This window comes from Sciurus vulgaris, assembly GCF_902686455.1.
Source record: "Sciurus vulgaris genome assembly, chromosome: 6".
NCBI lineage: Eukaryota > Metazoa > Chordata > Mammalia > Rodentia > Sciuridae > Sciurus > Sciurus vulgaris.
In genome coordinates, this window is record NC_136466.1 from 167721637 (window position 1) to 167793046 (window position 71410).

The 71410-nt window shown below is 49.2% G+C and overlaps 1 protein-coding gene and 1 long non-coding RNA gene across 2 annotated transcripts in view; both read right to left on the reverse strand.

Annotated features, from left to right (window-relative positions):
* Nucleotides 1-3277: 3277 nt before the first annotated feature.
* On the reverse strand, nt 3278-44794 carry TENT4A (terminal nucleotidyltransferase 4A). Its single transcript, XM_079144910.1, has 13 exons — nt 43952-44794; nt 21450-21573; nt 20471-20517; nt 19094-19214; nt 17478-17585; nt 16677-16805; nt 14272-14485; nt 11989-12115; nt 10928-11028; nt 9890-10062; nt 9218-9376; nt 6856-7020; nt 3278-5457 (listed from the first exon to the last, which is right to left on the reverse strand). The coding sequence occupies exons 1-13, from the start codon at nt 44656-44658 to the stop codon at nt 5263-5265; spliced, it is 2370 nt and encodes a 789-aa protein (XP_079001036.1). The 5' UTR covers nt 44659-44794; the 3' UTR covers nt 3278-5262.
* A 23435-nt stretch (nt 44795-68229) lies between these two features.
* LOC306664057 overlaps nt 68230-71410 on the reverse strand; it is a 5079-nt gene continuing 1898 nt past the window's right edge. Inside the window, exons 1-3 of the long non-coding RNA XR_013764622.1 lie at nt 71144-71410; nt 70797-70890; nt 68230-69252 (exon numbers count right to left, since the gene is read on the reverse strand). The exon at nt 71144-71410 is cut by the window's right edge and continues 1898 nt beyond it. This is a non-coding gene — a long non-coding RNA (uncharacterized lncRNA). The remainder of the gene's footprint in view (nt 69253-70796; nt 70891-71143) is intronic.

Below are 71410 nucleotides of genomic sequence, written 5' to 3' on the forward strand. Positions count from 1 at the left end.
AGAGAACGGTGCAGAGGAGGCTGAAGGATCGCTGAGAGGTCTCAGCATGCAGAGCCATCCTGGCCCCTGGAGAAAGGCTGGGCAAGGCGGGGCTGGGGACCCACAGCAGGGAGGCGCAGGGGACAGGCAGGTGGGCAACGGGCTGAAGGGGCGAGGGGAGAGGGAAGGAGGCCTCCAGAGGGGTCAAGAAGCCTTTCAGGACAGGAGAGGCCTGGGTGGGGCTAAGGGCTGATGGGACAGAGGACAAGGATGACCTGGTCCCCTCAAAGGGCTCTGTCCCTAGAAAGCAGGCGCCCATCTGTGATCATGTGATTGCTGGTGAGGGAGGCAGGCAGGAAGGAGGTCATTCTGGAGGGTTCTCTCTCTGACCAGGAGACAAGGCCCTCTCGGGGAGAGAGCAGGGAGATGGACAAGAGTCACAACTGAGTGGAGGTTCCGGTTGCTGGGAAGGGAAGGAGAGAAGGGCTGCCCAGGGCAGAAGGGCCTCTGCTCCCCAGACCCGTGTCACATGAGCCTGGCTGAGGTCCCTACTGCCTCTGCTCAGGCCAGTCACCTGTGCCACCTGGGCTGGACTCCACAGCAATCCCTGTGCTGGGCACCAGGAGTTGGTAAATCCATAGGAGGCTTTTGCCAGGAGGACAGGACAGAAAGACAGGTGAGGAATCTTACCACGTGGGCCACGTGTCCCTGAAGCAGGGTGCACAACAAGACAAGCAAGGAGACAAGAGGAGGCAGCACACACTGGCCCAGTGAGAGAACAGCACTGGCGAGTTACGGCAACCCAGGGGGAGACAGCGCGACTAACAGTCAACACAAACGTCTCCAGAATCCAGCTTTTCAGAGGGCAGGAACTTATAAGAATAAAAAGCACCATTATGACTAAGCTCGGCAAGAAATCTCCAGCATTTTGTGAGCCCGAGTAGTTTTATTACAAACACTTCAAAACTTCCACCAAGCTGATGAGAATTCTGTGTCGCCAGGCAGCACCACGGACAGCGGAGCACGGACACAGGTCCCCTGTGGAACCTGGTGCAGCTCAATGGGAACACGGCCGGCTTCAGCTGTTCTCTAGCTGCCATTCTCCCAGTGGAGGGATGCCACGCCGTGTGACGAGCAGGCCCGTGTGGCCCAGCTCTGCAAGGTGACTGCGTGTGGCCTGGCTTCCACTTCTTGTCTAGGTCCGGAACGCGAGGCGGCTCTGGGTTACTGGGTGGGGTTGAGACTTGGACTTGGCCCCCACCATCTGAACCCACGACCACAGGACTCATTCGGAACTTGAGACACAGGCCGCAATCCTAGAAATCTGCATCGAGTAACACACTTCTTACCAAAAATGCTAATAACCTGCACCCACACCTGGTTACGGTCCTGAGCATCATCATAGCCTCGACGTTCATCTCAGAGGTCTGAACCGAGGAGGCAGAGTCCACGCTCGCTGCAAGGGCACAGCCTTGGAGGGACCCTGCGAGTGGTGGTGCTTCGTGCAAAGGGCCCCCGAAAACCCAGGCTTGGGGTGGCCCAGGCACAGCCCTTTCCCTTTACGGCTAGGTTTCTCGACATCACTTGAGATGCGTCCTCGGGCGATTCATGTCATGGACCCTCTAAGACCAAGTCATGTGCTAGAGTTGCGGGTGAATGATGTCAGCATGTGGTCACCCGGCCTCCTCGTGCCCAGGCTGGTGCGACCCAGCACCTCCCCACAGGCCAGGAAACACTCTGCAGGTCTCAGGCAGAGAACCAGCCCTCAGGCGGGGCACCTGGGACATGTCATTCAGCGGCAGCTGGACCCCCTCTATGCCAGCATGCTTTCGTCATCGGAAGCCCGTTGGCCAGGCAGGCACCTCACAGGTGGACAGCACGAGGCAAACCACGTGGCCCCAGACATCTCGGTTAGGCCAGCAGGGGTGGGCCATTAAAGCCACACTGCCTGGTGGGGACAGCTGCATGTGGATCACGGATGTCCCACATGCCAGGCACCTCCACTCATAGGTACCACTGGGCATCAGGCACAGAGGCGCAGCTTGCCACTCTCCATCCTATGACATCAGGCACAGGGACGCAGGTTGTCACTCTATCTTGTGGCAGCTCAAGAGGAATCCTGGAATGTGGATTGAGACCGACAGGGTCCTGCATTGAGGTGACCTTGCCAGTGACCAGAGGAGGCGAGGCCACACAGCAAGCCATCAGCTGGCGGTGCGGCCTCCCTGTGCCCACACCCACCAGGCACAGCAAGGAGTGCACAGGCCCTGCTTGGGTAGGACTCTCCATCCCTCGGAAGCTCCTTGCACAACACGTGCCCCCAGCACCAGAAGAGAGCAGAATCGGCCTCCCTGGGAGGCTGCAGTCCCTACTCTCTGGCTCCTCTGGCTACCTCAGAGGTCCTGCGGGCAGGCCCCTCAGTGAGACCCAGGGGTGGCACAAGGCAACTGCCTCTTCCCACCCAATCCGTCTCCACACAGCACACAGGGAGCCAGGGCTCGCCTGCTGCAGCGTCACCCTGCAGATCCCAGTCCCAGAGGCCTCTGGGACCCAGCGTGTCTGCTGCTCTGGGCTGCCTGAGCACGCAGCCAACACGCACGGTCGCTGCTGGGCCGGCAGCCTCGCTGCCCAGAGCTTCTCAGACCCACGTCAGTCCTCCCGCTGCCACAGTGACAGTGCCCGGCACCTCTGCTGCTTCCACACACGCACAAGAACCACGTGTATGGGGGAGGGGGCTGCATCCTCCTGGCAGCAACGCTGGTGACCCTTGTGAACCGCTTGCGGGTGGAGGGTGAGGTTTCACCACAATGTCCACCTGTGCCAAGCCAAGGCGCTGTGGCGGGGGCTTCTAGAGCACACCTGCAGGGCCAGGTGGCCTGGGTGGCGTTCCACCACTGCCTGCTGGTGAGCACCTAGGAGGCCTAAGACCTGCGAGCTGAAGTCACACTAGCCACATGTGACTGCCAGGCGCTGGGACCACGGGCACTGCTGACCGAAGCCAGCACTGCACTGGCAGGGCTAAGCGTGGACACTATCAGTTTGTTGGAACTGCAGAGAGGGTCCCTTGCGAATCCCACTGGTGTGCTGGCACAGAGCAGGCTTCCGCGACTTTTCTCTAACACAGGACTAGCACAGAAGCCTGGAACCCAACTCCCGGCACCATGATAGAATAACCCCCTCAGCCTCTCACTGTCCCAGGGCTCACACTGCCCTTCCGCGAGTCCTGCTTAGACCAGGTCATTGGCTAGCGTAGTCACCACCTTACCCATGAAGGAAAGCATCTACTAACACACAAAACTGGTTTCCAAAGTTTATTAAAAATCAAAGAATAGAAAAACTTTACATAAAAATATGTCAATTTTAGCTTCCACATTGTTGTCCACAAAAGAAAATCGAAACATGATATCTTTTTGTTAACCTGCAGCACGCGACCACAGTGGTAGCCAGACCAATTCATTTGGTTCACCACGACGGAACGGACATGGTACCTGTGTCTCCGGATGGAGCTTTAAAACACGCACCTACGGGGCACTCGCTGTCCCCACAATGGTTTCCTTAATGTAGGTTTACAGTCAGTATTGCTAATGCGTAGAGATTAGTACAGGTCTATGGATCAGTGTTTATAAATATTCTCTATCAATAGGTTCACAATTTAAATATTTTTAAATATTCTGGGTGATTCCAATCGTCGAAGGCTGCAGACCGAGGGCTGCCGTTCTGGAATGCCTCCTGGACACTGCAGCAGCAGCCGCGGCAGCAAGGACGACAGGGCTGGTCCTGCTTCAGAGGCAGACCCAGACACGTGGAGCTGGTCCTTGCTGGGTGTCCGCTGCGGTCAGACGTCAACTAGAACTACCCCCACCGCGCATGGGTCAGATGTCATGGCCATTAGCTTCTTGCCTCGACATTCTCCACTAGTGGGCTTCAAAGACCAACCTACCTGTAGTGTTTGGCAGGGCCAGAACCCCCACGTTAAAAACAGGAAGTCAGAGGGCCTACAGGATGCAAGCCAACTCCCAGGACAACTGTGGTGCCCCAAAAACTCAGGGTCAGGCAGAATGGATATGATCTTGTTCAAAAAAAGGTAACAAAGACAGTGGTGGCTGTGGCAGAACACACTTGCATAGTACACCTGTATGCTTCTGACGGCGGCCCCCGCCGCTCCGGCCACGCTGGGCTGTGCTCTCCTGCGATACGTTAGATACTCCCCACGGCGCGCTGGCAGCGCAGGTGCTTCTCAGGTATTTGCTCTTAACAGAACGAATGCATACTGCTATGCAGATTCCTCCACGGAATCAACGGAATTCCTTTCTCCACATTCCTAAAACTGGGTGCCATTGTCTGTAATGATATCCACCAGACCCACCATTACAGGCCATGCCACTAGAACTGACTGAAGCATTTCCACTTCACATTTAAGATTTTATAATGTGACAACCTTTTCTCTCCTTAGAAAGTTATACTTCTGGCACTTTAAATGCTGGGTTTGTTGTCTATTTTAAAAGAACCAAAAGCAAAATGTTAGAACTCATGGTCAGAGCAGGCAGCACCTGAGGCCCCAGGGAAGGGCCACGGGGGTGCTCCTCAGAGGTCCCGGAGCTGCGCCCCTAGGAAAACCACCAAGGCAACTCGGCTCCTTCACTTACATCTGACCAAAAACAAGACATTAAAGTAAAACCCCAAACCCCTCTTATGGTGTTCGTGATGATGCTCAGACAACCAGCCAACACGATGAACCCAACTTAGAAAATGCAACTTGGGAAAGGATCTAAGCTTGTTTAAAAAAATTCCCTCTTCCCTTAAATATAACTTATGTGAAAATATGAAATTAAATAAAAAATATCTGAGTTATTGCACAAATCATAAGTTTTCAATATTTACATAGAAAAACAGTTCTAAAGTTTCAAACAAAACGTGAGGGCAGTAAAACAATGCCTCCAGCCCTGCGCTGGGAAGGAGGAGGATGCCGGCTCTTCCGCTGTGATGACAGGAAACGAAAACCCCGACCGCCGAGGACAGACGCAGCCACTGAGACCACCAGAGCAGCCCGGCCGCGCTTGCCTGCAGTCCCCAGCCGGCCTGCTGGGCTGGGCGGGCTCTCGGGAAGGCGGAGCGCGCCCACCTCTGGCTAGCTGTTCGTTGCGATGGGCGCGACCACCACACAGACACATGCAGAGTGGTCAGCCGGGCGCTGGCAGCCGCATCCGAGTGCTGGGTGCTGGCCTTGGCTCCCGCGGTGCCGAGGCCCCTGGGCAGTCCGGGGTGGGCACGGGCCAGGAGCCATCATCTGCTGAGACTCACGGGCAAGCTGTCCCTGGTGTGCGCATGCTTCTTCCTCCTCCAGCCGGTGCGGTTGTACTGGTGGTGACCCCGGTTGCCCACGGGGGGCCGCACGCCTCCGCTGCCCACAGAGCTGTAGCCGCCGCCTTGGGCATGGCCGTGGGAGCCCTTCATGGACAGTTTCATGCCATTGTGCTGCTGCAGAGACACAGAGGGAGCGCAGGGTAGGAGCAGAGCACCAGACGAGGCCCATGGGCACCCAGGGGTCACGAGCTCCCTCCCTCTCCAGTGGCAGGACGTCACCAACCAGAGAGGGACAAGGAGCAACACCTAACAGCCTTGTCCCTGCTGCCCCATGCTGAGACACTGATGTGGCCACACAGGCAGGAGAGACAGGCGCCTGCACTCACACCTCGTAGAGAAAACAGCCTTACTTGCCCTGAGCTGAGGGAAGAATGGAGGGCCAGCATCCAACTGTATAAACTTATCAGACTCACTTTCGGCTCGTCCCATCTGCCCACAAGAGTAAGGTCTCTGCCACGTTCGTCCTCGTCTACCCCTGGCAACACCCGACAAGCAACACCCTCAGGCCTGCCCAGTTACATGGAGTTCAGGGGCTCCCACGGCACATTCTCTGAACTGCACTGCAGACCGAGCTGGTCTTAGGACAATTCAGAGCAAAATGAACCATGCAGGAGGCTGGGAAGGAAGAAAGGCCAACGTGGAATGACGAGGCTGCTTTCTCTCTTACAAAGACACCACACCACCCAGGGTGTCTGACAGGTCATCACGGCCACACGAGGAAAGAAAGCCCTGCTGCAACGGGGTGGACACAGCCACGGGGTGTTCTATTACTTAATTAATTCTTAAAGAAAACTAATCATCAGGAATGAATGACACAGGGCCAAAGAACCAGCACTCAAGAATTTTCCAGCCAACCAGCATTAGATGAACAAAGAGGAACAGAGGAAGAGGCGTGAATACTAGCAAAGGCATGAGGCATCATCAGTATCCAGGAGAAGCAGCAGACCCTGCAGGGGTCCCAGGAAGGCTGTCCTCCAACACACAGGCACATCAAGGGCACAGGGACAGAGAGGCGAGCAGCCAGGGTGTGCCAGAGCACTCTGGCCCATGGGGACCAGGTGAGCTCACCAAACAGAACTGGGCCATCCAGTCATCCCCTCATGCCCTCCCCTGGGGACAGGGAAGCAAGCAAGTTACTAGGTAAGAACAGCACTGGGCTTGTGTGTTTCTTGAAACCCAAACTATTTAGTGTAACATGAACTTAAAAAGTAAATGGGAAAACAAAACAGTCTTCATTTTGAATCTTGCCTACTTCAAGCTTCTGTTTTATACTAACCAGTTCAACGAAGAAGAATGCTTATGGTGAATAATTAAACTATATTACCTTTTAAAATAATATTTTTAAGGTTTTGTTTAGAAAAGAAAGCAGACATGAAACGGAAGGACCAGCAAACGAATTCCCTTTTCAAACAGTGTCCCTGGAATTCTCTCAGGAGGGGATGTGGCACCGGCTGCCCAGAGCAGCAGGAAGCACCAGAGGCCACAGGTCAGTGGGCCCCACGTGGTACGCACCTTGTGATATAGGTGAGGACTTGACAGTGGGTTGGGGGACGCCGAGGGAATGGCTGGGGAAGACACGTGATGGACGGCTTTCAAGGACACAGTTCCTTCAACACCTGCCTGTCTGCAAGGAACAGGAGCAACCCCGAGGGTCGGCGGAGGGATAGTGAACCTGGTCTAGGAACAAAAGAGAGACGGTCACATGTAGCAACAAGTGGAAGCACCAAGTCCCAAGGTCACATCAAGGGGGGTGGCTGCCTGTGAACAGCGCCACATGGGCATGACAGAGCAACTGTATTGTTATAAACCGTCAGTGTTTCCTTTGAATTAGAAATAGCTCACATTCCGAAACAGCAACAATATGACACATGCCCAATAATTCAAGTCATAAAGTTTTAAAACTCACTAAAACCAAACCGATTCAAAAAAATTAATCCTTAGAAAACTGCCACTCAGATGCCTGGAAGAGCCACAAGTAAATTCCCGGCTCCAATCTGGCTGAACAGACAGACGATGGTGGGCAACAGTCCCTGCCTCGCCCGTCCCCAGGTCTGGATTCCTCTACACTGCCGGGCCCGTCCGAGGCAGAGGCATGCTAGTGAGAAGCACGCCCCAGAATGTCACCACCCAACATATCAAGCACCACAAAGGGACACTGCGACCCTTGCAGGCAGCTCTCCAGTGCTGGACACCAGAAGCCACAGGGCAGCAGACTCTGCCCACAACGCCTGGTTACACTTCACTGTAATCAGAGAGAGGAGACTCTCGCCCAGGAGTCGTGGCTGCTGGCATGGCCCTACACCAAGCCCACGGTGTCTCCTCTTCAGGAGCTTTACTCCCCCAGGGAAAGGGGTCACAAGGAAAGCAAGCTCTATCCCTGGGGCCTCTCTCTGACAACTTAATGTCCTCCAACTCTGTATTTTTTTGTTTTTTGTTTTTTTGTTTTTGGTTTTTTGCTTTTGGTACCAAGGATTGAACCAGTAGCACTTTAACCACTGAGCCACATTCCCAGGTCCTTTTTTATTTTTTATTTTGAGACAGGGTCTCCGCTAAGTTGAGGCTGGCTTTGAACTTGCAATCTTCCTGCCTCAGCCTCCTAAGCTGCTGGGATGACCGGCGTGCGCCACCACACCCAGCTCTAACATCTTTTGACTTCATACTCAGATTTGGACATTCTGTTTTTATGACTTGCACGGGACAGACAATGCATAAAAGTGCTTCAAGACAACATTGTCCTCAATTTTTCCACTAGAAGCGAGGAAGGCCTCAGCCTGTGTGAACACCGTAACAACCCGAACATTTGGGCCTTGCTCTACAGGCCTGGGACAGACAGGTGAGACAGGTAAGTGACAGCCTGACATTTCGTTAGACAACACAGGCCATGTGAGGACCACGCAGCAATAGCAGCACGAGGTTGAAGCACAGTGGCTGTGGTGGCTCTCGGAGCCCTGAAGGGGCTGAACAAATGCCTCGTGACACAAGGAGGTCAGGTGTCAGAGCCAGAGTCAGGACCAGGACAGGGCGACTGAACACCTGGGCAGAACTTCCTTTGGCAGCTTAAGCAAAGGATCCAGGCTTGCATGCTGCACCCATGAAGGGCCACCAGCTATGTGACACATTTTGGGTGAGGCTTGTCATGCTCGGCGACAGGCGAGACCCCACAGCTGAGCCTCCGAGAAGCTGGTGCCTCCCTAAGGAGCCAAACTACCCTCAGCCCGGGCAGGCTGCACGCACCCACATGTTTCCAGAACCAGGCTCGACTCTGCGCCGAGGTCCATCCAGATGCTGGCTCATACATATTCAACTGATATGATGGAATGGACAGATGAAATTCAGTATTTCTAAAGTTCTCTTTTAAACTTATAGATTTATCTAAGTTTAAAAAACAGAGCATATTCTAATAGAAAAAAGTTTCAAAATTAATGCTTAATTAATAACATGGAAAAAGTCCAAGTTCCTATTAAAACTTTATCATGTACACACTGAGCTTTTGGAAGAAAACAGGGACAACTGTTCACTGCAGCTCAGGGACAAGGCTGGCATCAGAGTCCCTCTCAAAGGACAGGGGTATCACACTGGGCACTGCAGTGGCCTGCAGAAAGACAGTGTGCCCTGTCAAACGCCCGTTCAGCCTCAAGAACAAAAGTGCCTCCTCAAAGCTAAGAGGACGCTGGGTTCCAATGCCAACAGTATCACAGTTGTGTTTTACGGAATGATGAGAATTAAGTTCTACCCACAAAACAATGAGAGAATTTCTATGAAAAGATAAAAATGCTGACCATATCGAAATCTGAGAACGTTCTTATTCAAAAGCACCTTGGGTCTCCTCCAGCCCCTTCCCAGCTCAGCTCTGCCCCGAGAAGGGAAGCCATACCTGATTGTTGGTTGTCAGGATCAGTGCTCTGGAAGGAGTGGACTGAGGTTTGCCACTGGGTACTGGCAAGGCAGCAGGTAAGCTGGCCATCAGAGCGGCTGGCGCCTGCAGGCTGAGCTGGTAAGCGCTGGGTGTGGTGCAGGGTGGCGTGTCTGAGTCCTGGAGTCCAGCACAAAACAACAATAAGGATTGCTGCAAACAAAGGAGCGCAGCCTGGCACAGGTGGGAAGCAGGGCTGCTCTGGGGCTGGCGAGGGAGCAAGAGCAAGCCTTGCTCTAAACAGGAGAACGAGGCCAGCCAGACTGCCCTCCAGTGGTTTCAGAAGTGGAAAGACAAGTTAAACACAGAGGACACGGCTGGGCTCGTACTGTTTCCATTTTCACATAGGCCTTTAAAAACTATTTATAAAGTCCACTGACTCGACTCTTGACCAACAGAGTGACCAGGACCCAGGTTCTCAAGATTCAGGGTGTGCATGTGCGCACGCACGCACAGGGGAGGATGCAGCCTCGGGGTTCGAACCACACACATATGTACACAGCAGATGCAGCAGAAACCAAAAGTGACTGGAACCCAGGAATGTGCTTGAGACTCGCAGGTATGGGTGCCTACCAGGAACACAAACCCTCCAGAGACACAGGCAGGAGGGGCAGAGGGCAAAGTCATACTCACAATGTCACTTCCAGAAAGTGATGACACAGAGGAAGCAGAGGAGCCTGAGGAGAGGAGCTGAGGACTGGACAGGGACAAAGTCAGGCGCTGGCTGTAGGGTGACTCAGGCTCTCGGCTCTGCGTCTGCTCCCCGTTGCATGTAGTGACCCGCTCCTTTATCTTGATCCTGCTGTCTGTCGCAGGAGCACAAAGGACAGGTCATGAGAGGAGCAGACGCGCCATCCCGGGGGGCAGCCCTCAGTCCGGGTGCTGGGAGCCTGCGGAGCTGCTACTTGGACTGACTGACTTTAATTGACCTAACGACTCCATGTGCTTAGTTACTAGAAAACACTAAAATGCTTGTGATAATGTAGATGTGTCATCTTCAACTGAAGCTTTTCTGAAATCTAAATACAGATCAAATCATTTATCTTCTTTTTTTTAACTGTTACAAAGGGTCTTTCACTTTTTCCCACGTCACCATGGGAGTTTTCCTAGCGGTTCTTGCTGGTCACACATGACAGTAGGATCCTCTCTGATATGACTATGAAGGCGTGGGACACACCTTATCTAATTCAGCTCTGTCCCTTTCCTGCCTCCCCTCCCACCCCTCCTCCCTCCCCCCACTCATCTTTCTGCATTTACCCATCATTATTTTTTTAGTTAATTTCTTATGGATGTAAACAATGGTGATATTCACTGTGGTATAAATTCAGCACCCCAATTAGGATGTGCTATAAGTATAAATAAGGCTGTACTTCAAAGATTAGTGCAAACAAAGGGTATATAATAATTCTACCTTGATTACATGTTGAAATGTTAATGTTCTAAGGTGAGTTGAGTAAAATTACCGAAATTAATTTCATTTGTTTCTTTCTGTATTTCTAATGCAGTCACTAAAATATTTTAAATTCCACCTGTGGTACACACTATATTTCTACTGGGGAGTGTTGTTCTAGAGCTTACACATGCATAACAAAAAGAACTATTCTTAGTCTGAACACCTGACCACAAAGCAGCAAAGAAGTACGTCTGTAGCAGCACAAATTCACTTCTCACCGAGATCCGGGGCCGAGTGGACCCTGCTGCCCCACTTCTCTTTGATCCACCTCCGGTAGTCAATCACTTCCTGAGTTACCTTGATGATTCTTCCTAGAGTACTGTAAGGGACAAGCTGGACATCAACATGGGCAGCAGGTAAGAGGCGGCCAGTGCCCCTGGAGAACAGTGTGCCATCTCGCTGAGTCAGAGATGGGGGAGCCAAGCCGACTTCTAGAAGCACGAAGGCTACTGGCGTAAGCTCAGATGCACTCTGAGACTGCAGTGCAGAAAAGCGGGTCCCTGGCCCTGCATCTGCCATGTGAACCCAGCTCTGAGGGAGGGGAGCTGCTTCCCACCCACAAGGGCAACACACTTTGAGCACTCCACTCCCCCTGCACAGTCAAGAGTGGAGGAATGGTGTCAAGAGACACTGAGTGCCTGTCACTGTGCCCAGGACTGGCCCAAAAGCATGCACCAGCAGCCCACATAGTCCCACCGCCTCTACCACCACCAGCGCAGGGCGAGACTCCTGAGACGGGCCTCCAAGTCTGTTTTCTCCATCACCCGCCCCAGGAACTAGGGGGCTCGAGAACCGCCTTCTTCCTCCTTTCTACTACCACTCGTTTTCCACCCTCCACTCCCTCCACCACGGCAGCATAAACTGGCATCAGAAAGAAATATTTCTGGCTGCCAGTAAGGTGCACACTGCAAAATTGTTTCACAATGTAGCAAAAGGGAAAAGCAGACAAGAGGAAGGTGACAGAGGCATGTGCTCACAAACCTTCACTCAGAAACTGGGCGTGCAGGCCTGAGGGCTGCCCGAAGAAGCATCATTCCAAAGCTTTAAAAGCCCACTACCATGTTTGTAAACAGAATACCCTGACGAAAACAAGCTCCCCAAACACCAACAGCCACCCCGAGTTCCTGCAAAGGTCTCCCTTTATAAACATGAGCAAGTTCCTCTAAAACGGGAGAGTACGTCCAATAATAAAGGTCACAGAAGTACAGAACCCAGGAAAGGTGTGGTTTCCATCCCCAGGAACTGTGAGCCCAGGACAGACACACAAGACATTAGCTACCTTTCAGAGTCCCTGTTGGGGTAGGACCTGGCGAGCGGGGACACAGCATGGCTGAGCACAATGTAGGCGTAGTCGAACACCTGCTTCACCTGCATGGCCCCGTAGGAGCTCCGGCCAACATCATTTCCTGCAAACAAAGGCAGCCGTCAAACTCACCACAGATGTGAGCCGGTTTCCACATGCCTCTGAGCTTCTCACAGAGGCACCCGAGTCAGACCCTCGCCACCAAAGCACATCTAGCTTCCGCCAGCGCGGTGGAGTGGGGCAAAGACGGCTCCTGGAAATCCGGTCTGCGGACGCACCAGTAATCTCGGTGGCGGCTCTTGTAGCCAAGTGCCCAGGGCCCAGCATGGACCAAGCATCTGTGCGGCTGTGGCCCACTGCCACCTGGTAGGCATCCGCCTCAGGAGGTGTGATCGTTCGTAAGAAGTCTGCTCATTTCTCAGGTGGCAAGTACACCAAGAAGCCAAAGGCCATCAAAACAGACCAGCAGCGCTGACCTGCGTGATCGATGACTTCAGCTCTGCATATGGGCCATTCACCCAGAGGACCTGGGGTGTCAGGTAAGAGCACAAGAGCCTGCAGGAAGCAAATGCTTTAGGACAGAATGTTCGAGGTATGAATTCTCAGGTGTCGAAGAGGCCACACAGCTAACAAGGCCACTGCTGAAGCCACCAATGAAACCAGCCACAAGGAGCTCCGTGTTTACACGGAAAGCAGTTCAATCTCAGCACCTCGCTCTTCGGAGCCCAAGCTGAGCATGGATGCTTTAAGGAGACATATTCTAAGTTTTGAAATTTTACCTTTTCTAAATTTAAATCGACCTACTGATAATGCAGGTTTGGGTTTTTCAAGTACATTTTTTAAAAATTATTTATTTTTTTCTTAATTTTTTACAGACTGCATTTTGATTCATTGTATACAAACGGAGTACTTCATTCTGTTTCTATGGTTGTACACAATGTAGATACACACCATCCATGTAATCATACATGTCCATAGGGTAATGATGTCTGTCTCAGTCCACCTTCCATACCCCCATTTCCTTCCACATAATCTCATTTAAGTGGACACTGGAGACAACGGAGTCACCAGTGATAGATCCAACAGACACAGTGAGGGTGACACACTGTCACCATGCCACCAAGAAAACCAGTTCTCCAGACTGGCACAAGTCACACACACTCAAAAATCACAACCAAAGGCAACAGTCATGTATTTTCATTCAAGTGATTTTTAGGAAATAAATCTCACGTCCTAGAAGCCATAAAATGAAATTTAAAAATCATTAAATTTGAAGGTATTAAAACAAGAACTGTACAGGAACAGAGTAATAAAAAACACCAAATACAGAGAAAGAACAAACTGGGGAAAGTATGATATGTGTGACAAGAAAGTCTCCCTAGCACACACAGGCAGTAAGAAGACAGCCCAGCAGACAGACGGACAGCACATGGAAGGACACAGGGGGCAATGTACCTGCAGCTGGTGCTCTCCACCACTTTTCTGTCACCTGCACGTCACTAATTCTATCACCAACAGTAAGAACAGTGTCTCACCTAATAGAAGCTCAGTAGACATTTGTGGAATTGATAAATAGCAATGTGTTGAACCCCACTCTTATTAAAGAAATGTATGTTAAATAAAAACTTATATCACAAGATTTTGTTAGATTGGCAAAGATTTAAAAACACGCTTGCCAACAGCGTGGAGATAATAATCACCCTCAACATGCCAAGGGGAAGACTGCCCCCCCCCAGGGGTTCCACGTGGCCATCCCTACACTGGATGGTAACCTACACACCATCCAGGTGTGGTGGGGTCCAGGATGTGTTAAGTCAGACGAAAAATGCAGATCTGCTTGTTATGGGATGTCACTTAACTTGTAAAATGGCAATGGTAAATACTGCTATTCGCACAGGAAAAATCTGGAGAATGGACAGTTGCAGGGGAGGAGTTCACCAAAAACTGCTTTTCTACTATATGCTTCTGTGAAGTGAATTGGTCACGGTGAATCTGTAATACCTTTGTAATCTAAAAAGAAAAACTTTTTTCTTACTTCTGGCTGATGACAGAATTTAAGAAGTTTAGAAGACAGTAAGCTAATCCTAAGAATTAAATAGGGTGTCTTCAAAGTGTGGCCATTAATTGTGCTGGCAGCAAGAGGAACCTGCATCCAGAGCAGATGAACTCCCTGGCTCCCAGGGCCCAACCTGGCTGCCCCCGCCTGCCAGGCACCCGCAAGGTCTCCTGGCTCCACTGTGGGGAGCAAGGCACTCTTACCAGGCAGCAGGGGGTCCTCGATACACAGCATCGATGGTCTGTACCCACTGGTCATGGCTTTCATGACCTCTTCTTTGGCGATATAGGCACCTCCTTCTTTTATTCTAATACCAGTTTTCAAGTAATTAAAATTTCTTCCGTAGAGTTCAAAAAATTCTACAAGAAGCATTCCAAGGTTCTCATCAGCTCTCCGGGCATCAATTCTTGGATGCAACTGTAAAAGTAAGGCAGCCACAAGTTGTACGGATTCAAGCACTGCTGTCTAGCAGCCTCTGCAAGGAACCCCTGACTCCGTAGCACTTGCTCACGCACAAGGCAGGAGGAGGCAAGAGTGACAGGGAGGAGGCAAGAGTGGCAGGGAGGAGGCAAGAGTGGCAGGGAGGAGCCCAAAGACAACCACAAACACCTATCGATAAAGGGCATCGTAAAGAGATCAGACGCCTTGCTGTGAACGCTGTATCACACCTGCAGTTTTGAAATTGGTAACTCATACAAGCAACATCCTATAAACACACACATCTGATTGGCCCCAAGTTGCCAAATACTTATAAATACACTGCTCATATTCTGCATAACTTAGTCATCCAGTTGGTGGATATACCTTTACAGATCTGAGTCACCTTGGTGTCTTCATTCTGAAAGACGACCAGTAGGTGGCAGCAGCAGACTGAACAGTATCACATCACGTCCAACCAGAAGGTAAGAGGATGGATTTTAACTGCATAGATAATGGGTATTGTATCATAACATTCATGCCCAACTCACAACCTGCTTGTCACACAGAACAGTGACAAGGCTGGTGCTGCCCCACTGTGCCTTCAAGCAAGCTGATCTGTCCCTCAGCTACTGTCTGCTGGCAACTCCTGCGTGCACTGATTCAACAGACCCATGATGCTCAGCTTCCCAGACCTGCATTGCCCACATGCGGCTACGCTCTCTAAATGAATTTAGGCGCTGATTAAAATTCTAGCCATGCTCCACACACTGGGGAGTCACGTGGCCTGTGGCCTTCCTGTTGGGCTGCAGAGATGGAGAACACTGTCATCTGAACAGGAAATTCTGCCAGGAAGCACCATGCTAGCCAGCCACAGTTAGGTCACACCCAAGTGAAGGTCAAGGCAGAGGGGAGGATGGAAACCTCTGTACTCGGAGCCCCATGAGGGGACAGCAAGAATTCCCAAGGGCTCTGGCTCCCACGGTGCAGGCGGAGTCTTCTCACTCCTGCCTCGCCGTTACTGCCTCCCTCCTTCCTTGCCTTTCAGTCACAAATGTCTGAGGGCCAGCCCAGCACGGGGTTTGGACCCCACGCGCACGCCAGCTGTGAAGTGAGTGTGGGAGGCACAAGGCCTCACCCTGAGGCAGGCTGGCTGCTGGGCACAGGCACGGCACTGGGATGAAGGGGGCAAAGGCCACGAAGCCACGACAGAAGGCCTCACAGGCCCCGCACGTGACACGCAGGGAGTCCAGGCTGTCGATACATCATGGCCACCCAACTAGCCCAAGTCAGGACGAGAGACACAGGGCAGAAGGCTGTGCTCAGCTCTGTGGAGGGATGGCTGACAGCCCCATGCAAGAGACAGCCAGACTACAGGACGTGAAGACAGCAGTGGACCACCTGGTCTCTGTGAACGTGCCAGAGCCACAGGGACCAGCGGTGACACTGCAGTGCTGCTCTCTGCTCGTCAGTGGCAGTGGGAGAATACCAGCCGGGGCAGGGAGCCCTCACTGTGCATAATCACGCACGCAAAACGAGTGGCCAGGGGCATAGCAGCGTGGCTATGACACACAGGCCAGAACGGGTCAAGAAATCGTAAGTGGAACAACCAATGCTTGAATTAACTTAGTGACTACTTCATGCATCACAAATCAAAGACTAAGCTCACGGCTATATCACAGCATTTAACTATTAGATTTCCCATCGTCTTACTCAACAAAATAAGAACCATATATAATTTTAGACAAAATACTGATGTTTCATCAATGCTAGGAGGCTTGCTCTCAAATGTTTTCTCTAGATTTAGTGTTGAACTTAATTCTGACTTTTTTAAAATTATAATCACATTTAAGTGCCATGAAAAGCACTTTTAAAAAACATAAATAAAGGAATGAACACTTTCTCAATGTTGATAGCATTTCCTTGGGCTTGGAGAGACATCACCTGACTTCTGGATCCAGAAGAGCACCTTGTACCCAGACAGCGGGTCGGCCAGGAAACAGGCTGCCTGCAGGGCAGGAAGGAGCACTGACCTGGAGGCCTGTGCCACAGCCAGAAACCGCGCTCCCCAAGTCAGAACACAATTGCGGAGGGAGGGCAAGGTGCTGGAAACGCAGGAAGCAACTGGACGAGCCTCAGAGCCTGCCTCCCACATGCCAAATACAGCCCATCGAGGACAGCACAGACGCACCTGCAGAAAGCTGATGGCCATTAAAATGAGGCTGTACGAGCTGATTCCACCTGTGAAAACTTCATTCAGGTCCCTCTGCAGGAGGAACTGTTTCAATACTAAAATCAAGTAAGGCAGCAATGAATATTTCTGCAAATTTCAAAAGAAAAAGATTTACTAGTTAGTTAATGTACTTTTAAGGAAATTTCATGAGAGAAAGCCAAGTTTCACTAATCCTCATCAAGGGTCTGAGTCAATCAGTCTCAATTTTAGGGGCCTAAGAACATATTTCCCAAGAGGCTTGGGAGCATCTGCAAGCAATGCTCCTGGGCAGGGACGGCAGAGCAGAGGGGGATCCGCCAGGAGGAGCTCCAGGCACAGAGAGCTCAGGAGAGTGAGTGGGTACATTCGAGCCATAAGGTGGGGGGGTCGTCACACCACAGGCACTGCGGCCTCCAAAGTGAGCCACTCTATATCACAATTTACCCAACCTCCCAAAGACCCCCTGGGATTAGATGTGCCAAGGTGGCACACAGAGCTCAGGCAACATCACTTTGTAGGCACTAGAAAGAATACTTCTAAAGCTCTCTAAAATAAGATCAACTTCAGGAAATGGTGACATAAGAAAAGCAAATCTGAAAAACAGCTATGGGTTTTCAAGGCATCTATAGGAATCGGACCACAGGCAAACAGCTGCAGTGTGTGGTCTACATTGCAATCGACGCATTAATCCAGGTGAAGGTGTTTAATGTGTAAGAGCAAACAGACCCAATGTCAGGTCTCAAGTCCCTCGTCTGGAAGGTGGCTTGCCAACGACAGTACCTTCATGTAGTTCTTGATGAACTCTGCTGCCCGGACACCAGTCTCCATGTTAAAGCTGATGTCAACTTTAACTTCAGTCTCCTGATCTGTCAGTTTTATTATAGGTACCTGTAAAGATTTAATTTTAAAAACTGTACTTTAATATGCAACATCCTCCACAGTCAGGCTTCAAAATGTTTCCAAAGTTGTACACAAGTTTTAGTTTCCTTTCTTACTCCCAAGAAGGGCTTTGAGATCACGAGCACCAGTTTTAAGGAGAAGAGGCCTCTGTCAGGGTTCAACCTCAGTGGTCCCGGGAAGGTGCGGCAAGGCCCAGCGTCCAATGGTCACACAGCAGCACCCCTGCTCTGCGCTCCCGCTCCCTGCCCCCAAGTAGATAACTTTATGGAAAACAGCAGAAGTGGAACGGGTGTCTGATGGATGGAAGAAGCAGGTGGCAAGGCCCAGATCCACAAGCATACCCCAAGGAGATGCCACACCACTTGCCTGGTGAGGGTCCCACTTCTGAGAATTTTTGAATACACTAATAGACACACACTCAAATTCTGGAAATGAGTAGTAGCTCTGCAGTACTTATTTTTGGATGGTTATTCCAAATAGATTGTGCCTTGAACAGAGCCCTTCACCATGGATCCTGCCCCTGACGGCACCATGGGAGGGCACAAGCAGAGAAGACCTGCCAGACAACAGCAGAAACTGGCTCTCAGCAACAGAGGGAAAGGTACTCAGTAACCAACATGCGCGAGCAATGGGGCCACTGGGACAGCGAGGACCCTACACACTGTCTGTCCTCCCGAATGTCTGTCTTCAGGTGCCAGGGCATGTACTGTGTGAAAATGCATCAAGACATTCACCTGGTTTTCATTTAGACTCCCTCCCACGCCCGTGAAAATACGTGGCCGAGTAGACCCTGGAGGGAAATGGAGTACCGTGTCCTCACGTCGCTAGTGAGAAGGAACACGATCCTGCCTTAACTTCTGGCCATCTGCCCAGTGCTATGGGACATCACCATACTGAGGCCGAGAGGACGCACCAGCTCAAGACTGAAATGCCAGTGCATAGCACAGCTGAGCTGACGACTGTCACATCACAGGTGGGTGACTTCCAGGCCCTAAGCTGTTTCTATGAGTAACTGCTATTCCTGAACAGGGACACATGGGAAGTGGTCTCTGTTCCAATTTCTCTCCAGGGCAAGAGGCTTCTCACATGCAGTGTTTAGCAGCAAAAAGAACAGGAAGTTTCCTCTCTGGAATGAAAGTTAGCAGATGGCAATCTTTTCCAGTCAATCAGAAATGTCACAGTGTGATCACTGAAATACACACCCCAGCATGGGCAGCACCCAGTGCTGGTGTTCCCTCCGCAGATATTTCTCTCCTTTCCTTATCCATCCGACACAAGGGGACACAGCGTGTAATCTAGTGCCAAGACCAGTCTGAAAATTCACAAATTTCCACAGTTCAGGCCATCACTAGACCTTTTCTCAGGTAATAACCACGAACACAGTAATCAAGTTTACTCCACAAATAGCTTCAAAAACACAGCCTGGGCCAGTCACACAGAGAACCAAGGCTGCTGTGGGGTGAGGAGGCTCCCCTGGCAGAGGCCACAACACTCACTGTAGCTTTGTCAAGGACTTTAATGGAACACGGTTCAGCCACGTTGTGCTTCCGCAGGGCTTGTTCCAACAGCTGTAAAGGAGGGCGCTCCCACTTTCCAAAGACCACCAGATCGATGTCACTGGACAGAAGAGAAAGCGCACGTCAACCACTGCTGACCTCAGCCCGCAGAGCACGGCCTGCACAAGCTGTGACAATCTGTTACACACCCGCCTTTGGGGACATGCAGCACATGTGCGACAAAGGCGGAGAGCAGAGGGCTAAAAGGTTTTCCCAACAGCATCAAGTCACCCAGGGGTTACAAAGAAAATGCTCCCTCAAAACTGCTCTGCACCCCATGTTTCCCAGCACTCGCTTCTGTGCTGCCCCCACTGGCCCATGCTTCCCGGCCCAAAGATCTCTGGGTGCCCTGGATCTGCTCAGTACTCCACTATCCCTGCCAACACCAACCCCCAATTCTGACATCACAGCCTATCAGCCTCCAGATGCCAACCACCCATGGTTAACAGAAACCTCTGATCAATCAATCACATGAAATTCATTTGAATATCAAGAGTCCTTAATGAGAAGACACTGAAAATGATTTCAGGATGTGACCTTCATTTTTTTATCATAAAAAAATACTCAAAAAATATTAAGCAAAATTTTGTTTCCATCTTAAGATTTTATTGATTGATTAATTTCATGGTGCTAGGGATCAAACACAGGGCCTTCTGCATGCCAGGGAAGTTGCTCCACCATGAGCCATGCCCCAGGCCCTCATTAGCACTTTAGAAAACCTTCTCCGTTGTGTCTACTCCACAGGCCCTGCTGCACCCTGGACGTGCCTCCAGACCCTACGTGGTCTGGAAAGGTGGCTATGCTGAGATGCGGGGCCTTCAGGGCTGGATTAAGGGTTGCCACAGGAGTCTGCAGAACGTCCAGCCCCTCTCCTCCATGCATGCTGCCTCTGCCATGCCACAGTGCAGCTCGATGGCACTTACCACATGTGGCCTCTGAGCTCTGACTACAGCCTCCCCGATACAAAGTCAGCTGAACCTGTCGTTTATAACGTACCCAGTCTCTAGGATTCTGTTAGAGCAGCAGAAATGAACTAAGACCGCTCATTTGTCTTCTGCTTCTAATGTCCAGCATTTTTGTTCCCCAACACAATAAATGTAAGAGGAAATGGGAGGCAATCACTTCATGACCATAATGCTAAATTAAATTTCGCTTTCTGTCAATTTTCTCTTCGGGCCCCAAACTCTTCCTTGGGCTGCCATTTTTAGCCTTAGACTGACCATAAGAAACCTTTTTTCAGCCTCTCACATGCACACTGACACCATCCTGCCCTCAGAAGCACAAACACTAACCTGTGCAGTGTGATCTGCTACTCACCTTGTTGGAAGATAGAGACCTGTGCTAAAGCTGCCAAATATCTGGACCTGAAAGGAAGAAGGGCTCTCTTAAAACAGGTACCACAATTCAAGAAGGCAGACTTCCCAAAGGCCTTGCTGTACTCTTGGGTAAAAAGCAAAGCCACCTTGGACATTAAGGAGGGTGGATAAGTGAAAATCCTGCAACCAACAAGAAAATTCCCTGTGTCTCTGTATTAAAAACAAATGTTTTTAGAATTTAATATTAATTTAATATTATGGGCCTCACTACAAAAAGAAAAAAAAAATTACATATATCAGGACTTCCATATACATGAGGACTTTCCAAAAGCCAGTTTCAAACCTTCCAATAATTTCTCAAAGCCATAGCTACAGTACCAGGCAGGGCGCTGTCCTAGGGCACTGAAGCTTAAAGCCAAAACTGTATATGCCTTTAAAAGCGCTGCTGCCCTGGCCCACTGAGCAGCCCAGATGGTCCCCTTTCCTCTCGGGTCGGGTCACTGGTGGGCAAAGCTGACAGAACAGGTCGAAGCCCGAGGGGAGCCAGCAACCTGGGCGTGGGCACAAGCCCTCCCATCCTTCTTCAACAAACACCTGTGCATTTGTGGGAACACGACAGGTGAGGAGAGACTTGCAGTGGTTACTAAAAGACCAGGTCATATGCCAGGAGGGTGGGCAGCAGTTGGGCTGGGGAAGGGGATAAGCCCTCAACCTCGAGGGGAATCGAATACAAGAACAATCTTCACACAGCCTGAAAACACAATCCCCCAAGCCAGTGGTCCTCTGTGCATGCCCAGAGAGCTCGGAGCAGAGGGCTGGCACTGCAGCAGGAGCAAGTGGGGCGTGCACCCAGAGTGCCGACACACCCTCCCTGGGGTGGCCTGGAGGGCCACCTGGCCGTGAGCAAGCCGGCCTGTGCGCACCGGCTGACAGGCTCAGCTGCGTGGACCTGAAACGCCCCGGGACACCGCGACACCCACATCAGCCGTCGGCCAGAGGTCTTTGACCACAGTTTCGATCCGCTTCACCACCTCCCTTCTCATGGCCGCTTCTTCAGGACAAGGTGACATGAAGTTATAAAAGTCGATTATCTCCTCGTGAAGTCTGGCAGATAAAAGAGAAGACACAGTAGAGTTACAACTGCACTCAAATACTTGGCACTCATTACACCAGAATGACATGAACACATATTTCTGGTCACTTAAAACCCAGTTCCTTTCCTCCCCTGAAAATGTACAATGACATGAAACTCCGGTGGATCAGAGTACACAGTATGATCAGTGCCGCAGTTTAACCCAAGTGAATTCCTCGATTCCAAATAGCAATACATTTCCAGGTGGCCTTTAAAGAGACATTTAAAAAAACATTTTTATGACTTTACATTAAGAAAATGAAAGAACTACATCCACAAAAAGTGGAAGAGGCTTCAGACGTATACCATGCAGCACAGCAGGTAACCAAAGGTGGAACCCAGCCCCAGGCCGCATCAGCACCTCCCTAGGTGCCTCACACTGCGGACATCCACGGCCTGAGAGAATGTGTGTCCCTGGGAGCCCGGGAGCCCCACCTCAGCAGACACGTTTGCCAGAGCTCCCGCTGACAATCTGCTGAGTCGTGGCGTTATGTCACCTCCCCATCACAGAGCAGCAGACCCTGGAGGCAGCAAGCAACCGACTGACTCACACCCAGTGTCCGCTTCTCAGGCTCCAGTGAGGAGGAGACAACCCGACAGGAGCAGCCAGCTCCAAAGCAGTGAGTCCACCGCGTGAAGTGAGATCCGAGGGCCACCTCCACAGTGGACTTTAAGGAGCCCACTCTGTGGCTGATGGCACCTGCCCACACTGCCATCCCTTCAGCTTTAGGGAGTAATTAGAGGAGGGGAGGCACCACAATTCAGTCTGAGGACTTGGAGCACATCAAACCCACCTGCTTCTGCTTGATTAACAAAGCAAATAGTAAAAGACAAAAACAAAATGTAGTCAGCTCAATGGCTAGAAAAACGTTCTGCAAGAGCAGGGAATCGTTTTTGACAGAACCTATTAAGCAAAGCCGAAAAGGCGAGTGACTGATGTCACCTTGTTTCATAGTCTGCTGCTTGTTCAAGGTTAATTTCAACTGTCTCTCACCTGAGTATCCCCATCCCTAAAAGACACCTTTGAAGGCATCAAAGACCCCAAAGGAGGCTTAAAGGCTGCTCAGGCCTTCTCCATGAGGAGAGTAAATCTGGAGGCCCTCCTCACTGCACAGTAACAGGGTCAGGCCATTCTGAGACCTTATTTCATTTAACTAAAAAAAAAAGAAAAGAAAGGAAAGAAACTCTCATCCCAAGCACATTCCCAATGCAAAGTCACATTTTGAATAAATCCAGAAAAGTAAAACTCAGACCACATCAAACCCTTTTCCACACTTCAAGCCCTCTCTCCAGTGGGACTGCCACCTTCTCACGGCTGCCGAGCACCAACCACAGTGCAGACACTTGTCTTCCTTACTCCACGGCACGTGCCACACAAGCAGTGCACCTCAAGTCCCAGGAGTCACTAATTTCTATCGTTTACAAATGGTAACAGGACAGCTACGCCGTCAGCAGGCCGACATCCACACCTGGGGGGCTGCAGGCACCTGCCTGCCAGCAAGGTGTCCGACTGGGTGCCCTGCACCTTCAGAGTCACTGTCACTGCAGAGCTGAGCAGGGAGGCAGCCCTGAGCACGACCATCACCACCAACAGTCACATCTCTCCCGTCCCTCACAGTCCCATGCTGAGGACCACAGCACTACGGGAATCTAGAGGCATGCGAGTGAAGACAAAGGTGCAGAATAATGAAATAACCAGCCCGAGTCCAGCGTGCTAGAGCTCTAGCCCCATCCCAGGGATCAGGCCAGCCGGCAACAGGGCATCCCAACAAGCAGCACACCACTCCAGGTCTCCACCTGCAGGGCAGAGGTGCTGCCGACCTGCTCTTAAGTTGTGTCTAAAATCATAACAATGTGAAACAGTATCTCCTGCAAGCTGCCCAGGCCCCCTCAGGCGCAGTCCCTACCCTCCAGCCCATCCCTGACACTCTAGAGAGTGAAGCCCGCAAGGTGACTGACACCTGCTGCCCTCCACAGCAGACACCACACAATCGATGTCACACTGGGTGTGAAACAGATGTCTGCTCCCTTGCTGGGGACCAAGAGCAGGTGGCCTAGCAGTTGTACAACAGCAAGACCACAGCTTGTCCACATGCCCACTGGAACAGAGGCCACCTGACTTCAAAGATGTGCCCTACCAATAAGATGTGCCCCTCACACCTGTTTGAAATCTGTAATACATGAGGCCTACACATTAGCAACTGCTGTAACAAGTGTTAGTTAGAGTCAAGATTGTTTTACATTCTCAGAAGAGAAAGGGCACCACTGGTGGCCTGCCCAGTGGCACCTGCAGGATGAGGGAGCTGGATAAGAGGACTCTGGCAAGCTCCCACTGGCCCTTCCTTGAGGGGAACTGGGACACCGAAGACTGGGGAGTAGGACTTCTGCTGACAGCCACGGACAGAGAAGGGCTTGGAAAGCCAGCCACCATCTCCGTCAGGTTCGGCAGACCTAAGGAGCTCCCATGCTGCCTCAGGTGCCAGTTCTTTGTAGAACTCTGGAAGGGGGATGGGCGGAGACCCAGCAGCAAGGCGGACACTGGCAAAGAAGAGAAGCAGCACGGAATAGGAGCAATCTGGCAAAACCTGCAGGAGGGCTCAAGTCCCTCTGCCCACGAGGCCAGACCCTTTCCCAGGCCCCCGCTTCCTTGCAACCCACCAGCTGACAGGCTGGTCCATCTGACTGGGGTAGGCAACCTGCAGCAGGTGCCCAGAACAGTGCCTGCTTGCAGCAAGTAATCGAGCATGTGTGTGGAATGCGCCACTCAGGTTCTCACGGTGCCCTGTCACTGCTTAGAACAAATTAACCTGATGGGGGTGGTATTTCATCTCTCCTCGGGACAACCTGACTTGTTAATAGATAACATTTACAGAGCCAAGAATCCTTTTATAAAATGTGAACAGTATTAAATAAAATATATGGCAATACCCAGGCACAGAGGCACACTCATGTAATCCCAGCATTTGGGAGGCTGAAGCAGAAGGATCACAAGTTCAAGGCCTGCCTCCGCAACTTAGTGAGTCCCTATCTCAAAATAAAAAATAAAGGCCTGGGGATGCAGCTCAGTGGCAGAGTGCTCCTGGTTTTAATCCCCAGAATCACAAAATAAAATGTTTGGAATTATTTCATTCATACTAACATTACCAGCAGCTTTTAGGAAACTACACACGGGGGCGTGACACCATGCTGTCCCTCGGTATCTGTCAGGGTCTGGCTGCAGAACCCAGGACACCAAAGCCCACGGAGGCCCAAGTGGCTTATATATATGGCATGGGGTCTGCATGCACCCCACACACATCCTCCCAGGTGCTCACAGTACCTCACACAATGCCACACCAAGACCATTAGACTGGAATCATGTCTGTCCACTCCCAGCAGACACACAGTCTTCTGAATGCTTTCCATCTGCAGTTGGGGGACCCCACAGATGTGGAACGCAGAGCCAGCACATCCACAATGAGGCACCACCACCAGTCAACACGTGCACTTTTACCAGGCCACGCCTCCCAACAGCGGACACACCCCCGTGTTCGACTCTCAGAGGCCGTCCACAGAACTACTTCAACGAGAAGTTTAAATCATTCCTGGGGCAATTCACTGCTTCCTGCCATTTACTAAAACCCCCAGGGAATTTCAGTGATGTGACATCAGCATGAAAACCACACCAGGCCTCCCATCTGCAGGCGATTCAGGCATCGAGGTCTCCTGGAGTTCCAGCTCAGGTCAGCTCACTGGCGCTCAGTCTCCGAATCCAGGACATTTTTATGCTGGGACCATCAAAGATATAAACCCCACCAAGAGGGGTCACAGAGGTGAACCTCACAGCTAGCAAGAAAGGATGGTGATCCAGGAGGGCCCTGCTGGCTCCAGGTCTGCAGCCAGGTTGCTCCTAGGGAGGAGCTGTATGTGACAGACAGCAGTGCCAGGAAGAGGGACCAAGGCTGACTGCGTCCTTTGCAGCCTCAGCTGGCCAGGTGGGCTGGTGAAGTCCTGAGAGGACTTCCTCAGTCCACCCAGGCTGGGGCCTGCCCTTTCCTCTTTCAAGTCATGGAGTACTGACCTGTGGTTGGGGCTCCAGAAACGGGGGCACCCAGGCAGCCCTGAGAAAGACGGCCAGGTGTGGAGTGAGGCAGGTGGGGCAAGAAGGTGCTCTGGAGCCCTGGTGTCTACTGCCCTTAACCTCGTCTCCACACACTAGCTGCTGGCGAGGGGCCTGGGAAGGCTGTCCCACACAGATGCCTTCTCAGCAGGCGCGGACAGAACACATGGGCTGCAGCACTCGCCAGCAGCAGAGCTGTGCTGCTTCGCAGTGGGCTGGGCTTCCCAGTGTGGGTCTTCTGTTGTGTAGAAAAGAACACTGCAGCAGGGTCCTATGAGGCGGCAAGACACGGGTGGCTCCTTCTGGAGAAGCAAATCCTGAGCACCAGTGACAGCCCAGCCACACGGACCAGGTGAACTTGGAGACGCCTCTGCAGGAAGCTCGCACCAACACCTCACAGTGGAACAAGCACAGTGATTCACAGTTTGGTTATTTTAAGACGGACGGAAATGGTGAGGCCAGAGGTTTGGGTGAATTTTAGCTTTAATCATGAAACTGGTCAAGAACAATACAAAGCATTATTTTCTAGTGTACTTTTCAGGTAAAAATTGAAAACCAAACCAACAAAAAAGATAGCTCTAATTTATAGTCACTTCCTTAAGGGTCCAAATCCATTCAAAAGGTAATGACTGACTTCTGACAATTTTAATAAGTTTCACAAATTTCTGCTTCTAGTATCCAAAAGTAAGATCAACAGCCTCTGGCATCTCTCTGTCAGAAGCACTCTCGCTGTACATACTCAGGAAGCCCAAATCACTGAGCTATTTTAAGACAAAGGAAGGACCACAGAGAACCAAGCTGAATCACTTCACAGCTAATACAGCTGTTGACAAAAACAGAGGACCATGGGGGGGGCGGGGCGGATCTTCACCTGCAGAGGCTGAGCTACTGGGATTGAGTGGTTCCCAACTCTGTAGATCCAAATCAAAGCCAAGGAAGACTGGTTGGTTCTGCCATAAATGCCAGGTGAGGGGAATGGAGGGGCAGCGCCCCCACCCAGGGGAGAGCACATCCCGCCCTGAGCTAAGCAGGCTCACGCCCAACTTGCAGGCCCTGTGGCTCTGACCCCCACCCCACCAAGCACAATGTTCAGGCTGTGCAAAGGTGACTTCTCCATATTCAACCCAATAAAGACAGGCCGGCAGCTGCACCAGCAACGGGCCGGAGCAGAGCCCAAAGCCCCAAGGCCAGGACAACTGAGTCAAATGGCTATGGAAACAACGGGGCAGAAGGAGCACCCCAAATGGTGAGCGGAGCGTCCTGCCGTGGGGTGCACACGTGGCTCTGCCCATTTGGAACAGCTCCTATTGATTCTGCATCCAATGGGTTTTTCTAAGCAAGCCATTGGTCAAAGGTAAGCTTTCACTCAACATTTCCTTAAGGGAAAGAAAAGGCCAGAAAGATTGGGCGCACCATCCTCAGTGTGGCCACAAGACATTCCGACTTTAAACCCACCCGCAGGAGCAGCTGCGCTCTGAAGGCCGGTGCTTCATCTTCCTGGCCGAGGCCCCAGCACTCCTGGGCTCACAATTCTGCGGCTCTTCACCTGCCTTGGTTCACAAACACCCCCTGTGATTCTCGAGAATTCCAGGCCCCAGGGGGAAAGGTGGTTTTATGAATTGTACTTGACCTCAATTCCCAGTCCTTTCTATTATGATGTAAAATGCAACAGAAAATGCTGGAAACTGTTGTCAGGGTTACTTTATTTCCTCTCCCCACTCCTTCAACTCTCCCTTCAAAAGCCTTCTCAGAAATCGGAGCTCCTCCACTTCAACTCCACAAGGTTTGCTGCCTGCATTTTTTGCCAGAAAACAATGGCTCAGTAAAAATCTGAGGCCCTAACTCCAGCAGTTTTATAGATGTTATAACATGCTTTGATGCAATCAGAGTAAAACAACACCTCAGACTCCACTCTGTTGCACGGACAGGGTCTGGAAAGCACAGGTTGCTAAGCAAAGGCCAACTCCCAGCACCCACCAGGGAATGACTGAATTGCTTCTACTAATCAAAGGGGTGATGATCCTCTTCAAAGCTTCCCTTTACTGATACAATTAATGAGTCATTAGAAAGCATTTTTACTTATTTTTAACTATGTTATAAGGCAACTAGTATTCACACAAATGAATAAACTTTGAAGCAGCCTCTGAACATGATTTTTTTTTTTTTAAAATCTAGGCTCAAACGAGAAGAAACAGACTGGAACTTTAACTGAGAACCATGGGTGTTTCTAGGGCACCCCCACTGCTGTCAGAGCCTGCCCCAGCTCCTCCCCACAGAGCAGGGACCTCTGCACACAGAGCTCTGAATGAAGCTGCAACTGTTTTCAAATGTGAACCAAGAGCAGGCAAAGCCAGGGAGAATCTATGGCAGAAGAGTGCTGACAGGCAGGCACCGAGAGGCACAGGCCTGGAGAGCAGCAGGCGCAGGGGCGGGACTGGGAGGTGTGCCTGTCCATGCACATGCTTCCTGGGGCAGCTAAGGCCCACTCAGGTTAGAAGTTAGAAAGGTCAAGGTCAACTAGTACACGCCAATTCGCCAAGACGGAGGATCTGCTGCTCTGAAGTCAATGTGGGACTCTGGTCCACGCAAACTCGGCTTCCAGTGAAAAGGAGCCTTCTCTCTCCTTCCCGTCCACATTTCCTCTGGAGTCAGTCACATGGCCCCTGCAGCAGGTGGACATACAAGGCCTTTCACAGCCTAGCCTGAGGTGAGCAGGGATGCCTTTGTAACAGGTGGGAGACACAACAATCTTCTCCCCTAGCGGAGCAAAACCAACCACACTGCAAATTCCAACAAAGGCCCTGAGGCCACTCAGGGAGACACAACCACAGCAGGCCTCTCTCCTCCCCTCAGAACAGTGAGATCTTGGGTACTAGAAGCTTATAGCAGTGAGCCACAGCAGAATTCACCGTGGGAGTCCACACACTGCCGCAGCCCTGCGTCAGTGAAGAAGGCTCCTGTGAAGATGGGCCTACAGAGAACTCTGCTGAGGCCAACCAAGACGAAGCCAGCCCCAGCACTCCACCAACCCAGGATACCCACAGTCCACTGTTAAGGACCATGACCAGCCCTTTATCACAAGCCTGAGAAACACTTTAAGCCTCAGGCACTGCTATGGCAAACCCACCCACCTTGCTTACCACACCTCAACCCTCTGAGAGCAAAAACTCCCTTGGGTGCTTGAGGGGCTCGGTCTCCTTACACTGCTGTCTGTGGGAACTCACAGCTGAGGACCTGCAGAGCTGCAAGAGCCGGCAGCCAAGGGAGCAGCTGGGGCTCAAGGAGAGGCCAAGAGGGGTTTTCCCCGCGCCTCGTCTTCTGGCTCCTTCCCTGGCTGGAGCCACAGCCACAACTACTGACCACTGCAGGTCACTCTGGAGCTGTTCTGAAGGAACCATCTCCACTGTGAGACTGCAGGATGCCTGGAAGTCATGATCCTCAAGCCCAGCTGACCAGCTCAAGCAGCAAGATCATTTCTGAAATGGAAAGTTTTATTTCCTGTTATCCTTCCAGATATCCTTACTCTGGATGAAAGATAAGTGAGGGTCAACCTGTTTGGAGCAAAAAAATGTGCAGTAAGAGGCAGGAATCCCACAACAGCAGTGTTTGGGACACGACACCACAGCCACCTTATCAGTACGTTCCTTAGATCTTCCCAACAGTTCCTGAAGCAGATAATGCTGTCTCCATTTTACAGGTGAAAAAACTAGGTAAGGACTGATTAGACAGGTAGTGAACTGGCCCAAAACCAACAGCCAGGACTTGAGGGCAGAAGGTGGGGAGAGCGGACTTCAACTCGAACCCTTATCCAACCCGGTCCCTGCCCAGGAAGTGACCCGACACAGAAACAAGAGGTCACTGTGGTACTCTGACCAATAGGGAAAAGTATAAAGATAATGCTCCAGTTTTACCAATATACCATTATACAATATTTTTTAATTGTGTAAAAGAGCTTCTCCATAACAGAAGAAACACTGGTCAAAACGCTGGTTCAAAATTAGGTTTTAACAAATACAAAGTGATACATTCATTACATAATTAAAGCAACATTGAAAATAATGGAAACAAACATGCTCTAATGTTAATATAGCATGGGAGGTCTTTCCATCTTCTAAGGTCTTCTTCAACTTCTTCAGTGTTCTGTAGTTTTCGTTGTAGAGATCTTTCACCTCTTTTGTTAGATTGATTCCCAAGTTTTGTTTTGTTGGTTTTTTTTTTTTTTTTTTGAGGCTACTCTGAATGGCGTAGTTTTCCCTATTTCTCTTTCAGTGGATTCATTACTGATGTATAGGAATGCGTTTGATTTATAGGTTTTGATTTTATATCCTGCTACTTTGCTAAATTCATTTATTAGTCCTAGTTTTGGTGGAATTTTTTGAATCTTCTAAATATAGAATCATGTCATTGGCAAACTAATAGTTTCAGTTTTTCTTTACCTATTTGTATACCTTTAATTTCCTCCTTCTAATTGCTCATCAAGAATCAAATGGGATGGACTCAAACTAAAAAGTTTCTTCTCAGCAAAAGAAACAATGTGAAGAGAGAGTCTACAGGTTGGGAGAAAATCTTTACCACATGCACCTCAGATAAAGCATTTATCTCTAGAATAAAAAAAAAAAACTATCAAAATAACAAATAACCCAATCAATAAATGGGTTAAGGGACTGAACCAACACTTCACAGAAGAAGGTATACGATCGATCAACAAATACGTGAAAAATCATTCAACATCTCTAGCAATTAAGAGAAATGCAAATCAAAACTACTCTAAGATTTCATCACACTCCAATCAGAATGGCAATTACCAAGAATACAAACAACAGTAAATGTTGGTGAGGATGTGGGGGAAAAGGTACACTCATACTCTGCTGCTGGGAACGCAAAATGGTGCAACCATTATGGAAAGCAGCACGGAGATTCCTCAGAAAACTTGGAATAGAACCACTATTTGACCCAGTTAACCCACTCCTACACACTACACTATACTATAGTGACGCAGCCACATCAGTGTTTATAGTAGCTCAATTCGCAATAACTAAACTATGGAACTAACCTAAGTGCCCTTCAACAGATTAATGGATAAAGAAAATGTGATACATACACACACACACACACACACACACACAGGAATATTACTCAGCTTTAAAGAAGAATGAAATTATGGAATTTGCTGGTAAATGGATGGAATTGGAGAATATTGTGCTAAGCAAAATAAGCCAAACCCAAAAAAACCAAAGGCCAAATGTTTTCTCTGATATGCAGAGGCTAATTCACAATACAGAGGTGGGGCTAGAGAAGAACAGAGTTACTTGATATTAGGTAGAGGGGAGTGAAAGGAGGGGAAGGGGTATGGGATAAGAAGGATAGTAGAGTAAAATAGACATTATTACCTCATGTACATGTATGACTGCATGACTGATGTGATCCTACAACATGTACAATCAGAAAAATGAAAAATTATACTCCATTTATGTATGATTTATCAAAGTGTATAAATGCATTCTACTGTCATGTGTAACTAATTAGAACAAATTTAAAATTAAAAAAATAATAGCAAAATTATCGATGCTACTTTATGTTCCAAAATTTTTCTCAGTGAGTCTATTATTGCTTTTACAGCAACCAGAACAAGTACTAATACTTCAGCTTTAATAATCCACACTCACCTACTGAAAAGGTCAAAACAGACACCGCCTCAAGCCACCCGTGTTAGAAGCCACCTGAGAAGGCAGCACCCATCCCACTCCATCCACAAATCCAGGGCCCCAGAAAGCTACCCCATAATCCCAGGAGACATGTGCCAATGTGGAAGCTGAGTACCAGGACAGCTGTGTGCCAAGGGAGCACCCGCCCCAGCAGGAGCCACCAGGTTCCTGTCCCAGCCAGCTCTCACCTCCAGAGGCACCGCATCTGGACCGTGCAGACAGGATTCCAAGACGGCATTCAACCCACGGCAGAGAAATGCTAACGTTCACTAGCAATGATATCACACTAATATTCTTCCAAGCTGCCGTCTGCCCCTCTGCCCAGGCCCTCACTGTATGATACACGTCACTGAGTGTGACCCTGATAACCACCACGGTCATCCATTCTGCATGCTAACCGGCCTCACACCGCTGACATGGGACCTGGACAGGGGCAGCAGCACCTGCCTTCCCCAGCACTCAACCTCCTAGGGCCCCACCAAATGACAAAGAAAAAGGGCAACCAGGCAGGTTTGACGGTTACCATCACTTACAGATAGAAAGAAGGAACCAAGGACAGAAAACAGGAGAAAAGAACCCAACGGACCCAAAGGCTCGCATCAATCCTGAAGCGCAGAAGGCAGAGGTGGTTTGCTCACTGCCAACTAGTGTGTTGCAGGCCCTGCCCTGAGCGCGAGTGGAGCGGGAGCTAGAAAGCAGGACGCCAGGCCCTGCTCTTCCCAGTGTCTACAGGAGGGGAGACACACAAATAATCAAGACAAACCCAAAAGATGCATGTGGAAATTCAGCAGAGTGGCCCAGAGCCGTGAGCAAGGCTACTTCAGGATGACTGGTCAGGGGCAGCCTCCCAAGAGCTGGTGTTGAGGCTGGGCAGGAAGGAAAAGCAGTCAGACAAGCGCAGCAGGACAAGGCTCCCAAGGTGAGGCCAAAGGGAGAGGGCACAGCACAGCCTGCAGCAGGACAGACTTGTGCCTGAGCTAACATCAGAGATCAGACCGAGTGCCTATCCCTGGGGTGTTGGCCACGAGGCAGTCAAGAAAGCCACTAAGAGAAGTGAGCCATCAGAAAGTCAAAATTATTCAGGGCTCGCAGTCCAGGCCTCCTGAAAGGCAGCCCACCCACCCACCTACCCGCGCCAACCTCTGCTCTCCACTCAGCACCAGCAGGCCCAGAAAGTCAGTCAGAGACATGGCAGGACTTTCAGGCCTGCAGCCTGGGCAGGAAGAAGTTCCAGGTAAGGTGGAGGGGCTCCCTAAGAAAGTTCATGGCACATCGGGGTAAAGACAGGAGACCACACTGAAACGTGCCTTAAGTAGGAGGAGCCACAAGTGAAGGGGAGACAGCAGGCCAGGGGTCAGAGTTCCACACAGTAAAATCCAGGACCCATGCAGGGAGAAAGCCTTGAGGACGAGGAAGAAACCAGTACTGTGCCTGGTGCCACAGCAAGACTGGGGCCAGGGGTGGGCTCAGCCAGCTAGAGAGGAGGGGCAGAGGGAGAGGCCACAGGAAGCTACTGCAGCCCAGTAACACAGGACACAGCAAGCAGTCAGGCAAGCCATCCAGGCTTTCCCACCTAGATGGTGACACCAGCAACAGGGCAGCAGAACTCCAGGAGGCCTACCTTCCTACACCAAGGCGCTGTCCAGCAGCATCTGAGGCGGCCTGCTCTCCCCCAGAGAACCACATGCAGATGGAGGTGTATTCCAGACACCAGCCATCCGTCCCCCACCACAAGTGCAAGCCAGAAACGAGGGCAGCATGCATGCTCAGGGGCAGAGGCCATTCGACTGGCGGTGCAGGTGCAGTGGGCTTCAGGAATGGAGTCGCATCAGCTCTTCCCAAAAACCTTGGCCACTCAACACACACACTCAACACACACTGGCAGTGGCTCCCATGTGCAGAGGGATCAAAGAAGCACATGGCTGGGCCTCAGGACAAGGACAAAATGCCAGGGTCACAGAGGAGCAACACACATCACAGCTGGGGATGCTGTGACACCTCACAGGGAAACGAGGCCCTGCAAAGCTGCAGCACCAGCCTTGTGAGCCATGAACTAGTAAGAACTTGGAAACCTCTAGGAACCCTGGAAAGTTCTGCAGGCGAGCACCATGTCTGTAACACAGGACCACGAACCGCCAACCGCTAATGTGGCTTCCTACAGACCGGGAAGCAGGATCATCCACGGCCTGGACTGCCCGGGGTCAGCGTGCACCCCAACCTTCCAGCCACCCTCTGTGCCTGGGTCCCTTCACAGGGAACAGGGGCATGCTGGTGTACCACATGGCACTGCTATGGGGACAGTGAATCTACACAAATGAAGTTCTCAAAGAACAACTTGGTACTCAGGGCAATAAATGTGAGTGAGGATAACAACAGGACAAAACACAAATGCTTAAAAACTGGCAATGTGGAAATAAAAATGCAAATGAAGAGGTGAATTACAAAGGGTTGATTCCTGCAAACCAGAGCGGCAACCAAATCAGTGTGTCATGAAAATAACTTTTTTGCATTTTGCCACTTAAGACTGCCATGTTTTATGTTCTAAGCCTCAGCAATACCTCTTAGAAACTAGGATTTCTAACTGAAGTTGTACATCTCTCACTTTTAAGCAAAATTAATCATCCACCAAATTTTAAATAAAGATAAAATGATTTTAATGAAAAATTTTCTGCTTATCAGTCCATGGATTGATATACACACATAAAGCGAGAAAGAGGCATCTACAATTAATCACCTAATTGTATTGTGGTTATTTCTGGGTGGTGAGCTTCTACTTTAAAAAAAAAAAATCAATTTTATAAAAACAATGTTATAAATGAAAAGTTGTGCTCCATTTGTATACAATGAATTGAAATGCATTCTACTGTCATGAATAACCAATTAGAATAAAAATTTTAAAAATTAAGTAAAATAGATTGCCCATCCAGCAGGCAGCTAGTCATTATCTGTAATAAAAAACAAAATGATTTAAAAAGAAAAAACAATGTTATTATTTATAAATCAGCATAAAGCACTCTTAGAAATAATCTCTAAAATGATTAGCAACATGAGACACAGTGTCAAATAGCAGTGTTGTCACCAGCCTTGTAGAGCGGCCACTCTCACCAGCAGGAGACAGTGCCAGGCCCTCCTGTGTGATCTGCTGTACAAACTACTCTCGAACTTCTTTTGGGGAAATCAAAGCACTAGCTGTCTGCTTCCCAGAGACCTGACTCCTTCGGAGCTCGGCTAGGCGGAGCCTTGTGAGAATCTGCAGACCCTCCTTAGATGCCAGTGTCACTTCTCTGGACCCAGAAACTTGAACTCAGCATCTTCTTCCCTAGTCTTACCTCTGTGGACAACTCCCTCTCTGTTGACATTCCCAGTGACTTAATTATGATGATAGGCAGTGGTTCAGACCAACTGGGCTCCAAAGCTGGCTCTGCACACACCAGGGAGCCCTCTGCTTAGCTCCAAGCCTCACTTTCTGTTTTGCAAGTGAGCACCAGAATCCCTCCAGGGAGGATCCAGGGAGGCTTCAGGAGAGGACCCATAAAGGAGCAAGAGTAGAGTCTGACCCAGGGAATGGGCTCAGAAGGGCCAGCAACAGTCACTACTGTAGCTAGTACTGAAGGTCACAGACACATGGGAATAGGGGAAAAACAGCAGCACCCACTTCGTAAGAAGGTCAGTGAACAGTATAAGTCACCTTCCTCCACCGCGGGCCTTTCAGTTTCTATGGTCTTTACTCTAAAACTGATCCTGAAAGATATCTTTTACCCTCGACAATTCCCCGAGCCTGAGTTCATTCCAGCCTTCACCTCCCTTGACGGTCACGTCACATTCCCATCCTTCAGCGTCTTGGCACTTAACCTCTTTCTACATCCCGATGGCACTTCAGGGTGTACATTAGAATCCTGTGCGTCAGTCTTTGATGAAACATGAACTCTAGACAGATCACCCTTTGCCTCCTCCATGGGCTAACTCAGAGCTACACTTCGGAACGTCTCTGAATTTCACAGGCCGTGCAAAGTACCCTCTCATATTCCAGGTCATCATTTCCTCCCCTTTTTAAAAACTCACGTTGAAGTTAGAGCCGTCCAGACCAAAACAGACATCTTTGCGATGCTGTCCCAGTTCCCATCTGTCAATTCGCCAAGTTCAGTTCTTACTCACACCAGCTCCCTTGCTGGGAGGCAGGGGAGAGGTGCCTAGGCTGTCCCTTCTGAGGGCCTGCATGTGGACCCCAGTTCTATTTTCTAGGTGCTGCTGGACCAAACACTTCCCCCTCCTGAGGATTAACCTCTCTGAAGTAGGAACTGCTGGGGAGGACTGTGGGATGCAGGTCAAGTGCCCTACCTGGGAGGCTGATGTGCACTCCGCTGCTGTTCCCACCTCAAACCTTCACAGTCCTCGCACAGAACAACCGCCTACAAGTCAACAGCTCAGCAGATGCTCCACCTGTGCAGAAGGCAACTTCTCAGAACACTCCTGTTGGTAGGAGCGCCGCTCCTGCCCTCCCCAATGCCTCTTCCAGGGAGGGGAAGGCCTGGGGGAAGTTCAAGTCCAGTACACTGCAGCAGAGGACCCTCCTCACGCTCCCCTCCCCAGATCCAGCACCTTCCTCACATGGTGACCCTCAACACATCCTCACAAGAGGAGCTATGACCATGGCTTGCAACTCTGATCTCTCCCTATAGGAAAAGGGAAAAGCAGGAAAGCAAAAGGCCCTTTCCTTAACAGCAAACGCCTCCATGCCTTAGCAGGAATGCCAGTGACTTGCTAAATAAACGCCGAAAATTCCCGGTCCTGGTTGTTCTTCCTTCACCTGACAGTTTGGAGTTCTCGGACATCAGTCCTGGGCTGACATTACCAATGCAGCACTCTTTGCCAGACTGAGCTAGGGAGTCTAGGCTGGGTTTCCTTTCTGCTGAATGTGAGCGAACTACTCATCTCACAGCTGTGCTCTGCAAATTCGAAAAGGAAAGTCTTGCAGAGCACCAGCCCGAGTCCCACGCACTGACCTGCTGGGCGCTGGTCACTGAGGAAGCTGTCCAGACAGGGAAGAGACCACCTGGACTACTGTCAGTAACCTGTCATCTGCAAGCCAATAGTCTAGTCCGTGCCTTAAAATTTCTTCCAAGTAGTGGGCATGGTGGCGCACACCTGTAATCCCAGTGGCTTGGGAGACTGAGGCAGGAGGATTTTGAGTTCAAAGACAGTCTCAGCAATTTAGTGAGGCCCTGAGCAATTCAGCGAGACCCTATCTCTAAAATAAAAATGTAAAAAAGGCCTGGGGATGTGGCTCAGTGTTTAAGTGACCCTGGGTTCAATCCCACGTACCAAAAAAAAAAAAAAAAAAAGTTGCACTCTGCCTATGAACCTATTTTATGCTTCATGTGCTATTAAAATGGCCTTTTGAAAGGTTTTACATTGGAACCTCAGAAACACAATTACTAGGGCTTTCCAATTAGTGACTTGCTGAGCAACACATTTTTTACTGCCATTTGAGTTTTACTTATTTCAACAATTGGTACCAAATCAAGCACTACGTTTCAAATACAGTCTTAAAAGTTACACCAGTTCAGCACAGTCCAAATGTATGGCCATCTGTATGTTTCCTGAAATTAAATAAAATTTAAATTCAGTTCTTTGGTCACATTGATCATACTCAAATGCTGGCCAGCCACGTGTGGCCTGTGGCTGCTGTGCTGGACAGCACAAACACAACCCTGCCTCTTCACAAAGTCCCGCTGTCCTGTGTTTTTCTGGTTGAATGGACCCCATCCTGTACTGTCTTCCTTCAGCACCTATGGAACGCCACGGTAGAAGCTGCAGAGAGCCCAGAGAAACAGCAGCACTTCTCCTTCCACTCACCCTTCTCCCATGAGTGCAGAAAGAAAGTACAGCCAACCTGAACATGTTGCACCCTACACCAGCTGCAAGCAGCATATGTATACCTGAGCATGCTCCAAGGACCCCAGGAGCTACAACTCTTCATTACAGACTGCAGAGCAGACATTACTGTAGCACTGCTCTGCTCATGTTTATAAAGATCAAGGGTATCGCTCAATGCAAAGGAAGTATTTCCAGAATTTCCACAGCATCATCTCAGTCTGGCTGTGCCTACGCCTCCTTCCCTCTCTAACACTGGAACTTTAGTCTCTAGTTTCTCCAAGAGAAAACTTTTGGCTTGAAAAAGAAAGCTGTGTACATTTTCCAAAACCAAAAGAAAGGCTTTTCCGGCTGGCAACAAGAACCACCTAATTTGGGGTTTCAATTTCCTTTGAGACAGAGGAGAAAAAGGAAGGAGAGGCATTAACCCTTCACCTGCAGTTCACAAAGTGCTTCTGAGTCTTACTTTGAGATGCTCTGTGAAGTGGACATCTTAGGCTCTGCTTCTCAGTGGGGAAAGTGAGGTTCAGAAGTCAGAACCGAGGTAAAACCAATGAACGCAGACTGCAGAATGTGTGCCTGGGTTAACTGCAGGTTCCTGAGCCCACCTCATGCTTCCCAACACCAGGAGATGGGTATGAGGCAAAATCCATTTTACTTTCCATTTGAAACAATTTGACTTGCCATTTTCCTTAAACTACTGTACCCTGGCCATTTCTTCAGATCAACAGGATTCCAGAAAGATGACAATAATCTGAGCTCTTTCAAGCATGCAGAGATAAAAACTACCTACGCTCACACGCTATCACTTAGACAATCGCCAATCTTAAACCACAGGAGAGAGCTGACTGGTTGTGCAGAATCATTGTCTTAGGAAAGGAAAAAACCACAAACCCACAATAAAAAAAAGTGTGTTGCTGATAATCAAGGACATTTCTGGCCAAGGGAACCCTAAGAATGCTTCCATCTAGTCCACTCTGTCAGCTGTGAGATGGAGACACCTCTACATAGAGACCTGCTTTCCTGAATATTTTCTATTTTGCATTCTATACTGCAAGGCATAAAACCAGTTTAATCTCTGTTCAGCAAGGAAAGCACAAATAAATTGCTATAGACTTTAATTATCTGCATTTAAATCACTTCAGAATTGACAATCAAACCTTTAAAATGTCTAAGACAGACAAAAAAGTTTTCCTCAGCATTTGGTTTATGACTACCATGTAGAGTTGACATCCCTCACCAACATTCCTGAGCTGGCAAGTCCTTTCGGTCTTTTCTGTGTATCCAGTGACATGTGTGTCTGTGCTGGCAATGCAGACCAAAGAGACCCAGGAGAGTTATGATCTGTTTCTGAGAAGGGTACTGAATTCCATAAGTAGAACATGCAAAGTGGGGAAGGGCTGAGGAAAGGAATTGCGAGGGGTCTTCTTGTTCCTCCTGAAGGGGGCACAGAGCTCTGAAGCTGAGGTCCTGAGCAAGTCACCACTCCCAGGACCTGGGCTGCAGGCCAAGTGCTGCCCACCTTTTCTGAAAAGCAAAGATGGACTGTTCTATATCTAGAACTAGGTGAGTCACCAACCCTCAACTGCATAGGAATGACAACTTCCTAAACTGGCCAATGCAGGACACCTCATGAACGAGACTTTTCAATCACAGTGTTTTCAAGTAGTCACATGGGTCTCCTGTAAAAATGACCTATTTTAAAGAACAGTCTATCTGCAAGAGGTGCAGAAACATTCTCATTGCTCTTGTGGTCACTCTTGTTGCCCAATTTCCAATGCCCAATTTCAAGCAAGAGGACAGACCTGGCAGTATGCAAGTTACCACAACAGGTTGGAGTCCAGTCAAGAGAGAAATGCTGGACAAGACAATCATAGCCTCAAGTGTCCAGAGGACAGGGGAGCCTCCAGGTAAAAGCACCCTAATGCCCAGAACCTGTGGCTCTTATGAGACTGTAATGCCAGGATCCTACTGCACTGCTATGTGGCTGCAGCAGGCAGGTATTTGGCGGGTCCCATCCAGTCATGTGAGTCCTGAGAAGCAGAGGGCTTCCTCCCACTGGCAGGGGACATTTTAAGAGATTCAAAGCACTTTGCTGGTTTGAAGATGAAGAGGGCCAGAAACCAAGGAATATAGGTGGCCTGAAGCAAAGAGGATCCTGTTAGCAGCCAGCAAGAAGCCAGGGACCTAGTACTACCACTGCAAGAAGTGAACTCCGCCATACAAGAACCAGACGGGAGAGCAACCAGCCAACACCCTGACTTCAGTCTTGCAAGTCTGAGCAGAAAACTGAGTCCACCACCCCCATCTTAAGTAAGACAAAAGAGCGCTGCTCAAAGCCAGAGCTGGTGGTAAAGTGCTACACAGAAACAGAAAACTAGAGCAGCTCAGAAATCTCAAGAACAAGATGCTGAATTACTGTGCATCTCTGCGCTGGGGCAAGGATCCTGGCTGCTCACAGGTGCAGGTGTCTCGGGTGCACCCACTGCTCACCTGTATGGCTGGCCCCTGAGCTCAGGGCCTGGCTCTCGCAGCAGCCCTCCGCAAGGCATGGCTTCCCTCCAACTCTGCTTCAGAGGGGACAGCCACAGCACCACCAGCCCAGGACAAGTCTCAGCAACACTGTGGCTTCCAGTCTCCCTTCACGACCACCTGTGACCTGAATTCTGGCTGCACCATCAAAATCAAGCTTCTGAACTTGAGCATTATTAACTATAATCCCCCCACGTTTTTCCCTACACAACGAGAAGAGCCAATCTCAAACATTAAGACTAATCAAGGAAAAAAATGTTTTTATTTTCCACCAAGGTGGATGGTTATCTCTCCTCCCCCTGGCCACTTGCACGATTCCATTTAGGACAAGGACCAGGAAGTTATTAAATAGTGACCAAAAAGAGGTCTGGGTATTTACACTGGATTCCAAATCTTATTATGAAAAACTTTTTTCTTTAAAATATTAACTTTCTCAGCAGCAAGATGAACAGGATCTGCTCTACTTGCCCAACATGACTATGAAGCCATTTTTTTTTTTTTTTTTTTTTCAAAAATTTTGAGGACTCAGTTTTTCAGAGGACCATGCAACCTACTGAAGACTCCAACCTTCCTTTTCCTAAGAGAGGGTCTGCAGTACCCTGGTGGGCAGCGCTTTCTCCAGCATCAGCTGTCCTATGTGGGTCCTGGCTTATCAGTGAGTGGGCATGGGGCTTAAGCTGTTCTCCAGAACTTTCCTCAGCGCCATCCCAGGCAGCAGCCTGCACCAGGGTTCTATTTCACTTTGTGGAGAATAGCCACTGTATGATGGGCAGGAATAAATGACGCTATTATGAAATGGCGGAGTGACTGGGGGTGCTGGCTTTGTAAGTGGTCAATGTGGCAAACAACATTCCTGCATAGGGTCATTCTTGTTTCCCCTCCAACCATCTACCTTTAAAGCCTCAGAGAATGGAACCCAGAAAGTAAGATTCACTTGTGCCATTGCGAGCCTTGAGGCAGATCTCACAACAAAGCTCGCCTGCATGTCCCATGATGTTCACAGGAAGACAAGGAAGGAGAGAAAGGCAATCAGAGTGCTGACAGCGGGCCCTGCCAGGCCTTCACCCATGCCTCCCACTCAGGCCTCCCAAGGAAGTTCTGGGAGACAGCCCGTGGCTCCACTGTACACTGACACTGGTCAGTTTCTTACAGACTTCAGACAAGGGACAGAACTTGCGTTAGGAGCACAGATGTTAAAATATCAACTACCGTCAAGGGACCTGCAGAGGAAGCTACACAAGACTGCTGCCCAGCTGAGCAAGCCAACCTTCAAGATGCCAAACTCAGGTGCAGCTGGTCAGGGTTCTGGTCCATAGATGTCGGCTGGGTCATCCACCCACAACCTTCCTGGGGTTTTGCAACACCCTACTGAGGATGAGGCCAGGTATCTGAAGGCCCCTCTCTCTCCTCACTTACCAAGAACTTTACTTTTAACCTGAGATTTCTAACACTACTTGGACTAACCAGTGCAAAGTATTAACAGCCCAAAGCACTGCTGAGTCAGGAGGTGAGGGCCCAGGTAATGGCTTCTTCTTTCTGGACTGCAGACACTGTCTTTCCAGAAATGCACACCCTGGAACCAGAAGTAACTCTGCACAGCTCCTCATCAACAAGGTCCTCCTGTTTGATGGCTGGGTGCACGCTGATCTCACTTTTTTCCCTTTCTAAGCCACACGGGGAAGAATTGGTGCTGGTCTTGCCCAGGGCAAGTACCAGACATGGCTCTTCCTTGACACCAAAGACACTTCCTTGACACTTAAGACCAATGGGTCGTATGGAAACAATCCCTAGTGCCACCTCCTTTCCTCTGACCATAGGCTGGGCTCCACCACTGCTTTGATTTACTACTTCCTCTCCTGTCTCTTCTGAAAGGCAGCTGGAGCAGGCAATCAAGTGGAGGGCACCCCACCCTCCTCAGCACCTGGCATGCAATGCTGGCAGGCCCCTCCTGTAGACGGACGTGGTAGAAAGACTATTTACCTCCAAAGTTCCTACTGTGGACGTGGCACATACCACCAGAGACAGGCAAGGAAGAGTCCCCAAGCAAAGGCAAAAGGATTCAAAGTGGTAGCATCAACCTAGGTGGGAATCAAGCCGGACCTCCTCGCTGGCTTTAAAGCCCTACACCATGTTGCCTCTGAACTAAGCTAGGGAAGTGGGGTGGCAGGGCAAGTAGATAGATCACTAAGCTTCAGGCGTTGGTCTTTAGCCTGGAATGAGAGTGGAAAGAGGTTTCATCGGAGGGTTGGGAGAGGGAACCTGACACACCGGTTAAGAGTATCTCAGCCCACTGGCAGTGTGGGGAAAGGGTCCAGCCTGGCCAGAGTGCATGGAAGACACAAGCCATGGGTCACTTGGGAAGTCTCCACCACAGCTGGCAACAGCCAGCTAGAAGGCAAGGATGATGAGGTATGGAAAGAGGGTAGGGCCAAAGGGACAGCATCTGGTCAATGACTGGATGTGGTGGGCAACGGGGTTGAGAGGAGCCAGGAGTGCATGGCTGGAGAGCCAGTGTTGATGTGCACTAGGCAGGGGCACTCAGAAGAGGGCTGGTTTGGGGCCCAAGATCATGAGACCATGTGTCACAAACACCAGAACTTACAATGGCACCTGGCCAATGTGGCTCATCGTCCAAAAAAAGCAACAATGACGTGCACACACACACACACCTAGAAGCCCACAGGTTACAAGAAAACTCCAAGAGCATGGATGATACAATGACATGATGCCCCACTGCCTGTGGGGAGACACGTGCAGCTCCACACTGTAAGAGGCCAAAACATGCTCATCAACCAGAGTGTCTCCCAAGGTCTCTTCTACTTCAGAGACGTGGCATTCATCCTGTTATGTAACAAGCTGAAAACCCAAAGTTCCCACCTCCCCAGGTGAGCCCCTAGGTTTATTGCCATCAACAGGAAGAGCCTGCCACCACCATTCGTCTCAAAGATCTACCAGTAAGGTAGTGGAGAGGCACACTGGGCTCCCACTCTGGTCTGCAGTGCATACTCACCCTTCAGGAATTTTAAGAAAGTAACACTTCTAGCCCAAATCAGGTGAAACAAGTTGCAGAACTGTAGCTATTACTATGTAACACACACCCTTTTAAGTAGTATCCACTCATGCTTCCAACATACTCCAAGCGGGAAGGACACAGAGCTGTAAGAAGAAAAATCCTAAGAAAAAATCCCAGAGCCTGGCATTTATGAGTGTGTGTAGGGCTCAATATTCCTAACAACCCTAACACCCTGGAAAACCGCTCAGTTCTTTGAAACCAGCGGAAAACACTACAGCAAAGCTCACACTTTAAGTCTTGAAACACAGACACAAAATATATATACAAATATTTTGTATCTAGAAATACAGGAAAGCAAAAAAGGCAGGGGGACTGTGTGAACAGCATCACAGCTGAACAGCCTCACCTGGGAGGAGTTCAGCCCACATCCCCTTGTTTAGATCTGTTCCACTCCTTGCTGTTTTTAGGTGCACTGAACTTGCACAGACCTTTCAAGGCCCTCTGGGTTGAGGTGGAGATATTCAAAATAAAGATGGCATCTTCCAAAGAAACAGTATATAGGGCAGATCTTTTTTTTTTTTTTTTTTTTTTTTAGCACCCTTAGCCAGTTTTTAAATGCTGCAGATGATGTTCTTTATGTTAATTTCTGCACAGAATTAAAACATAACTCACAACTCCATTCACCCCCTCCCCACCCAAATCACTTCTAAAGTCACTTATGACTAAACTGCATCAGTATAAAAGCCTCATCCTTTAAGGAGGCTTTCTCAAAGAGAAAGAATTTTTTAAAAAGCTTTTACCTTCAACCTGATCCGAGTTCCTGACAACACTAAAACCTTCCGCAATTCAACTCGCATGAAACGCCAAACCTATCTGTGCCCCGCTTGGACAAAGGTCCCTAACTTTCCTGCTGGGAAGAGGAAAGAGAAAGCGGCGGTTTCCCCTACCAGTCTTGGGGGCAGGGAGCAAAACTTCTGCACCAGACGAGTCAGGGGCCCTTTCCAGCACTGACAGCCCTGGGGCCGGGCAGGCCACTCCTCCTACGGGCGCCTAAAACGCTCTAGAGCACAGCAGGGCCGTGGCCTTCGACACCCATACCGGACTCGCAGCGGCGGCGCCGCACTCACCCCTGGATGCCCGGGCTGTAGGCGCGGCTCTTCCACGGCGTGCCGGGCCGCGGCGCCTGGGCCCCCGGGCCGCCCCCTCCGCTCAGCGCGGCCGCGCGGCTGCCGGACAGCAGGTAGTTGAGGCCGTAGGTGCTGGCCTTGTTCTCGCGTTTCCGGCGGCCGGGGTGGAACTGGTGCTGCGGCGGGGAGCCGCCGGGCGCCGGGCCGCGCGGACCCGAGTGCCCGTTGGCCGTGCCGGGAGCGCTGGGCGCGCCGTCGGCGAAGCCGAAGAAGGCGCCGCCGCGGCCGCCGCCCGCCCGGCCCAGCGAGGCACTGCTGGAGGACGAGGACGAGCAGCCGGGGCTCTCGGTGCCCGACTCGGCGTTGGACGACGACGACGACGACGACGACAGAGACGGCGACTTGTGCAGGCGCCGCGCGCCCTCGGCCGCGGGCCCGAGCGCCGTCAGCAGCGCGGGGGGCAGCGCGGCCGGCCCGGGCGCGGGCGGCGGGGGCGACGCGGCGGGCAACGCGGGGCCCAGGCCGCCGCCCCGCCCGGCCGCCCCCGGCGCGGCCGCCGTGTCCAGCGCGGGCGAGTTGAGGCAGAAGTAGGACGCGAAGCCCGCGCCGCCGCGGCCCACGCCCTGCGAGGTCTCCCAGATCTGCATCCACAGGGCATTGGCCGGCCCCTTCTGCTCGGGCTGGATCCAGGCCACGCGCGGATCCATCCACGCGCCGCCCCCGCGGGGCCCGCGCCGCCGCCGCCGCGGCCCCGCCCCCGCCGCGCCCCGGGCCGCGCACGGACCGACGGACGGACAGACGGACGGGCCTCGGGGCGCGCGGGTCCGGCTCGGTGCGCGCTCCCGCGGGTGCGGCGGCGGCCGGGCAGGCGCGGCGCTGGGCGCTCGGCTGCGGCTCTGGCTCCCGCTCACACGGCGCGGGGCGGGCGCGGGGGCCGCGGCGGCGGCGGCGTTGCGCTCGGGCCGCGGGGAGAGGCCATCGGAGGGGCGGCGACCGGCCGAGGGGGCGGGCCCAGGCCGCGCGGCGGGACCGGCGGAGGCGCCGCCGCCCGAGCGCCAGGCCCTGGGTCACGCCCGCGCCGCGCGCTCCGTGCTCCTGCAGCGGCGGCGGCGAAAAGACACTGTCGGCGGCGACACGGCGCGGGGGAAGGAGGGGGCCGCCGCCTCCGCTCCAATGAGGGGCGGGGAGCGGCGGGGGCGGGGGCGGCGGCTGGAGCGGGCCTCCCTCGCCGGGCCGCGGCGCAGTGCGCACGCGCGGCCGATTTCAAATCCTCACTAGACAGCGCCGCCTTGGTTACCGCGCCTGCGCACTGCGCGCCCGCGGCCCGGCAGGGAGGCCCGGCGACGGAAGGCCGCGCGACGGGGCGGGGCTGAGGGCTGGAGGGCGGCGGCGGCGGCGGCGGTCGCTTCCAGACTGGGCTGGGGCTGGGCTGGGCTGGGCTGGGCTGGGGAGGGGAGCAGGCCGCGGCCGCCGCAGCGCGCAGACTAGGCGTGCGGACATGCGCGCTGTGGAACGGGGTTCCGGCAGCCGTCAGGGCTGCGCCGCGCGTGCGCGGGGCCGCCGCCGCCTGCTGGGTGTCCCTTGCAGCCGCGCACGGCCTGTGGATGCGGTCTTGGCCTTTCTCCTGGTGCGTGGATTTTCTTGGTGAGGGCCGGTCCCCAACCACCCCGCTACCCGCCGGTGTGCGTTCGAGGGCCGGCAGGGCGGTCGCGCTACGCTCAGTGTCGGCGCCCCGGCCCACGTGCTGCCCGCAGCGGGACAGGCCCGCGAGCGCCTGCGGGCTGCAGCGGGGAAGGGGCGCGCCTCCTCCAGGAGGGTGGCGTGGCGGCAGCCTCTCTCCGGGCAGGTCTGTTGCAGGTGTTTAATTCCTTTTATAAGCTACTTTCTGTGCAAAAGCGAACTGGAGAGTCAGTTCCCCAGTGCAGTTTCCCCAGGCCGTGTGGGCAATGCTTAGCATGAGACGCAACTCCTGACCCTTCATGGGCGTCCACCCCGGGCTGGTCACTCCAGCCAGCACCGAGTTGGCAGCATTCTTCAGGGAACTGCCCCACCATCTGCCTCCCAGCGATGCGGGTGTCCAGAGTGATGGTAGCCAGGTTGACAGTGGCATTGTTTGAAATGCAGCGCTGACCACGCGTTCTGTGAAGTCCGAAGCACGGCCAGTCACTATTAGTATTTGCCGTGGCAGGCAGGCAGACCTAGACAGCGCGAGGCCTGGTCTGCCTCCCACGCAGATCCTCTAAGGGGCCCCTGCAGGGGCCTGACACTGCCTCAGCCCCACAGCGCCTGCCTCCTTACTTTTGAGGAATAATGGAGCAAGGCCATTTTAAAAGCTCTTCTTGTCTGCATCACACATGAGCAGACATTATTAATTGCTTGACACTTCAAATTTTGCACCAACATGAAGTCCATGTATTGGATACTAAGAACTTCAGGCAAGTGTTGCTTACTAACAAAAATGAATGTTTTAGGGCTGGTGATGGGACTCAGTGGCAGAGTACTTGCCTAGCACGTGTGAGGCACTAAGTTCAATCCTCAGCACCAAATAAAAAAAAAAAAAAAAAAAAAAACGAATAAATAAAGTTAAAAAAATATTGTAAATGTTATTACCTCATGTACATATATGACTGCATGACTGATGTAATCCTACAATATGTACAATCAGAAAGATGAGAAATTATATTCCATTAACATGATTTATCAAAATGCATAAAAGCATTCTATTGTCATGTATAACTAATTAGAACAAATTTTAAAAATGAATGTTTCAGTTTAGATAGTTTTTAAGCAACTGTGTATCGTATATGTGGAAATTATGACCAATTAGAACATGTGAGTTACATGAACTACAGAAAATCACAAGGCAACCCTTGTTATTTTTTGAACTCTGCTTCCTGTCACTTCAACCAAAATCCTTGAAGTCATACCTGGCTCCTCGGTTGATAACCAACAGACTCATCCACTGGCCAGAAACATCCAGTACCAAACTGCTACCCCTCGCGCTGCGTTCCCCTTTCAACCATCACTGCTTCCAGCCTAAGTTAAAAGTGTCTTCCAGCTGGTTTCCCACATTCCATTCTTGCCCACGTCAGCATTTCCCCACACAGCGCCTGAGTGAAAAAGGGCTACTCTTTAAAAATCGGATCAGCCAAGTCTATTCCAAACCTTCCCAAGGCTTGCTTTCTCCCTCAGCAAAATATAACAGCCTTACTGGTACCTGTAAGACCTTATGCTGTGATTCCTCCTCTGCCAGCTCTTCCCCTAACTCAACTCTTGAAGCCACAAGCTGAGACACACTGCTGCCTCAGGGCCTTTACACTTGCTGTTCTCATTGCTGAGGCATGCTCTTCCCAGACATCCTTCAGGGTCCCTCCCTCCCCTCTCCCATGGTAATATGACTGCATAATAGAATACCACAAGTTGGGTGGTATAGATGAACAAATTTCTTCCCTCAGTTCTGGAGACTGCGAGTCTGAAATCAAGTTTCAACAGAAGAATCCATTCATACTTTCTGCTCAGCTTTTGGTATCGTTGGCTAAGCATGGCATCCCTTGGCTTGTAGACACATCCTTTCAATCCCTGCCTCCTCCATGGCATGGTATTTTCCCCAACTCTGTCTCTTCTTGTAAGGACACCATTTGTATTGGATCAGGGCACACCAGAATGACATCTTCCTAACCAATAGCACATGGGAAGACCCCTTTGTCCAAATAAGTGCATTCACAGCCCCCAAGCCCAAGGACTTCAACACATCTTTTGGAGAGATACAGTTCTACCCCCTGGACCATTTCACAGTTTATTATCGTATGTATCATCTGTGCTCCCTGCACCCCGTTAAAATGTAAGGGCCACAAGAAGAGAAGTGTTTGTCTCTTTCTCTGCTGTGTGCCAGCCCCCAGACTGTCTGGCACATGTGGTTAGGTTCTCCGTGTACCCAGGTGGAATTAGCCAGCTGGCCCGCTGGGCATGACTCTGGGCAGCTGCCCTCACCAAGCTCCCGGGGTCTGCTGCACAGGTCGCCATTGTGTTCTTACCCAACAGCGGACGCCCCCTCCCTGCTGCCTGGGGCACTGTCTTTGCAGTCTGCCTTCAGCCAAGCCCCCTTGATTTGATTCTTCAGTCTCCTGACAACTTTTGATATTTAGAGTCAGGGTTTTATTATTTATATATTTGATCGCAAAACTTCTTATGTAAATTAGAAGCAATATATTTCTAAATACAAATCAAGAAACAACACTGAGAGTAAAATGCACTCCTTGAGACCCTGGTCAGGGGTCTTTGCTTCTCAATATCCACAGAGAAACCCAGCAGTTTCCCCTTGGGGCCAAAGCCCACCCCTCTCTCTCCTCATATTGGAGGAGGGATAAGATTAGAGATTACACTATGGTTTTTGAGATTTGTTACCATAGAAAAATGGTTTGTGACACATATTCCATGGACAACCATGCAATCAGCCAGGCTGGTCAAAACGCAGATGTCTAGAGCTCTCCCAATCTACTAAAGCTCTGTTAGGAGCAAACTCAGGAATCTAGCTTCAGCAAATTCCCTGAGCAATTCTTAAGTACAATAAAGTTAAAAAAAAAAAAAAAAAAAACTTCTGCTTTAACCAGCGTTCCCAAACTCAGTTGTCTGCTGGGTCTTAATAAATAATATAACTTAAAAAAAATCAAGACGTGTGAGTTAGTTACTACTGGCTAACAAGCCATGTCCACACTCATGGCTTTCCTATTTCTCAAAGTCGACCTTTCAGCCGAGCTGCCTCCTGCTCAGGTGAGCAAGGCCATGGTTGCAGCCAGCCGGCAGGGCAGCAGAAGAGGGCTGCCCTAGAGCAGGCACACTCACATGGCTGGCAGGCGGCTGGCTGGCAGCTGGGGTGTCAGGTCCGACATGCCCAAGTGTCGTTATCCAACAGGCAAGCCCCAGCTTGTTCTCGGGGTGGCCGAGCAGAGGCTCAGAGCTGGCATCCGTCACTTCCTCACCATCCTGTGAGCCCAAGTAAGAGGCACGGCCTTGACGAGAGCCATGGAGTGTGGAAATGGCCTCCACGTTCTGACTGAAGGAACTGCAGGGGGCACGGGACACTGGACGGGGACTAACTGGGGCTGCGTTTTTGGAACCTCGGTCTTCTCGTGGCAGTCTTCCTGCGTGTTCTCTGGGTCTTCTCCTCTTCTTATAAGGATGCCAGTCATTGGATTTAGGGCCCATCCAAAAATCAGGATGATTCCATCTTAAGATCCTCAACTAAGTGCATCTGCAAAGACTCCCGTTTCTAAATAAGGTCATGTTCTGAGATTGTGGCTGGACTTGAATTTGGAGAGGACAGCATTCAACCTACCACAGAAGCCTAAACAAAAGTAGAGTGTTATTTAGCTCCCCTTATAAGAAATCCAGAAATAGAGGGCCAGTGCTCCAGACTGTCCAAGCTGACCTGTCAGTCACTTGGCCTTTGCCCCATGACTGCCCTGCCCCAGCCCTCACATCCATACTCAAGTAGAAAGGAGAAGCAGGGTGGCAGTGTCCGCCATATGTGACCCTCTTGATCAGAAAAGCAAGACTTTTCCAAGAACCCTTGAGATTTCTTCTAATCTTCAGCCAGAACTGGCTATGAGGCCACCCCTAACTGCAGGAGAGGCTGGGGAAAGAGGCACAAGCCAGTTGTGCACCTCTGCTCATGTTGAAAAGTGGGCATCCCGTAGGTGAGGTCTGCCACCAGTCTCCTCCTGAGTCAGCTCTACCGAAATCCAGTTTCCAGCTCAACTCGAACAGAGTGTCCCTCCAGGATCATGTGCCCTGTGATTGCTTGTCAGGGCAGCCAGGTGGCCTCCTCTCCCACTCACTCCAAAGCAGGGATTCTCCGTGGGCGCTTAGCGATGTCCAGACGTTCTTGATCATCAGAACCGGAGTTGGCTCCCTGTGTGCCAGGTGCCTGTGGATGACCAAGTGCAGAAAACACAAATGTGTCTTTGTGGGCACATGTGTGGTGACTTGGGGAACAAGAGAGAAGGGAACCAGGTGTTGCCAGACAGATCCTAGAAGATGCAGAGAAGGGGTCTGATAGAGATGTCTGATGAGATGTACCCCAAAAGATCCCCTTAATGCAGGAAACATTCTCTAGTTGAGTTTTAGATAGTGACAGCCGTAACCTCAGCCCATCCTAGTTCGAATGGATTGACCGTGGTAACTGCAGGCAGGTGGCGGGTGGCGGAAGGGGTGGGTCACTGGGGTGTGCCTGGAAAGGTGTATCTGTCTTGTAGCCCCTACGCCCCCCACCCTGCTTCCTGACGCCTCTATGAACTGAGCAGTTTTCCTCTGCTGGGTCCTTCCCCCATGATATGCTGCCTCACCTCAGGCCCAAAGCAATGGAGTCGGCCATCTAGGGACTGAGACCCCTGAAACCAGCATCCCCAAATACACTTTTCCTCCTCTGAGTTGTTCTTGTTGGGTATTTTGATTACAGCGACATAACAGGTAACTGAAACTCCAGGTGAGAGGAATGAAGACAGACTGGCTCAGGGCTCTCGTGGCCAGGCCTTGTGTACAGCAGCAGAAATCTAACACGGTGAGTGCCACGGGCCAGGCTCCGGGAGACGAGGTGTCACCTCGCAGCGCTCTGGGGCTCCCATGAGAATGTTCCCACCGAGGAGAGGAACGGTAGGCTGGGTTTTAAGAAGTGCACTCTGCCTTCACAGCTGGAGTTGTGAGAGGCAGGAGGGAAGGTGACAGAGGGAAGGTGACAGAGGCCGATAGGCAGTAGTAAGACCGCATTAGGTGTGAAAAGGATTCAGGAGAAGATGAATTAGAGCTGGAGGCTGATCCCAAGTGACAGTGGCACATCACATTGAGAGTCTATTTCCCATCCCCACTGTCCGGAGCAAGCCTGTGCTGAGGTCTGGGTGTGGGGAAGGAGGCCGCCTCAACACAGCCCTCGGGAGAGCTTCTGCCATCCCCAGGGCCTGGGGTCCTCTGCTAGTTCTCTGCAGAAGACCTCCTGGGGATGGAAGGAGTAGAAAGAGGGATCCTTCAGGAGGTTTAGGGGTCCGGCCCGGGGGCCAGTACATCCTATGCCCCCAGGACTCAGGCGTAGGCTCCATTCAACCTGAGAAAGGCTGGAAAATGTCATCCAGCCGAGAGCCCAGAACAAAAGAGAACTGGATCTGGCAAACACACAGCTCTGACTCGCCACCCCATGTTTGGGAAAGTAAAATCATCCAAACTCTGTAATTGATTCAGTGTGGTGGAAGGAGAGGGAATTCTGAGCGCTTCCGGGTTTCCACCGAAGAGGCCGGGACTGGATGGCTGCCAGGGTGAGCCCTGGAGCCACCGCCCCAGCAGGGCCATGGTGTAACAGCACCATGGGACACTTGGCTTTGTCAGTTTCATTGTGTGATGGGCTCACCATTGGTAGGAGAAATGCCTCCTTTTATTTATTGTTTAAGAGTGGATATAGTCTACAACATAAATGTAAAAATAACTTGAAAACACACAGGAAAATCCTTATTTTCAATATTTCTTCCTCATCTCGTGAAGACACTTCCCTTCTTTATCTGCCTCTGCTCTCTGGCTTTGGTCTGAGGTGACAACAGGAAGTAATTACTGGGCTGAGCCCCAACCTCTGCAGACACCACAGCCCCTGGGTGCTTCCTGCGGGAAAGTCTGCCAAGTTTGCTCTTCTCCCTGGCTGGGGCCATCGTGCCAGGGCCAGCCCAGCCTCACAGCCACTCAGGCAGTAAGTAGGCTGCAGCTCTGTACAGGTGACAGGTGAGCAGAGCTGGGCACACAAACCAGCTCGTCCATTTCAGGGAAGTCTGCAGAACTCTCCTGTTTTCAGGTCAATAAACAGGGCAGGCAGCACATTCTCAAACCCAGCCCTGTTTTTCTGTTAAGAACGGGGACTGTGGAGTCAACTGGTCTGATGTTAATCACTGTGACATTTCCTGCTGACAGTGTACTGACAGCCTCCCTTTCCTCATCTGCAGGATGGGTGATCTTAGGATTAAGTGAGGACTGATGGAATTCATAGCGGAAGTGCTTACCGAAGGGACTGGCTCCCAGTAGCGTCCTCTCTTGTTAGCACCTGTGATTTCTCTGGGATTCTTTAAGACAGTGAATTTTCTCCCATGTCTTCCACGTTTCTTTCTGTCCCTTCCTGTAATTGAAGTGGAAAGGCAGTCACGGGATCCGCTCCCTGCTCTCCGCTCCGGTTCGGGCTGGGGGAGAAAGCTCTGCTGCCTGGCTCTAAGGAACTCACACATTTTCTCTTTTCCTGACTGCTCTCTGTTCCCTGCCCAGCCCATTTGTCTGTTCTTTTGTTCAAGTGGGGACTTGGGGGCGGGCTGGAAGCCTCCCATTCCCAGTCACTGCTGCACCATTCACATGAGTCATTAGCTCCTACCCAGCGTGCTGATCCACACAGCTGAGAGCAACCTCTGGGGCCTCGGTGGGGAGACCACCCACGGCTCGTGTGTCTGCGTCCCAGGCCAGGCCTTCTGTGTACTATGGGAAGGGTGAAGACCTGGAGCACCGTTCCCCGTGTCCTGTGGAAGTGAAACAGAGAGGGACCAGGCACAAGGCAGAGGCAGTCCTACCGTGAGCTCCGCGGTGGGGTCTGAGCAGTGGTCAGAGGCACCGCAGCTTTTGAAGCAGAGACTAAGCAGATGACAGCCTCATTTCCTGGTTTGGGGGAACACCAGGTGGGGCAGGAAGCAACCCCTCATGTGAGGTGTGCACTGGGCATCCCCAGGAGGTCTTGGGAGGGAGCTGACCTGCAAGGCTCGCCTTCAGAAGAGCAGCTGGCCTGCACAGGCCTGGCGGGGAGCCGACGCTGTGTGGCTGGTAGTGGACGGTGTGGCCCTGCGTGAGCTGACCACGTGGGCCTGGTGTGGACCAGGTGGGCAGAGCAGTGGGGACCAGCCTCAGGTTGGGGAGGTTTCGTTTGTCTTTGTGCGTTAGTTGCATGACATTCTAAGCCTGTTCGAATTTCAAGCAGGTTTCCAACGTGCGTTATGATTTCTCGAGGTGCTACTCTATAAAATATATGGCTATTACTACACTGGGAAATGGGCACAAATATGCCAGGGCCTTAAAATAGCAAGTTCACAGACCTGCAGATTCTTTTCTCCTGACTGGGAGCCTCCGCCCTCTGCCGCCCGCTGGCAGCCTGGCCCTGCAGACGCAGACTGACGAGGCTGGACATGGAGCCTCGGGCCCAGGCCGTTCCAGGGAATTCTGTGCCAGAAGCAGGCGACGGCGCTCTCCCCAGTCCACCCGCGGGCAGTTTGCTGCAATACCTCCTTCTAGATTTTTCTTTCTGAATTTCACCTTCTCTCTGAGTATTTTAGTCATTATACAGATGAGGGCTAAAACTGCACATTACAAAGGACAGCAGCAAGACAAACAAGTGGTGGGTGGGAGAACACAGGAGGTGACATCCTGAACATGGATGGCACTCTGTCAATGAGTGAGGACCCCAGGACGGTGCTCCTGAGGACTTGAGTCACACGCTGCGAGCAGGGAACGACCACTGTGCAATGCTCAGGCTGCACCATGAGCGTGCAGTGTGGGCTGCTCTTCTCCACACACTGCCTTGATGGGTGGAGTGCTCAATACCAGCTGTGACGTGCCTTGGCACAGCCCAGGGCCACCACGATTCCATGGGAGGAGTTCAAGGCCTCAACTCCACGTCTGAGTCTGGTCTGCAGGTGCATTTCAAGATCTCAGTGTTCTAGGACAGTGGCCAGGAAAATCAGGTCTCTGCACAAGGGCCCGAAGGCAGACCGTGGCTGCCAGGGCCCTCCATGTTCCACTGGCCTCTCCCTGCACAGACAGCTGGAAGGGGGACGTTGTCTTCTTGGGGCCTGAGGCAGCCCACCTAGCAGTCCGGGAGGGAGGAGGGTGGTTGGCACATTTGACAGACATGCCTGGCCTGAGGCGCGCTTTGTTCGGCCACTCAGTGTTGCTAAAACACTCTAAATACCAGTCTCTGCACAAGTTAGGCTCTGCCCAGTCATGCTGGGGAACAAGCGTCACCGGATCTCAGCGGCCGACGGAAAGGGCGCGCTGCCTCCGGAGGGCGCTTCCCCTCACACCACTCCACATCTGTCTTCTTCTCCTGGGGACCTGGGCTAGAGTAGCAGCCACCTGAGCCCACAGCCAGGGAAAGGAAGACGTGGAGAGCCCCCACCCTGGCCCTCCGGATTCTGCTGGGGTATGCTGTGCCACGTCAGATGGCAACTTGTGAGTGGCACTGCAAGCAGCATGGCAAAGGGTGGAGAGTGTGGCCCTCGGCCAGCAGAGGGCAGAGACCGAAGGGGAGCCCCTGGGAACCGCAGCCGCCTCTCCCACAGGGCCTGTGAGCAAAGGACCCCTCTCCCCTGCCCCGGTCCCAGTGACTCAGGCCCCTCACTCTGACCCAGTCTGCACATGAGATCAGAGCTGTTTCTCCAGTTTACAGCCCCTGAGTTCGTACATGGAGTGCTGTTTTTTGCCTCAGTCTAGCTAACTTTAAGAAGAGCCATGAACAAACATGTTGCTTTTCATCATAAAAATGTTAAGTCTGGTAGGTGTCCTGACTTCAAGATAACTGTAGACCAAAAAGTCAAAACTGTCACAGTGTCGCCTGTGGTTGCAGTCAGCCCTCTTGGTTGTTAGATAAATCCATCCATTCTTGTACTTATTATGCATTCAACAAATCCACGTGAAGTTCTCATGTGGTGGGTGCTGGATACTCAGCAGTGAACAGAGGTCCACCCCTGGGACATCTCCCACCAGAGGGTCAGCATGAGGACTCAAGCCAGATGCCTACAGTGGTACCAGCACATTCCTGGACCTGTGAGCAGGCACAAGGGTGAATCCTGAAGAACGGGTGTTAAATATTCTGTGTGACAGGTTTCAGTGTTGCCCACAGCGTGAACGGTGAATAGAAGCCATCTCGTAGGATGTGAACTTCCTGTTCTTCACCAGTTGCCCTGCATGAGTTTCTAAAGAGTAGAGATAGCAACAAACAAACAAATGAAGACCCACAGTGTCCTTTGCGCTGTGTAAACCCGGGTTTCTTTGGGGAAGGGTGTGTCTTCAAACTCTTTCCTTGCTGCTGCTGTCCAGCATCTGACTAGCCCACATCTGTGGGCCTACTTGTCAAGGTCACCTACCTCCTGCCTCCCACCCCAGCTTCTGGATTTGCTACCACCTCTCTGGCACGCTGCTGTGGTCACCTTGAACTCCTTCAGCTTTGCCCCTTCCTGGCAAAGCCATGCCGAGCTGCTCAGCTCCCCAGTTCTCTCTCGCCCCTGGGATCTGGCTCAGCCATCCTTGGAGAAGCCCTCTTCTTTGTCCTGGTTCTTTGACAAATGGTCAGTTTGTTGGGGGTTACTCCCTTCAGTTTCTGCACTGACTGCCTGCACCTGAGGACAGGGACTGTGCCCACCTTGTACACTCCTGTGTGCCCCAGCTCTGCAGCGCCCCTGGTGGAGAGCTCTGCCCAGTACATGGCTGTTGACAGAAGAGCCTGGCACTGAGACCCCGCACAGGACCTCAGTCGGGGCCAGGCTCACTTCAGCCATGCACACTTAGTGGAGCCTGAAATCTGCGGGCATTGGTGTTTACTCCCTCCGCCCTGGAGCCATGGGCTTTCCTGTCCCTGACTTGTGGTTCAGGCTATTCCATTTTCTGGAAGCCTGCCTAACATTGACTTTGCCTCTCCTGATACAGCTCAAGACTTCCAGACCCAGGTCCAACCAAAGCCTTTGCAAATCTTTCTTGGCCACCTCCACTCAAAGGGATGACGTCAGGAGGTAGAGATTTACAGTGAATGTCACAATGTCTGCAGTGATTTTGAAAATGAATGATAGGGCTTCGCTTATTTCATTGAATTACATTAACTTGTTCTCTTATTGCTGCAAATAAACGATTTAATTAACAATGTAATAGGATCACAACTCTAATGTTTAACTTTTTTGTTTAATGTCCCAAGTAGACTGGAGGAGTTGTGGCACCAGGATCCTTGCTCTGGGAGTCTAAGGCCTTGCTGGCCCTGGTTTTGTGGCCTGTACTCAATTAGCTCAGGTTAGTGTGACTTGGATTTGCCCCAGCGATTCTTGGCTCCTATGTGATTCAGAGGTGGGCAGGCGTCTCCTGGGATTGCAGCAGGCATCCCAGCTTTCCCAGAGGAGAAGGTTTCCCAACAGCAATTAGGCCTTTGAAAAAACTAGGCAAGTCCTAAACTAGAATGAGAGAGACCTTATTTCTTTCCAAATGCTCCAAATGGCAGAAGGTTGAGACTGAGGACCAGAAAAGCATTCGAGTCTGTAAATATTTAAGGAGTAACCACTCAAAGCCAGCCCAATGCCAGGAAGAATGAGAGGACAAGAGGCATGCTTTTGGGGTTATTAAGAATCAAAAGAGCGAAATGGGTAGCTCGGTTGGGAAAGTCATGCTCGTGAGCTTCAAACGTTCAAGGGCCAGGCGCAGTGATGCACGCCTGTAATTCCAGCAACTTGGGAGGCTGAGACAGGAGGATCACAAATTCAAGACCAGTCTCAGAAACTTAGTGAGGCCCTAAGCAACTTAGATCCTGTCTCAGAATAAAATAAAAAGGGGTTGGGGGTGTAGCTCAGTGGTAAAGTGCTCCTGAGTTAAATCCCCTGTATCCAAAAAACAGACAAACAAACAAAAAAAGCTGAAGGAAACTTTCACTTAGAATAAAAGCAGATACTTTCATTTTATTTTGTCTTCATCTTCAGCTCCATCACATAATCATTCTAAAATCCACTTCTGTTCCTTTTGCACTTGGCCGAGTTTTTCTGGAGAAGATGACTCTTCAGGACCATGCTCTCGGCCTGTGTCCGAGACGTGGGTCATAGAGCATGTGTTTGCCAAAGGCACAGGCTGTGGCGGGGACGGGAGGAATTCTCACCTCTGACCTTGGCCATGGATTCCTAGAGTTTGTGAGGTTCTAAGTGTTAGAGGAGATGTACGCGTACATGCTGTGAGCGCTGTCAGTCAGTGACTCAAGGGAGACGCGAGGGAGTGACAGAGACGCATCCATTTCCAGTCTAAACAGTGGAAGAGCAAACCAGGGGGTGTTCTCAGGTTATTTCAGGAGCGGGTGGAAAGCTCTGCTCCAATGGCTCATACTTGCAAAATGCCCAAAGGAAACAAAACAGTCCGCCTAGGGCAAGGCACTTCCGGAATTCAGATGTTCAAAGCGACTGTGAACAGTGATGCTGACACGAACTCATCACCTACATTCCGACAAAGTTTTTAAAAAACAGACAACTTTAAATTCAAGTTTCAATCTTGTCCCCTAATGTCTAAAATTTAATATATTTTATGGGAGGAAAAATGATATTTATGGTATATTCAAGCCCATTATAAGGAAAATCTTCTAATTTTGTAAGTTCTTCTTACAAGAGAAGGATTTAAGGGCACAGTGAACACTGTTTCCAACTGGTGGGTCCCGGGTCGGGATTGTCGAACTAAGTGACAGGCAGAGAGATTCTCCAAACAGAGTCAAGCTCGTGGGGAGCTGCATGGAAGCTGGAGCACAGGCGCCACGGTGAGCTGACGTCAGAGGGGCCCAGGCAAGGAGAAGCTGCCGAGGGCACCGCGGAGGACCGCACCAGGCACTGTGGGGCGATGCTCCTTGATCCCAAGGATCAAGAACAGGAGTGGCGCCGGTGCTCGGCAGTGCTGGACCGTTGCTGGACGGGCATCCTGGCGGGTATACTCCGTGCAAGGCTGCAGTAGCCTTGTCGTTTCTGTGGCTCTGCCAGAGGCTTTTGTGACAGTCACTGTTGGGCAACCATGAGGACACTTTCCTTCGTAACCTCGTGACTTTATTTTCTGTTAAAGTTGACACGAGTGACTCCATTTTGATTCTGGTGCCTTTTACAGTATAATAGTTTCAGAAAATGATCAACCAAGTTGACTGTCCGATCACAGGACACAAACTATCCTCGGTTAGTTTTCCTAACGAGTCATGCTTACGTTTCCTCACCCAATCAAATATATGCATATTCGTTCCCAACACCTGTTTTGTGTATTTTTACATTGAAAATGTTAATGCCTTTTTAATGTGTTATTTTGTGTAAAGCATGAGATAGAAAATCTTTATTTTTTTCTAAGTAATTAGTCCTTCATTCCCCGTGCTGTTTTTTCTCCAGTGATTGAGATTATGACATAATAAATTCTTGCAAACTCTCAGAATGATTCTGAAGTTTCTATTCTCTTCCAGACATTTGCCTATCTACTCCCTGACAACAAAAATTCATTTTAATTTTTAAGTTATATGTTGATACATTTAATATCGGATAGAGATGTCCTTCCCCCCAGACAGAATTTTTTAAATTATATATTCCAGCAAATGTATTATTCAGGTAAATCTTAAAATAATTTTGTTAAGTTCAACAACAAAACCCTGATGAAGTTGCAGAAGCTAAATATAATAAATTATATTACAGCTTTAGATTCTATAAATTGATTTTATCAAGTTTTATTAAATAAATACATATACGAATTAGCCCAAGTCTCCTACCCAAAAGAAGCCTCCTGCACTTATTCAAAAATTTCAACCTGAACTAAAAATGTTTATTACGTCAGAGTGATTCTGTACATTCTTCTTAGGTGTGTTGCTAGTACTTTTATACTTTTTATTGAATATATTGAGGGTTTTTTTTTAAGCTTTACTAGTTACTGCTGCTATGTTGGAAAGTTATTAATTTCTATGTATTGGATCAGTAACCAACCACTAACTAGAGTTTGTTGTTCAAGTTGCTTTAATTAGCTGATTCCCTTGTGTCTTTCAGGTAGACAATTAAATCACCTTTAAAAATAGACACATCATCTCCTTCTTTAAGTACACAGTTTCAAGTTTTTCTCATTTTATTCTAGTATCTAAAATTTTCAAATCAGTGATGAGTCAGAGATGGTGGGAATGTTCTCTTCCTGATTTTAAAGGGAATACCCATATTTTTCTTTGTTAAACCTACTTTTAGGCTGGTTTTGAATAGGAATGGCATTCTATTCCTAGTCCTAGAAGCTTTTTAAAATTTCAGAAATGAATATTATCAAATGCCTTCTTTATATTTATCAAAGTATCCCATACCCTTTCTCCCTTGACCCATTTATTCATTAAAGAATTAGAGAGCCAATTCATTTGTGTTCAATGATCCTCACTGTACAGCAATAAAAATCTACTTAGGCATGGTGAATTATTACTGGAATGAACTAGTAGATGATATATATGAGTATCTTATTATAGTTTTCACATCTGTGACCCTCTCATACAGCTTAAGTAGTGGTATGATTTCCTTAAAGATTTTAGGATAATGATTTGTAAAATCTTCTGGTCACAGTAACATGGAAGACAAATTTCTGATACATTTTAAATTTTCAAGAGTTCTCGCCTGGTGTTCTATTTATTATCAAATCCATCTGAGTTATTTTGTATCTTTCCAACGAAACATCTTTTTCATCAGTGTTTTCGAATTTATGCAGCATAAAGTTGCATTTCTGCCAATTTTCTTTGTAATTTAAATCATTTTTGCCTTTGGTTTTGGAGTACTCTTTTTGATCACTGAAGACTCATTATAATTATGTATTAATTCTGAACCATACAATTTAACAATGTAAAATGTCATCTGCTTCATTCAATTCTTAATATTCTGTCGGAAACACAGATGCTGTTGGTGTCATGCAGGAACAGGGCTTATTCTAGGAATCCGAGCTCTCAGAGGTGGGAGGAGCTGAAAGTGAAGGTCTAGAGAGGCGCAGGCTCAGAGGTGCAGTGGCCACCTGCTTGCCTGGAGCACCAGAACGGATGGACAGCAGGAGTTTGCCTCACCACTCAGGGAGGCAGGGCCACAAAGGCAAGCTCCTGGGCAGGGGCACGGAGACCACTGCCTTTGCCTCTGAGAACTGCCACTTGTGCAGGCCCACAGCCACGTGTCTGGTGGTGGCCCAGGGACATGGCTGCTCAGCGGAGCCAGTAAGCCAGATGAGTCTTATCCCAGGGAGGGGGAGGGAAAGACAGGCTGTTTACCAGTTGTCTCTGCCGTTGTCTGTTAGCATGCCTGACCATGACAACCCCAGTGGACTAGTGATTTTCTGCTTCTACCGTTAATGCTTCCCACCTTCCAGACTGTGTGCCCTTCTTAGGTCAACTCTAATAGATCCGGAGACAAAAGGTGTTCTGGAGAATGTAGCTCTCAGCCGTCACCAAACATACAGCACGTGCCAAAACATATCAAATCTAAACTTGCCTGGCATTAATTTACAACTGCTGTTTTCATTTTGATATGTTTTCCCAATATATATTGGAGCATATCTTGATGCCTGTTTAAGTATATTTTTTCCTAAACTTATGATTAGGAATATTAAATAAAATAGATAACCTCTACAAGTACAAAAAAATATGTAGCAAGAATGTTAATATTGGGAAACAAAATGATCTGAATATTTGAGAAAGTCATAAGAAGTCATGAAAAGAAAAAAAATTGAGATAGATGAATGAAATAGAAAACAAACAGTAACGTGGTAGATATAAACACACAACTCTCTGGGTAATAGCAGTAAGTAGAAATGGTTTGAATATGCCCAGAAAAAAATAGAGGTCTGTCAGTTGAGGCTTTTAAAACCCAATTATATTTCTGGCAAATTAATCGTGGAAGAAGCAAAGCACATAGGTACAAAATACCACAAGCCCTTTGTGTAGCTTGAAACTAAAGTGTGAGGCAGGCAGTGGGCAAGGGTGAGCAGGCTCAGATCTTGGAGTCTTTGGCAGGATTCTGGGGAGCTAGCACTTCATCTTCGTGATACTGGGAAACACTGAAATATTTCAAGTAAGGAAATGACGTCAACTTTAGTTTTAGGAGGATCTGATTGTTGTTCAATACAGAGGAAAGATGGCAGCAGAACACACGGCCCTAAACTAGGGCAGGCGCAGGAGCATTTGATAATGAGCATGTATGTGTCTGTGAGGACGTAAAGACAGACACAGATGTGCTCCTGTTGATGTGTGATCCCAATGACAACATCACGACTCACTGTAAAGTTAAAAGCTCATTATTTTTAATGAAATATTGAAAAATACAAGAAAAACAATTGTTGGAGCTCCCACTACCACGGACTTGTACCATTTTAGACTGCTTACTTTCCCTACCCTTACCAACTGTGGATGTTGTCAGTCTGTGTAACCCAGCTGGTCTGATGGTACAACCTACTTCAAAGTGCGTTTCTTTGACTACCAAAGAAGCTGACAATTTTTGCTACATTCTTCGGCCTTTTGTAAATTTTTGTGATGTTTTTTTTATTTTTTTTTTTAGAAAATCGATTATATGTTTTTTATAAGAGACAGACTTTAAATATTAGGACACAGGAAGGTTAAATGTAAAAGAATACAGAAAGGTGATCCAGGGACCCCGAAACAAAGAAAGCTAGTAGATTAGTATCAAAGTCATACCAAGGCAGCTTTAAGACAGGAAATGTTACTAGGGAAAAACACTTGAAAATGATGTAGGGGTCAGTCCACTAAGAAGATGTTAGAAATCTTAATCTGTATGCATCTAATAACAACACTTCAAAATACACACGAAGCAAAATTGACAAAAACACAGAGGCTAAATAGACGAGTTCCTGATCATAACAGGCAATTCCAACACATTTATCTTCAAGCAGATAGAAACAGCAGACAATTTTAACATAACAGCTAGCAAACTTGGCATAATTAGCATTTGTAGAATGTTACACTCTAAACCCCCATATACACATTCTTTTTAATTGCATATGAAACATTTTCCAAAATCGATCATGGCTGGGCAATAAAACAAGCTTCAAAAATTTCAAAAAAATTAAAGTAAGAAAGAATGCTCTCTGACAACAGGGGAAGTCAGCTAGGGGAGAAGAAACAGTAAAATCCCCAGCTGTTTGAAAATTAAGTTACATAGTTATAAATAACCCATGGGCAAAGAAGAAAAGAGGGAGGACTCGAGGACGATTTAGAACTAAATGATAATGATGGTGTGACATATCCAAATCTATGTTCAGAAGAAAAAATTCACAGCCTGAAATTCATATACCACAGAGGAAGAAAGATCAAAAGTTAGTAACCTAAGTTTTCATCATAATCTCAAGAAATAGAAAAAAGAAGAGCAAATTTTCAAAATAGAAGGAAGAATGCAACAAGAACAAGGGCAGAAATCGATGAAATGAAAAATAAAATACAATAGGGAATAATCAATCAATAAAAAGCCCATTCTTTGAAAACTTTAATAAAATTGATCAAGAAAAAAGAGAAGAAAGGACATGCGACCCGTATCAGAAATGGTAACGGGGACACTGTACCCATTACAGCCTCCCAAGAGTCTATCTGCACTAGACAATTTCAGGGGTTAAAGAGGAGCACAGCTCTGAAGGAACTTAGAGGCCAGCATTGCCTTGGTATCAAAATGTCAAGGATGTAATAAAAAGGAGAACCAGGGGCCAATCTCCAATATGAATACAGATGCAATGATCCCAGGTAAAACAGAAGCTAAATCTAGCAATGTACAGAAATGATAATGTAGGTTTAATTTGGATTTATTATAATGTGACATTGGTTCAACATTTGAAAGTCAATCTATGTCATTTTCCACATAACATAAAAAAGAAAAATCATATGATCATCTAGATGTTTGCAGGGAAGAAAAGTATATACGATTTAACATCAATTCATAATTTTAAGAAAACTCTTGGAAAGTCAAAAATAGTACATCCATAATCTAATAAAAATATCAATGAAAGTAATTTTAAAAATAAGAAGTTGAACTCTTGCCCCTTCAAGGGAGGAAAGTCTGCCCCTAATCGCACTGTGGTTCACCCTAATATTGGAGGTCCTTTCCAGTGTGATAAGCCAAGAAAAATAAATAAATGAGGTCAAAGAAGAATAAATAGAACTCACTGTTTGCTGATGACACAAATGTGTATATAGATAATCCAAAGAACTCCACGCAGTATAGAATCTTGAATGCTGTCAGTATACAAAAACAATTTTTGTATACAATAAACACATAAAACATGACATTTTAAACACATATCATTTACAAGAGCATAAAAATAAAATAACTAGAAACTGATATATGAAAGGATGTGCACGATCTTTTCTCTGAAAAATACAAAGGAGGAGAGGTGTGTCATGACTGGAAAAACCACCAGGATGCCAGTCCTCTCAAGCTGATTTGTGGGTGAGACTCAATTACAGGCAAAATTTGGTCATGTTCATTATTGTGGAAATTGGCCACTGATTCTAAAGCAAATGTGAGTGTACAAAGTACAAAATTAACCAAGAGAACCTTGGAGCAGAAGAACAAGGTTGGAGGTCCTTCCGCTTCTGGTATGTTCTTTTAACCAGTGGAAACCAGCTTTTTTTGACTGTCACAAATAGCCCACACTTGTGTTTTGTTTTAAGGAATGTTCTGAAAGTTTCTCTTGCTTGCCATGGGATATCACGCTGTTTGTATTTTTAAGTTCTAGTTGATAAATGTGTACTTCTATCATCTTGCTCTTTGGATTTGTTTTCCACTTCTTTGTTGGTTCCTCCCTCCTTGAATTTTTTTCTTCTCGCTGGCCTGGAGAAGGCATTTTATATACTCTGCTCCTTTGAAGTTATGTCTTTTGACTTTTTAAAGTTGATTTTTTATTTGTTCTTAGTAGTCGCACAGGACCGTAGAATGCAGTCATACATTTTGGTAGATCATCCATAGATGGAGTGTAATTTCTCATCTTTCTGATTACACATATTGCAGATCCCATCGGCCATGCCGTCATATTCTGGAAATGGTTAGGTGGGTGATTTTTAACATAAGCTTATAGGATAGCCTTGCCTAATTTTCAGAGTTAAGAATTAAATGTCAGCTTTTGACTTACCACTAGTGGCCCATCTCATCCCCAGGCAATGGCACACACGCACACACACGTGCACACACACAGGCGCACCCCACAGATGTTAATCCTCTACCCACTTCTCTGTGTGTTGAAGGGAATCTGGCTTCTCACGTGCATGGGCTCTAGCTCACTGCTACTTTTACACTCTGGAGCTTCTCTGTGGAGAATAAACTCATTCCTAATGTTTCAGCAGTCCTGTGTCCCCTGCCCGTCATCCACAGCCTTGTCACCCAGGAGTAGCCTTTGGCAGTGTGCCCCAGCCTGTGGAGCCCTCTGCTACTCACCCACCCTGGGACGCTGGATCAGGACAGCCAGAGCACTTGCTGCATGCTGGCATACTATGAGCACTCTCTTGGACCCTCACTGACTGAAAATCAAAGTGGAATGTGTTTAAAATGATGTAAAATAACAGGAAAAAATCTATGAAAGCATTCAAGAGGTTTTCAAAAGAAAAAAAAATTAAGGAAAGAATTAGCAGAGACTTCTTTCAGATAGCAAAAAAATATTATAAGAGTATTTCAAGAATCTTATATTTGGCAAATAAATATAAAAAATAAAAAACACTGAAAACAACCCCACAAGACATGGGAACTCTTAAAGACAGAATTTCAAATATCTGAGAAGATGGACTATTGGCTTTTCTGTAGGAAAAATCAAAGTTGCATTCCTATTTTGCAATGTACATAAATATCAGATATATCAGGGTATAAAATATTTCAGTATTAAATGCAACGTTAGACAAATCATTATAGGAGAATATTTATTAGGCAACCATTTTCATATAGATTTTTGTGTTTTTAAAATATAATATAAATTTATCTTTCCAAATGAGAAAATCCTGAATGAAACAAGAAAATGTAGTGGCTGGCTGAGGGAAGGAGGGAGTGAAAGGCTGCAGTGTGGTTTCCTGAGTCTCCCTAACCCTCTTAACCCTAAGAGCAGCCCTGGGATTTGGAAAAACTGGAACACCGCTGCCCCACAGGGTTCTCAGGATGAAGGACAAGACATACTTGCAGAACACTTAACATTGCACTAGCCATTTAACACAATTCAACTCAAATTCGTGAAGCTTGGGCTAGCTTGTCTAAGCTAGTTTAGCCAGTTAGTCTACACTTGCTACTTCAAATCTAACCAACTTTTCAGTTTTGAAAAATCAACATAGCATTTTTACTAATTTACTATTTCAGTCATGAAAATTCATAGGTTTTAAAGCACAATGCATCATCTTAAGTAAAAATTCTGAATTTTAATTAACCTGAATTAATATACTAAGAATTAATATACTTAGAATTAATATACTAAGTTTTTACTGAGAGGCCTTTCCTACCTCTAAAACACAAAAACTGAACACATTTTCTGAGCAAAAGACACTATGAGAAACTAAAAGACGAAGATAAAGAGGGGAAAATATTTGCCACTAATCTGACTTGAGTAATGTATTTAATGTATAAAGATACGTCAAGTCATTCAGAAAAATGGGTGAATGTGAATGAAGGAAAATGAGTGAATATTTCCAGTAGAGGAAATGGATAAAGGATGATCAGCTCTTGTTGTAAGGTGCGTGTGATAACTGAGGGTGGAAGGTGTTTGATGGTATCTGCCCAACCTGAGCATCCTTCCGTTGCTAGGGCCCATCCTGCAGAAACCCAGCTGAAGGCCAAAGTGATGCGGATATGGATGTTCATTGCAGCCTCATTTCTTTTTTTTTAAATTTTATTTTATTGGTTCTTCTTAGTTGTCCATGACAGAAGATTCCATGTTGATAAAATTATACAAGCATAGGATATATCTTATTCTGATTAAGACCTCATTCTTGGGCTGGGGTTGTGGCTCAGGTGGATTGCTCACCTAGCACGTGTGAGGCATTGGGTTTGATCCTCGACATCACATAAAAATGAATAAGTAAAATAAAGATACTGTGTCTGCCTACAACTAAAAAATATATTTAAAAGAAGATCCCATTCTTGTGAATGGGCATGATGCTGAGGTTCACTTAGGTGATTTCACATGTGTACAAAGGAAAATTGTTAGATTTATTCTACTGTGTATCTTACTCATGTCCCCTTCCCTTCCTTTTGCTCCCCTTTGTCTAATCTACTGAACTTGTCTTACTGCCCCACCCTTTATTGTGATTTAGCTTCTATGTATCAGTGAAAACACTGAAAACATTCACCTTTAGTTTTTTGGGACTGGCTTATTTCATTTAGCATGATAGTCTCCAGATTCATCCATTTACTGGCAAGTGTCATAAAGCCATTCCTCTTCAGAGCTGAGTAACAGCCCCTTCTGTGTATGGAGCACGATTTCGTGATCCATTCACCTGTTGATGGGCACCTAGGTCGGTTTCATAGCTTAGTTTTCTGAATTGTGCTGTTATAAACACTGATGTGACTGTGTCACTGTAGTATGCCGATTTTAAATCTAAACTTCTTCACAGCAAAAGAAACAACCAAGAGTGTGAAGAGAGAAACTACAGAATGGGAAAAAATCTTTGCCACCTGCACCTCAGATAGGGCTTTCCTCTCCAGGATATACAAAGAACTGACAGAAAAGAAGCTTAACACCAAAAACCCAAGTAACCCAATCAGAAAATGGGGAAAGGAACCGAACAGACCCTTCTCAAAGGAAGAAATACGAGTGCTCAACAAATCTATGAAAACATGTTCAACATCTGTAGCAGTTAGAGAAATGGACATTAAAACTACACTGAGATTCCATCTCACTCTAGTCAGAATGGCAACTATCAAGAATACAAGTAACAACAAAAGTGATGAGGATGTGGGGGAAAAGGTACACTCCTACATTGCTGGTGGGATTGCAAATTGGTGCAACCACTCTAGAAAGCAGTGTGGAGATTCCTCAAAAAACTAGGAATGGAACCACCATTCGAACCCCCAACCCCCTTCTCAACAACATCACTTCTAATAGTGAAAATGCAAACAGAATTGGGTATGCATGTATTTAGAATACATTAAATACAGTATATTCACACATGCAAATGAATACCAAAACACCCTTGTAGAAAGTGGGGGAAAGGTATAGGAATTGACAACAAGATAGAAAACAATCTGCTCTGTATGATTCCATTTGGCTGGCTAGAAGAAGGGATTTACATACACACATGTGGCATAGAATGGCATTTTAATTTCCTATTGTGCTGTAATAAGTTTACCACAGACTGAGTAACTTGAAATCACATAAATGCATTATATTAGATTTCTGGAGGTCAGGACTCAGAACTCAGTTTTGCTGGCTAAAATCAGGACATCAATTCACTGCTTTCTGCTGGTGACTCTGAGGAGAGGGTCCCTTTCCTTTTCCTTTTCAGTTTCTGGTGGCTGAGAAATGCAAGCCTCGGGCCTTGGCTTGTGGTGCCCTCCTCCCTCTTTGAGGGCATCGCTCCATCCTCTGCTGCCATCGCCACCCAACCCTCTCCTCCAGCTCTGACCGCACTGCCTCCCTCTTACCCTCTTACCAGGACCCTTGTGACCACGTTGGGCAGGGCTGGATAACTCCCCTCCTATGATCCTTAATCACATCTATGGAGCCTCTTTTGCCATTTGCAGGTTCCAAAGATTAGAACAAGAGCAACATTCAATTGGCCACAATTAGGAAAATATAAAAAGGGATAGAAAATGATAATGTGACCAGGAGCAGAGATCTCTCAGATTCTCCAGCCATTGTCGCAGAAGCCCTGGGTTTGTCCCCTGGGAGGCAGGAGGGCGGAGGGACAGTGATATTCACTGGCCTGCTGTGAGTGTGTGTGCAAATGCTTGAGTGTGGATGTGATTGTGAGTGTGTTGTGGGGGTGGAGGCTGTGTGTGCAGAGGAGGAGGAAAGAGCTTCATTTAAGAAGCATCTTATTTTTTTATTATTTCTGGGTACCAGGGATTGAACTCAGGGGCACTCAACCACTGAGCCACATCCCCAGCCCTATTGTGTATTTTATTTAGAGACAGGGTCTCACCGAGTTGCTTAGTGCCTCTCTTTTGCTGAGGCTGACTTTGAACTCGTGATTCTCCTGCCTCAGCCTCCTGAGCTGCTGGGATTACAGCCATGTGCCACCACACCTAGCAGAAAGCACCTTATTTTTTTAAAAAGTTAAAAAACCTGGAATGGAACCACCATTTGAAGCAGTTATCCCACTTTTTGGTTTATACCCAAAAAACTTAAAATCAGCATATTACAGTGATACAGCCACATCAATGTTTATAGCAGTTCAATTCACAATAGCTAAACTATGGAACCAACCTAGGTGCCGTTCAATAGATGAATGGATAAATAAAATGTGATATATATATATATATAAAATAATATATTCTATCTACACACACACACACACACACACACACATATATATATATATATATACAATGGAATATTACTCAGCCTTAAAGAAGAATGAAATTAAGGCATTTGCCAGTAAATTGATGGATGGAGCTTGGGTGTTATGCTAAGTGAAATAAGCCAATCCCAAAAAAAACAAAGGCCAAGTGTGTTCTCTGATATGAGGATGCTAATGCACGTGGGGTGGGGTGCTAGGGAAGAATGGAGTTACTGTAGATAAGGTAGAGGGGAGTGAAGGGACGGGGGTGTGGGGGTAGGAAGGATGGCAGAATAAATCAGCCATTATTACCCGGGAACATACATACCTACACCATTGGTGGGATTCTACATCATGTGTAACCAGAAGAATGAGACATTATTCTCCATTACATATGATGTATCAAAGCACATTCTACTGTCATGTATAACTAATTAAAACTAATTAAACAATTAAGAAACGAATTAAACAATTCAGAAAAAAAGGGAGAGGGAAGGAGAGTAGCCATGTCAGCGGTTCTGAGACAGCGAGCAGTGCTTCTGGTCCTCTGGGACTCCCTCATCACAGGCAGGAACCCTGGGAGTCAAACCTGGGACTCTTCCCATGCTCTCGGCTCGCCCTGAGCCCAAGTCAGCCTCCTGCCACTCAGCAGCCCAGGCCCCCGCTGGCTGGCGGCTCCTGAGCCCTGGGCCTGGCTCCCTCCTCCGTCCTCGGTGCCAGGCTCGGGGCTGGTGAGCTGGGCTGATGCACAGGTGAGTGCCAGCCAGAGGACGTGTGTGACCTCCTGCAGACACGCTTGGTCTCTCCTCTGCATTCCCGTCATTCAGCTGCATGGTTCACTTTTAAATCTAGTCACATATAATACAAACTTGTACTTGGTTTTGGAACCCATCTTGCTGAAACGCTGTGGAAATCTGTCATGCTGCTTCACTGGGCAGCCCAGTCCAGTGGAAGACCCGGGCGCTGTCCGTGGTGGCTGACACCTGGACACCCGCACACTTGCAAGAACGCTGCTTTCCGCGGCATCGCGGTGCAACAGTACAGGCAGCTTCCAGCTTAGAATCTGGGACTCACAAAAGGAAGGAGGGAGGGAAGGAGGAAAGAAAGAAAGAAAGGAAGGGAAGATTGTCTACTGTCCTTGAAGAAATCTGGCCATTTGCTGGCATAAACTTTGGTCGATCCTGGCTCTTCTCTCTGGATGTCCAAGGACCTGAGCAGGACAGTTAGAGCCAGGACAGCCCAGAAAGCAAGGACTGGGTGGGGCCCAGTCCTGCACAGAAACGTTGGGGTGCCCACTGCTGTTCTGCTGCAGAGCTGGTCTCAAGGACCACTGAGCCCCAGGACCCATTTCTCTTCCCTCCAACAGCAGGACTGGCTATCCCCCTGACTGAGAGTGAGATATGGAAGCACCTGGGAGGCAGTGTGGCCAGCAAAGGCTAGAGGTTTAATGCAGTGAGAAGGGTTGGACCCAGCAGGTTGAGCCCACTTGTCTGGTGAACTGGTCATGGGGTAAATGGAGAGGGAGGCTTAGCCGGCTGACTTTGAAGACTGGAAGGCATTCCCGTCAAAATTTCCTGTGGCTATGAGGGTGGTCTGACTGTGACATATGTCACCCCCTACACCAAGGTTGGCTCAGGGGGCTGGCTGTGACATAGGTGTCCCCTTCCTCCCTCACAGTTCCCTGTACTTCCCTCCGGAAGCTGCATGCTCAAAGGGGACAAGAGGCCCGTTCTTCAGGTGAGGGTAAAAGGTAGCTGTGCTCCCCACTGGGACCTCCAGGCGAGCTCTTGAAATCCTTTGGCTGACAAAGCACTCCAGAGTCCAGCCCTGCCAAACGCATTGGCAAATATCCACCAGGAAAGTGGAACCCTTCCTGGGTTGGAACTCTATCAGGTCTTCCCTTAATTGCCATCAAGCTTGACCTAAGGGGTGAGGGAACCCTCCTGCCTTCTGAAGTTCCACTGAAACAAACTGGCAGTAGATTAACAGGCGGAAAAGCCTACGGATTTATTACCACACCAGGGCTTCCAGGAAGTAGAGCACCCAGCAACCCGGTTCTGGGTGTCTCTTCCTGTGTCTCTTCCTCGGTTATGACTTTTCAGAGAGAAGATGGAAGGTGATAGTGCTTCTCTTTGGTGGATCTGGCCTCAGGTAGGTGAAGGAACTTGGGAAGGCCTCTTTCGGCATCTGCTGATCCCCAAGTGTCTTCAATTTAAAATAATCGGCCTTCCCGGGCACTGTATTTTCAGGTGACATTCAGGCCCAAAGCCTTTGGTATTTTCCTGCAGGTCTAGCCAGCTCCCTCTCCAGCTGTCCACTTTGGAGCCTCATCTCCTTTCTGGAAACCTGCCATGGTCAGTGCCTTCTCTCCTGTCCCACCTGCCGTGTCGCCATCTTGGAGAGGCCTTCAGAGTAAGTCCTCCCTACCATCCCAGCCTCTGTGTCCTGTGAGTCCCATCTGTTGTGTACACTGGCTCGTGGCTTCCCAGGGCCCCCAGGGCATACTCAGCAGAGAAGTCACTGGATAAATAACCACAGCATGATAATGAGGTCATTAATTCCCCTCACGTGTGAAGGTCCAAACTCTCACTGTGCGCGCAGACGTACCCTCCTGGCCCAGCCAGCATCTGGGACTCGCCTTGGTTGGCTCCTCAAGGCACTGAGCTCATTCATCTGGTATCCCCCTGGCTTCATGCTCTTCCTGTTTGGAAATGGTAAATGCCGTCGTTGCTTGATTTTTAATTACTTTCCTCTGATTAGCTCAACTTTAACCTGCCTTATCATACCAAATATTAAATGTGCTTAATTGGTTTTTTGTCTTGTCTTTTTCTTTTTGAGGGGAGTGGGTACTGGGGATTAAATCCAAGGGTGCTTTTACCACTGAGCTAAATCCTCAGGCCTTTTTAAAAGTTTTAAATTTTAGGACAGGGTCTCACTAACTTGCCCAAGCTGACCTCAAACTTGGCAATCCTCCTGTATCAGCCTCTGGAGTCACTGGGATTTCAGGCGGGTGCCTTGTGCCCGGTGCTTAATCGTTTTAAAGAGTTTACATAACACTCCTGGAGAGAATTCTGATGGCCTGAAATCAGAAACACAGGAAAGGGCGAGAGGGAGGCCTCAGGGTCTAGGGCTCATGCTGCTGGGCTTGGACTAGTCCGTCACCCACCCCACAGAGAGGACCCAGAGTCGGTCTTCAGACCTCACACTCCTACCATCACTTT

Excerpts from the sequence above, each read along its gene's own strand:
- TENT4A (XM_079144910.1), bottom strand. The coding sequence starts at position 44,658 with ATGGATCCGCGCGTGGCCTGGATCCAGCCCGAGCAGAAGGGGCCGGCC. Across the intron at positions 19,215-20,470 it reads GGTCTCTATCTTCCAACAAG|TGACATCGATCTGGTGGTCT; the intron begins GTGAGTAGCAGA and ends TCTTCTGTCCAG. Across the intron at positions 10,063-10,927 it reads CCACTCGGCCCCGGATCTCG|ACAGCAGGATCAAGATAAAG; the intron begins GTGAGAAGTGAA and ends CTCCTGCGACAG.